The sequence below is a fragment of the Microtus pennsylvanicus genome, chromosome X, assembly GCF_037038515.1.
Source record: "Microtus pennsylvanicus isolate mMicPen1 chromosome X, mMicPen1.hap1, whole genome shotgun sequence".
Taxonomy (NCBI): domain Eukaryota; kingdom Metazoa; phylum Chordata; class Mammalia; order Rodentia; family Cricetidae; genus Microtus; species Microtus pennsylvanicus.
In genome coordinates, this window is record NC_134601.1 from 101,230,340 (window position 1) to 101,302,428 (window position 72,089).

Below are 72,089 nucleotides of genomic sequence, written 5' to 3' on the forward strand. Positions count from 1 at the left end.
AATAGTTTCCAAAAAGCCAGCTCATGCATCAGGGACAGGTCCTGGTCCCACTGCTAGGGGCCCCACAAAAGACCAAGCTACATAACTGTCTCTCAGATATAGAGGGCCTATGTCGAGCCCATGCTGGCTCCCTACCTGTTCGTCCAGAGCTCATAAGCTCCTACAAACTCAGGTCAGCTGTCTCTGTGGGTTTCCTCATCATGATCTTAAATCCCCCCTTACTCATATATTCCCCTCATCTGTTCTTCAATTGGGCTGTCAGAGCTCAGACCAGTGCTTAGCTGTGGATCTCTGCATTTACATCCATAAGGTATTAGACAAAGGCTCCACGATGGCAATGAGGGTAGTCACCAATCTGATTACAGGGCATGGCCAGTTTAGGCACCCTCACTACTATTGGTAGGAGTGTTAGCTGGGGTCATCCCTGTGGATCCCTGGGAGTTTCATTTATTAAGGGAATGAATATTGTATCCCTCTGACTGCCATAACAGTTGCATAAAATATTGAATAAAGGAGATGCCACGAGCAGGCCAAAGGGTTTTGCCTAGCTTTGATATTCTCTCCAGGAGGACCCAGGGGTAGGGATGGCATAGGATTAAAATGCTTAATGAGTATCTGCATTTATCCAGGAACCTGATTGTGGTCTATTCGCAAAGAGCCGGCTGCAAAAGTTAGGGGGAAGAACAGTCAGATTTGGGCTGGGCCTTCCCTCTGCTGTCAGTGTAAGTGGCTGTGGGTAGGTGACACTTTCTTTATTAGGGAAAGACGATGCTGGTTCTGCTAAGAGGTCATTTCTGAGTTGGTAGCTCTGTATCCTTTTCCTTCTTTTGTTCTCATTCCTCAGAGCCCCTTATGAGCTCCCATTTCCTTCCTCTGCCTCTGACCCACATCCATCCTTTACTTCTCTGTCTGCCATAAAATCCTCATAAAGGCCTTTTGTTTTGGGTGATGGTATTAGTTTATTTTCCAGCTGCTGATAAAATACCCTGACAAAAGCAATTTAAGGAAGCATCTATTTTTGGCTCGCGATCTGATGGTGGTACAGCCCACCATGGACAGGAAGTCAAGTCAGCAAGAGCTTGAGGCTGCTGGCTGCATTTTATTCACAGTCTGGAAGAAGAGGGCAATAAATGCTCCTGGGCTTAGCTCATTTTCTCTTTTTCACACAATCCTGGATCCCAGCCTAGGAACCTGTATCACCCACAGTGAGTGGGGCATGCCCACAGGCCCATCTCCCTAGTGAATCTAGGTCGGATCAGGGTGATGCCTGATTCTATCCCAGCACTTCCTCTCCAGTTGTGTCACTGGGCTGCAGTTATTATGAAGCAGGGCCCTTGGCTGGGGCAGTATCTCAGTGGTAGAGGGCTTGCCTCATGTGACATATACATCTTATATTCCATCCCAGCGCCTCCTCTGCAAAACAAAAAAAAAAAAAAAAAAAAAAGAAGAAGCTTGGTGTTTGTCACTGAAAAGTGAGCTTCTCTGATGAAGTTCCATTGCTAGTCATATTAGGCAGAGTAGAACATGCTCTGATTTCAGAATTGCACTTCCTGCTTTGGAAATGCGAGAAAGCATGTCTCCATTTGAAGCTCCTGAGGGCAAAGTCTGACATAAGCAGAGGTAGTAGCCTAGGACGCTACCAAAAATATGAACAATCCCCTTAGTTATAGAAGATTTAAGAATGCGCCAGATAATACCACCATTTGCAGGCCAGAAATAGTAGACAGTAGCAATTTTGTATATTTGAAACTAAGTGTTGCTCATATGCGATCTTAAAGGAGATCTACATGATGCCTAGCTATCTGGAGAGCCAACTACAGCAATCCTTCCTCCAGCCAGCTGAGGAAAGCTGGGGCAGAGTGTGTTTGTTTAAAAACCTCTTGCTAACAAACGCATCCTATCACATGTCCCAGATTTACTGGGCTTTTGCTCTGTGAAACCTTCTGACTGTATCTCTACTCATTGTCACTTATAGCCTGCTCTTTCTGCTGTGCCATTTGCCACTCCTCTCCCACAGTAAATGTTCTCATATTCTCTCTCAAGTGGAATTCCTCTTTCTCCCAGGGGGAAAGTATCATATTGGGAAGTGGAGCAAGCCTCCATATGGATTTGCACGCTTCCTTTATTCCTGGGGATCGTTCTCCACCCTCCAGAATTTGGGGATTTCCAAAGTGCACCTACACCACACTTGACATTTCCCCAATTATGCTATCTTCCAGTTTCATGAGTACCCTAAGTTCATGACCATCATACCCTAGACATCCTCTGAACCCAGCTGCTTATTTAGATAACAGCCATTCCTTGCATTTCAAGCTGTGAGCCTTCTGTTCTTTTGTGGTCATCATCTGCAGCCTCCATTCATTCACCGCATGACCTTCTGGGCCACAGGACTCTTAGAACTGTACCATTTCTGACATTCGGTGTTCACAGAGCCTACTCTGATCACAATCTTCTTAACATTCTCATTCTGTGTGGAGTAGCTCTTACAGGTACTGGTGAAAATTAAGAGACCTTTTCTCTCTTTAGCCTCTAATGTCTTGCAATAATGCTATCTCTGTTTCATACTCTCTAGTATATATTGCTTATGTTTTGTGGTCTTCCATGGTATCTAAGGCAACTTCCATGTTTTGATCATTAACTTGGTCTTCGCTTTCCACAATGACTATTTCAAACCAATTCTATTCGTATGATATCTCCAGTGTTTTGCTTGCCTCTCCAGTCTCTGCACAGGGTGCCTCTTTCACTGGTAAGAAAGGCCATCAGGTGAGAAGGAAGCCCCTAATATTTTTGATTTGCAGGTCTGCAAATATTTCTGTATTCTTTTCCTCTTTGTGAATAATCCTATATTTCTTTAGCCCATTCTACCACATCTGGGTTTATATCCATTTTCTTCCATCCATGCATTTATTTTCTCTATCGCCCTCTCCTCTCCCTTCCTCTTAGCTATCCTTCTCACACAGAGTTATGGGTGTTCATTAAGGCATTTTCAGGTCACTAAAGCTTGTCCTAATTCATCTCCATCCCCAACTGTCTTTCCTTGTGTTGCCTGCAGGATTCTGGCTGACACTCTTCCTTCTCCAAACTATACTCCCCTAGTTTCAAAAAGCCTTCCTCATTCCACCTTCTCATTTACTTATTTATTCTCTCTCTCTCTCTCTCTCTCTCTCTCTCTCTCTCTCTCTCTCTCTTTCTCTCTCTTTCTTCCATTCCCTCTCATTCTTCAAGGTGAAACTTGAAAAACAAGGGATTGTTCATACTCGTACTTTACTCATTTCCCACCTAGAAAGCACTGCTCGAACCTTTACAGTTCTCATCATACAGTTCTGGCAGAAGTCACAATAATTTCCCTTTTTTCCCATGCAAAGGCAAGAACCCAGGACTGAGTATGTCAGTCAAGTGCTCTGCCACTGAGCTACATCCTGGGCTCTTCTGTATTTGTTGTAAAAGCCAATGGACTCCATATAGCTATCAGTACTTGTTCTCTTGGTATCATCCTCTTAGTGTTGAAAAATTCTCTGGCCTAGGTCAGTAAAACAAACCACTTCAGGTTTAGTCATTTTCTGGCTACTCATTTGCAGTTGCATATTCAGCCTCCACTTTGAACATGGATGATTCTCTTCACGATGCCCTGGACAATCGATTGCTCTACAAATGCCGTGTCCATGGCTCCATCTTCTTGTTTTTCTCTTCTCTGATAGTGTGTTCACATGATTATTTCCTTTATACTTAATTCTGTACTGACTGTTCATTTCATTCCGGATCATTTCCAACCACAAGACTGTATCCAGCACCTAAATATACTACCACAATTTCAGCTGGTTTTTATTAAGTACTTGTCAAATACAATCTGGTTAACTAACCAGAGTTCAGAGGTAGTTGACCTAGAATAAGAAAATTTCCAGTACAAGCTTGTTCTACAACTCATATTTATTGGCTTAATGATGCTTATTTATATGGGCCAGTTTTGATTTACTGAATGAAAGTTGAAATTGTATCCAGAAAAATCTGTTAACATTTTAAAAACCACTTGAGATTCTTCAGTGCAAATGAACATAATAAAGCTTATGCACAATAAGCAGAGATGCCTGAAACTTATTTTGGGTTACCCAGGGGGCATTCTGTGATATTATTCTGATTCAAGACAGCTCAAAGATAGATTTAAGAAAATGCATTTTGTGGTTATCCTCCAACAACAACAGCCGCCATAACCATCTAATAAAGTGTGCTTTGGATGCAGAATGAGTATGTGCTTGGAATATTGTGAATCCGCTTTGCAAATAGCCAGTTGCTCTCAGAGTGAGTTACAATGTGCGGTACGTCAAGTGAATAGTAAAATGACTATATTCATTCATTGCACAATTACTAAATCTCTTACAGAAGGAGAGGAAAGTTTAAAAATCTTTAAGCTTATATTTCAGGTTGCCGAATATGAATTTAATAAAAAACATGTTACCTTGGTCCACTGAATGAGACTCCTTAGATACTCTTTCCAGATGACAGTCTCACAAAACATGTTTAGCAAGAGGAGCAACGCACTTGGAAAGTGCCTATCAAAGGGATTTAATCATAGTTATAAAGACTCCGAGGGTGAGACTTGGTAGCACAATTCTGCCCTATTCACCACCACAGGTTTATTTAATATATTCTGCACGGTGATGCTTCACAAGGCAGTGAGAATGCTTGATTTGGGCATTAGGATGTTTCTGATCCCCCAGGAAGCTTTTCTGCCTCAACAGGTCATAAGCTTCCTTGACTGCCTTTGATGAAGTCATTTGTCTTCGTGCCAGCAGCAGGGTGTCAAGAGCGCGCATGTGGGAAGGTGTGCAGTAGATTCCACACGCTTTTGTGCCGGTAGAAGATTAGTATTGAGCTTGGAGGAGATTTAATATATCCTTTTGCACCGAGCTGCTGAATGGCCTTTCTAGAAACAATGAGTTAGAGAAATAAGCGGACATTCTTTCATGTTAGCTCCTTGCTACTTCTAGAGGATGCTTTAGTCAGGTCAGACTGTGAAATTATTTCCAGCGTGCATTGTACCCACACGACGAAAAGCCTTGCTTGGAAATTCACCCCGGGATGTCTACTTATTTGTGGTGTGCACCTCTGGTCAGCACCTGAAAAAGACACGGAATTCATGCTAAACCACTCACATAATGCTAACAGCACACAGCCTGGATCCATCAGCTTTTGCCAACCATGCAAGGAGCATTTCTAAAACATAGGGGTGGGGGGCTTTAAAACAACCTTCAGTTATAAATAGCATAATTCAATGGGCTTTCTGTGCAGTTTTTTTTTTAGTCTAGACTGCCTCCTCCAGTTTCTGCTGGTTCTGTTCATCAGTCTGAAGTCAGTTGGAAGGTCACCAGATAGCTGGATGATCCAATAGACACTCACTTTCACGGCTGGCAGTTGGCTGGCAGCCGGTTAACTGTGGAATCCTCTTGCTCTCCAGAAGTCTGACTAAGTTTCAGTTCCATGGTGGGCTCAGTATCTCAAACAAAAACATAGGAAATCCCTCAATATGCAAGGGCTTTCAAGCCTTTGTTAGGGTTTCATTAACTTTTATCCCAGCTGTAAGACACAAATGCAGAGAGTGGAGGAAAACACTCCATCCACGTTTAGGCTGGGGAAATGGGAAAGGTTAATATTGCACGGTGGTGATATGGACAATTAGGGCAAAATTTTCAATTTATCATAAGGCCATTTGAAATTTGTATGCTTTCACATGTGTTAATCCGCACTGCAGCCATGTGAGGCAGAAACAATGTTCCTATTTCACAGCTGAATAAGCTGGCTCCCAGAATTGAAGGGCTTAACCAAATAACAAACAACAGCATTCTTGTCCTTACACCGCAGCAGCCTAAACTGCAAAAATAGAGAAAGCTGGTTACATTGCTACCTCGAGAAAAAAAAAAAAGCACAGTCTCAGCAGTTCAGCACTTTTTTTGGTTGTTTGGTTTTGATTTTGCTTGTATATCAGGCAGATCCTCAAAAGCAATCAGATTTACCTCAGAAATTGCTGTAATGCTTGACTCCAGATTCTCCTAGCAGTTCCGACTCAGTCAGTCTGCTGGGGAACAGGAATCAATCTGTATTTTTTGGTTTTGCCCATTTTACATTGGTTGGGGCTCTGATTTGCTTTCTGTGTAAGGATCTTATTGTTTCCCTGACTGGTCCTTTTGGCTCAGCTTCTCAAATCTTGGGAATACAGACCTGCACTTGAGGGATTTTCATGTTCCACAGATAATTCCAGGAATCCTGATGCAAGTGTCTTAAGCGCCATATGTCAAGAAACACCAGCTTATACAGATTTATTATCACTTTGCCTGGTGCCAGCATGACACACTCCATGTCCTAGAAAAAATTTCGCAAACAATTCCTTTGGTCAGCTTTCCAAATACCCGTGTTACCAGCATCTAGACAAAAATTTAATTGTCCCACGTTACTGTTTTGCTTCTCAAAATATCCCAAAATAGTGATAGAAAGAAAAGACCCTCACAAGGCTACTATGAATATTAAAAACAGAACATAGAAAACACTGGGTGCAGTGCCTAGAAGAACCTCAGCAAATATCTTTTCTCTAGGACCAATTAGAGAGAGGAGTCTACAAGGCAGAAAAAATATTTCTGCAAGGTATTGCAGAATTGCACTGTCAGCCTCGTAAGTGAGAAATGATGGTCCAATATTCATCAGTGCTTCAAAGGGCCCATGCATCTGTTTGAGGGGAAAAAAACCCTATCAGATTCTTCAGATGCCTACGAATCATGACTGGAAACAGTGACAGGCCTGGTAGGTAACAGCTGTTGTCCTTAGAGACCAACTCTATGCATAAGAGGCACAGAAGGGCCGGTCATGCCTCACCCCCTTCAGTATTTTCCAAATTACTGCAACTTTTGGTGTCAGCACTATCGTCTGTACATCCCCAGACAATGACACGATGTATAGTGATTCTATATTAAGACTTAGCCTTACTCCAATGAATTGCGCCCATGCGGGTAAAATCCCCGTAAAACATTTGTTTATAGTAATGTATAGGAAGTCTTTAAAATATGGCATGCAGTGTATTATTTTCAGGTCCTGTGGGACTTTGATTTGAAGCTTCTGTATTAAAGTGGTGAGCAAATGGTTTGTTTCCTGCAGTTTTCTGATTTCAGTGCTTCCTTCTTGGCTTTTTGTTTCTTTGTCCATTATCTCTCTGTCCAGCCTGTTTTCATTGCTGTTCTTCATAACGACTTGGGAAATTCATAGATTTCGTTCTCTGTTCCTTTTGTCATTCCCCCCTCCAAATAAAACAGTGTCCTTTCTTATCTAAACAATCGGAAAGAAATTTATAATATATGTCTTTGATTTTCTGGAATGTGAATCTCTGTCGGTGATTGTCATCTCTACCAGTAGATGGAGCACATCTCTTATGCTAAATCAGGATGCAGCTCCTAGGATGGGGAAGTTTTTCCTGCCTGTCAGGACTCCCCTACTCCACTCCCTGCTGCAGTGAAATAGTAGTTGGAAGCTGGTGTAATACAAAGCAAAACATCTAATCTCGACTACACTGCAGCATATACTTTTCTGACTCGTGTCAGAAATGCAGGTCTTGAGAGCAGGTGGTCGAGATATACGGTAGCTAGGAAATAATGAGAATTTTGTGCATGCATGCAGGCTTGTGTGCTCGGGGCTCTGTTGCAGGCCTGGAAGCCTTGTATTCTTTCTCCTCTTCTCTTCCTTTCTCCTCCTCATTCTTTCTTTTTTGATGGTCAGACTGCACCTTTCTACTTTTTTCTTTTGTTAGCAAGGCTAATGAGGTACGAACACACCGGCACAGGACCGTAAATAAACTTACATTTTAGTAGAGCTGGGTGGAAGAGGAACATCACCTGCTACTGAAAGTAATAGGACTCAGGCTAAAGAAAAGGGATCACAATGGGACGTGGGACAGCCCTTGGCATTTGATCAGACTCTTGTCATAGCTGTTGTCATTGACATTGTTGTTACAAAAATGTCACTCCTTAATGATGGGCACTGGGCTTAAAGACTTTCCAGATTTTGCTTTAACTAAAGGTGCCAAAAATGGCTGTCAAACAGCTGAATCCATCTTTTTCATCAAATCAGCCAGCTGTTTTAACTTTGTGTTTGGAAGGGAAGATGCAAGCCTCAGCTTTTGAATGAATTTGTTCCGTATGTTGCCTGCTGTAGCATCGTGTATATTTGATTTCTTCTTACATTGTTAGATATTCCAAAGGTCCATTAGGATCAACTGGGTAGGGGGAAAATGTCCAACAGATTCCTGGGTCCTGTGGCACTAAAATTGTTTCGCTTACAGTTTGAGAATTTGCATTTTAATAACTTCCCCCAAGTGAGCTTCTTATACCGATGTTTGAGGAAATAAGACAAAAGGTGATGATCTTCATTCTCTGTGGCATCTCATCTGTTTTCACTGGGTCTCCTTCACTTTCCACGTCGACCCGGGGTTGGCAAAGCTAGGGTTCCTTGTGAACCTCAGGGCTGGGAATCAATAAAGGCAAATTTCCTTGTGTAGCAGTAATGAAACATGTTTTGCATGTGGTAATCATTCATCAATAATCCCAGCACTAGCGTGGGGCAGGGGATCCGGAAGTGTCGGTCGACCTACATTATGTAGAAAGACCTATCTTAATCAAGTAAACTAACAACCAATGAGGAATGGCTCATTTGAACAAACTTTTACTTGGATGAAACCAAACACTTGCTTCTGTGGTAAATAAAGAAAGATGTCTATTTTGAAACTTTAGAAGGACCACGAACTGGGATAAAAGGACATTATATCCAATTTCTTTTGTTCCATATATATTTGAAGATCCTAATATTTATCATCTATGATCAGAAATGCCATAGATAAGAATGAATAAGAATGTTAGTATAAAAAGGTAAAGATTTGTCTCACTCCAAATATCTTTAGTTTTAAGAATTTTTGAGGCAGACTTCTTGATGTAACCTGATAGGAATTCTCCGTTTTTCTTTAGTATTAGAATCCTGTGATTTCAAAGGCTCCTAAAAATACTTATATAAAAGATCACATTTCTCATAGTCTCTTGTAAGTAAGTTGTGGCCTTGTAACTGTGGAATACATTTTTTTAATGCGGTAGGATGTCTGGGATAGATGCTAAAAGATGACACTGTCTTGCTTGGCAAGGATCCCGCCCTGCTCTTTTCATATGGTTCCTTCCTACTTCACATGTGAGATGTGAGAGCTAGAACTTGAGTCCTGTGCAGTATGGGGAAATGAGGAGGAGGAAAGCCAGTGCTCAGGGTGGCAAAACCAAACAATAGAACGTGGGTTTCTCATGCATGTGTGCTATTACCACCCCAGCACCAATCAGACTGCCTGCATACTCTATGTGAAAACAAAAAGAGGTTATACCTGCAATCAGTTTTTGGAGCTTGACATTTTATTGTGTGGTTGGAACTAGACCGAGCTGATACAAATGTAAAGCTCCCGTTACACACTACAGAGATTCTCAATCCATAGCCGTTATCCAGAAGCTAGAAGAATTTACAGCTCAGACTGTTGAACCCTACCTCCGGGGTTTTAGTTCATAACTTTGGGGTGTGACCTGAAGATTGGCCTTGCTCAAAATCTCAGGTTGTTGGTCCCAGGACTGCACTTTGAAGAGTACTCTTTTTATCATGATCACTTAAATTGGAAGTCAGGCTCCTATTCTATTCCTTTTGGATCAGCGTATGCCAACTGATTTCACCCCCTTCAAATGATACTGTATAATCATTCTCCCTGCCTTAATACAGTTCATAAATACAGTAGAGTTCGTTCACTTTTAGACTATGGCACGTAAGAATAGTGCCACATCTGTGGTCCCTCAGTCTGCTTCATTTCTCCCTGCAGCATTCATTTATCCTCCATCTCTTAACCAAAATGTACAACTTTCAGAAGCCCCATTTATTTCTTTTCTTGAAAATTGACTTTTTTCATACAACATACTCTGTTTACTTGGTAGCTCCCCTCCCCCACCTCCTCCCAGATTCTACCCACCTACCCACCCAAGTCCACACACTTTCTTTCTCTTTTTAGAAAACAAACCGGCATCGAAAATAATAATAACAATAACAAAATAAGATAAAGTAAGAAGCAAGCAAACAAGAATCGGACGAAACAAACCGAGGCTATTGGTCCATGGTAGAGTGCTTGTCCAGAGTCTCTTACATCCCATAGAGAATTCTTTCACTATAGTCAATTCAGGCTCAGTTCATGGTGGAAGAAAAAGCATTCTATTTGCTGCATTCATGCTGTGCCAAAGAACCCTTTCTTATATCTCTTGGGAGGCAGAAAGTATGTCAGTGAAGAGGATGAACATGGTCATTCTTAGAAACTAAAGAGCTGGATCAAAGTTGGCATTTCGTTAGTACACTGTGTTTATGCCAACTGCTGGTTTGCCCTTTTTTCTTATCCTTGATAGGAGCTGTTCCTTATTTGCAAGGTTTTTCTTGAATACATTTAGTGCAGTGCAGCCATTGCCTTATGGCACTTTCCACCTCTTCCATGCCTCTCCAGGGGAACTCACCACCACCATCCCATATCGTTTCCCTCTAATTCCATTAACAGCATACTTGGAAGTTAGACACATCAGAACTTGAAAGCAGATGACAAAATACTTGCTAAATGAGCTTTGGTAGGTGACTGACTGCTTAGATTTAGCAACCTCGTTTGCAAAACGGTAAGTCAAAGATGAAATTAGCTAATGCTTGTACAGAGACTGGCTCAGTTTTTAGGCCCTGCTAAGTGCTGCTACTGATATCTATGAACACAAGCAGATGCACTGAGGGAAAATTCAGCTCCTATAAGACAACAAAAGCGTGATTCACCCACCAAAAAAGGATCGCATTGGATTGAGTGAAATATCAAAACATGTTTGTCAAAGACCTTTGGATGGAAAAAGTAGTTTATCAAGGGAAAAGGATGTTTAAACCATGTATCCAACAAAAGACTCATCCAATATGTATACAGGACTTTGTAAAATCCAACCATAAGGAACCGATTTAATAAGAAAATAGGCAAAAGATTTGAACAGAAAACGTTACTGAAAATGATCAATAAATTCCAAATACACACTCATCACTAGCAATTAGAGAAGTGCATATTAAAATTATGATGAGATAATCGCTAGTTTTCAATAGCTACAATAACAAGCACTGATAATTCTTGACATTAAAACCTGCCAAGAATAATGCAGTAATTATATTTTGTGCGTTGCTTACAGAAATATAAAGTGGTATAGAGACTTTCTGAAAACAGTATAGAAGTTTATTTTTTTTTAAAAAAAAGTAAAACACACCATGTAACTCAGCAATGATACTTCGGAATTTTCAAGAAATTGCAACTTATCCTCATACAAAATGTACAGCTGGTTAGTTATAGTAGTTTTATATATAGTACTTGCAAACTAGAAACAACACAAATGTCATTCATCAATTTGAAGAAAGTGTGATACATCAGTGGAGTATTGCTCAGCTATGCAAAGGAATAAAGCACTGATACATAACAGTTTTGATGGATTTTTAGGTTACTAGATTGAGTGAAAAATATAATATCAAAAAGTTACATTTGCATAGTATCATGGAGATAAGATAAGGATTTGGCTAAGGGGAGAGAAAGGTAGGGGAGAGGAGACAATGCGATCAGGAATAGGGTGGTATAAAGAAGCTTTTTAGTGGTAATGAAATATTTTTGTGTCTTGACTGTGGTGGTAGTTTCACAAACACTGCGATACAGACAAGAGAAACAGGTGCCTTCATGAAGTCAGAGGTTGCTCTGAAGTATGGTGGGTTACCTTGTGCCCTTTAAGCCCTGGCTTTGACAATATGCGATTGCTTTGTAATAAGTCACCATTGGGCGGAGCTGTGGGACAAGTACACTGACCTGCTCTATTTTTTGCAGCTTTCTGAAAATCTACAATGATTTAAAAATGAAACTTTTGTTTTTCAAGAAATCAAGGGGCTGGGGGAAATGACTCAGACTGTAAAGTTACTGTCGTGAAGGAAAGAGGACTTGAATCGAGGTGCTCAGCACCCACATAAAACAGATCAGATCCCCGAAGCTCATTTGCCAGCCAGCGTAGCCAGTTGGTGAGCTCCAGGTTCAGAAGGAGACACTCTCGATCAATAAAATGGAGCACAATTAAGACGTATTTCTGACTTTGACCTCTGGCCTATACACATGTGCATGCACACGTGCACACACCAAAATAAATAAATATAACACACACACTTTTTACATTTACATAAAAATTGTAGACCCAGTCCAGAATATTAAGCATGATTTGTGTTGGTAAAACTGATGGAAATCCTTCAGTAATATTGAATTCCCTATTTGATTGCTTGGATTACAAACTAGATTTTGAAGTGACATAAGATATAAAATATTTTGAATACACAAATCGACATTATGGAGCTTTTCTTCAAACACTCGAGAGGTGTACTCATTACTTTTCTCACCATTAGAACGCTATGTTGACAGAAGCAGCTTAGGTTCTTTTTCTCTCTTTCTTGGCTTGGCTATATGTCATACTGTCACCACAGTTCCTATGCACTAGAGTATTAAAGAGAAGGGGGAAGATTTGAAAGAAATCCAATGTTCAAATTATTCTCAGATCACAATGTCTTTTTCTCCTCATTATACATGACTCTAATTTTCTGGACACTTTAAGTGCTAAGCTGTCATGATAAGGTGGCTTTTATAGCACATTTTTTAATCACCAAGAGTTAAAAATGGATGGTAGTGTCAAACAGCTTTAAAAAAGCACCAAGCGTTGTATTTAGGAAAAGGACAGCTTGAAAGAGCAACAGAGCAATTCAGCCCTTAAGCAGAGACCTTATTTATATGTCGCATTTCAGCTGGGAAAAGATTTTATGACCAAATCTTAGAGCTTTACAGATGAACTCTATAATATAAACATGCTAGCAGCATTAACGGAACAGCACACGGTGAAGCTGCTGCATACCTCTATTTTCTATGCTGGCTCTCTTCTTCTTGAAAGACATTTTAGCAGTTAGCATAACAGTTCCTCACCTCTGAACTTTTAGACAGGGTACTGCTGCCATGCATAAAATCAAAGTAAAAGCCTTAATGTATATGGCCTCCAGAATACATTCTGTCTTTAGATTCTAGAATGAGCTTTATCATACCCCTTGTTTTAATAAGATAGTTATGGGTGTGGGATGAGAGAGTAAAGGTTTTGTTCCAATTTTCCCTGGCTATTCCCTCCAAGAAGGGTAAAAGACTTCTAAATCTTTTCTTCTTGGATTAGAGCTAAGGCAGTTAGGTTAAAGTGAAACAAAATACCAAGCACACAATGTAGCAAAGTCTCCATCTGCTTTCTACAGACTCGGCTTCCAAGCCTTCATATGGATTGCCCCTTCTGTACTCTCACCTCCAACCACCTTCCTCCCACTCTTTCTTCTCAATTCCTGTTCATCCTTTAAAATTTAGCAAAACCTTACTTTGAGAACCTATGGATTGGATTGGATCGAGTAGTTTCACTCCCTCCTGCATCTTGGATTTCTTCGTCATAGTGTTTATCAAAGATACAATTAACATTGAATAATAGTTTTCATACTATACTTTCTTTACTGTTGTGTTTTTTCTGTTGTAATTTCTGTGATAAAATGTTCAGACAAAGGCCAACAAAATCCCCAGTGCGGAAGGGACACCTTCCTTCAAGTACATAGACTATTGACCTTACCTTTGGCTGCCTGCATAAGACTCGACAAGACCATACTCATGGATATTCCAGTACGGATAGGAAGGAAGTTTTAATGGTCCAACCATAAATAAAAGGCTGTAAGCAGTCAATGATTGCTGAGGGAGAATTAGTTTTCTTCAGGAACAAGCTTCCCAATCCTAAGTAGTTAGCCCTAAACAAATTTGTAGAATGGGCACCATTGGTTGGACCTTGCAGTTTATGTGTATATGCATATGTTATATATCGTTATAGAAAAAGAAATCAGGAACTCAAGAGTTGATGGTGGAAAGAACATGGGAAGAGTTAGCGAAGGATACCGTAGTGTAGAAATGCTACAAATACAAATGTATTAATTTCAATTAATTTCAAAATCCTAAAGGAGAAAGGAATTATTCTGCTTCACTGTTGAAGCATATAGTCTATTGTAGAGGCTAAATGAAGGGACAGGACATTGAAGCAGCAGTCATAGTCAGGAAGCAGCAGGGATAGACACAAAGTACAGCTCAGGACTCATTCTCTGCTTACGGTAGTCCATGATCCCCAGCATGGAATGGAGCCATCACAAAGCGCAGATCCGCTCACCTCAACTAGCTTAATCAAGAAAATTCCACATAGAGCACACAGGGATCTAGCTTCCAGATGATTGCAGATGCTGTCAAGTTTACAATTAATACCAACCATCGTGACTCCGTATAAAGCCTAACAGGACAAAGGTATTTGACTTATACGAGTTTGTATTCCAAGTACCCGGCAAAGTACCTGATATACAGTAAGGATTCAACAAATCTTTGCTGAAGAAATAATGAAAGGGCTGGGACTATAGTCCAGCTGGTAGAGTACTTGCCTGGCATTTACAAGGCCCTGTGTTCAATCCTTAGCATCACAAAGAGATAAAAGAGCACTAGAAGAAAAGGAGGCAGAGGAGGAGAAGAAAAGGCAAAAGTAGGAGCAGAGAAATGGACACTTGTTAGACATAGACTTGCTAGGTGCCGTGTTGGCACTGCATTAAAAAGGGTTTTCATAAGGTGAGCTGTGTAATTCCAACTACACCTTAAAGAGGTGGGTGCCATTCTTTTGCTGGTTTTACACACAGAAATCTAAGGTTTCTGAGCTTGAGGAAGTTACCATTACACAGCTGGTCACATTTTCAGTCTCATGTGACTTCTTCCCTGTTCATTTCTGTCGCTTTTTCCTTCCTTTGCCATTCTATATCCACACGCATTCTTTCTTTGTGGATAAAATGCCCGGTATAAATGCTGGAGAGAAATAACTTGATTCTGGATACTCTTTGAGGACATTGCTTGCTGGGGAAGGCTGCCCACAGATCAGATCTTTGGAAAAGTGAAGAGCAGATCCGGTTGCCTTCCTCAGACCTTCAACATGCCTTGGAGGAAGCTGATGTATGGCAGGATCATCTCCACTGTCAGAGTCCAAAAGACTCTCGGTTCACTCTAATATATATGTTAATACTCTTCTCACTTTGGTTATTGGGTAACATTTTTAAATCTCAGAGTCTAAAACTTCCTTTTCAAAATGTCCATGTAAAAATCATAATATAATATTAAATATGGTCTCATAACTATTATTGAAAAGAAAATACACAAGCAGCAAATTGGCAGCATTTCAGTTATTTTCCAAATGTGACTCTGTCCTCCCACACTGATGCCACCTTGTGCTATCATCACAACGATCATGGTTTGGCAGTAACAAAGTAAATGCTCCATACCAAGTCGACTGCAGAAAGCTCTCACAGTGGCATTTGGAAACACATTAAATTATGCAGCTTGACTTCTTATCCCCTTCACACCCTCTGCATTTCCCTTTCGAATCGCTCAGAGGGAGGTGAAGTGGGAAGAAAACTAGCCCAAAGGAAAGAAAACGGAATTTTAGTGCCATTAGCCGACAATGTATAAAACCAAAGCGATTGTTCGTAATTCACATTCTAGTTTCCACACCTGCCTCTGTGTGTCTTTGTGTTATTTTGTTATGTTTAATTGTAATTTTGCATCTAAGAAGTGTTCTTGTAGTTAATCTCTCCTTTTGCTTGTTTTTGTATTCCTGCTGTTCTATTTGAGGCTTTAGCTCCAGCTAATTTTAGGCTTATTGGTGATGATTTGTGTTTTCCTTCTCTATAGAAGGACCATTGGCATTGAGTCAAGAGATCTGGACAGAAGGCTTGACTAAATCCTTATAACCTCATGTGCAAAATAAAAATAATGATAGCACCAGCTCTGCCAAAGGATAAAATGACATAAACAGACTGTGAATGCCTCTCAATTCAGAGATGTTTAATCCTCATAGAACTATTATTCTATATAATGGGGCATCTTGTCCAAACAATTCAAAGCCAGAAAAAAAAGATGAAAAAGTTCAGTTAAGTGTAAGAAATGTAAAATCATATAAACTTCTTCAAGAGTTGTAATTAACCCCTTGGTCTTTGCACTTTTAGAACTGAGAAGGAAGGCTTATTCTGTTTTCAAGGCTGTGGATTATGTTCTCCATAGCTATTACTTTTATATCAAAGCAGGTTGGGGAGAAAAGACACATATGAAACCTTATTTGCAATATGGAAATTAATTTGGAATTGAAACAGAAGTAAAAGAACTCTTTGATTCTGTGATTTAGCAATTGCAACTCAAATTTCCCTTTTAAGGATGGAAAATATCTAAATCACTCACTTAAGTAGGTTGCACAAATTTTTCATAAATTCTTGCAGTAGTAGGAATATTAGTACTGCTATTTCAAGAACTAGATGCCCTGTTTTGAGCAATGTTGCACATAATATCCACCCATAAATTCTAGTAACTTCCTGAACATCTACAATGCTTCCAGCTTATGGCAGTTCTCTGATATTTCTGCAAAATCTTCTAGGTTATAGTTTGTTAAAGCTGAAATCTCTGTATCTTTCAAAACTGATTCTCATGTGTCATGGTTTCCCATGCTTTCGACATTCTAGACTGTTCCATTTGCCAGCAAACATCCAGAGCCGGACACCATACTCTACTCCTGTTCCCAACATGGTGAGCTGGGTAGCATGGGTTTATTTGCCCTGGGAATGTGGGTGCTGTAGCTTTGCAGAACTGCATTGCAGCTCATTTTCCTTCAACAGGAAGCAAAACATTTTCATGTGCGTGTAACAAACCACCATGAATGAACTCAGGAACTGAGACTCTGGAGAGTCTTGCTAGAAATCACTGAAAATTTCTTATTGTCAGAGAGAAACCAGGGTGTCTAGTCAATCTAATTAGAATTCTGGGACTCCTTGACAGCATGAAACATGCCATGTTGGTACAAAAGCTAGAACATTAGTTGTTAAGCTCTTGTTGTTTCCAAATCTGTATTTACCCTGTCCTTGGCAAGCAGAGTATTCTGTATCTTCATCAGCTTTTTGAAGCAAGATAATTATCCCCATTTAATAGATAAAGGTCTCATTCATTTCTAAAATGGATAGGAAGCTAAGAAATCTGGCTTCTAACTACACACAGTCTCATCTTCTTGGATAATAAAGAACTGAAAAAATATTATGACAACTGCCTATTTCCCCCCAAAGGAAAAAATATAAACTGGAAATTACCTTAAAATTTCTTTTTTATTCCCCACATCTCCAAAGTCATACTATTAAACATTGTCATCTCAAGCTGATGGAGATGGGGAAAATTCCCAACTGGTTACTGTTTGTTTGCTTCTTCTTTTGTCTTCCTCCTCCTTTTAGTCCTCCGCCTCTTTGCCATTTTGGCCATTCTATAAATGGATCAAACGTAAATGCCAGGTTTCCATGAGTTTGTGTGCTCTTGTGAGCATTGAATATGCTACATGTGCTCACAGGTTCTCAGGTTACTCATAAATTTTATATGCTTAAAGATGTTGCTTAAAACAGTTGCCTCTAAAACCATTTCTACTTTTATAAAGTAGAAAACTTGTCTAATTTATAGTTTCCGACAGTCACTACACAATCGTAATAAATTAAGATGTTTAAGAATGCTTTCATAAGTTTACCAAATGTACAGGCAATAACAAAGGATAAGAAATGGGGACATTTCTAAACCTTGTAATGGTATTTTGTAGTTCTCTCAAGCAGAAATTCAGTTAAGTTCAATCATCCATGATGCTCAAAGCAGCATGTAGGAGAAATTTTCATTAGTTGTATTAGGTCACTCCTGTATATATTTAAAATAACAACTGCAACAGAAGGTCTAGCTAGAGCAATCAGGCAAGAGAAAGAAAGAAAGAGAATCCAAATTGCTACTGTTTGCCATGATATTATTTTATATGTAGGAAACCTCAGATCCCACCAAAAATCTCCTAGAAATCAGCATAAAATAATCAGTAGTGTGTGTGTGTGTGTGTGTGTGTGTGTGTGTGTAGGTGTGGGGATATGCATGAGCAGGCAATTGCATGGGTGTACGTATAATTCTCTGAAGAATCAATAAAAGAAATACTATTTACAATAATTACCAAAATTAAAAATAATTTAACTGAAGAGGTGGATGATACATATAATGAATGCTGTAAAGTATTTATTATGCTTGGTACAGTAAAGCAAGCCTGGAATTCCAGTATGCCCAAAGCAGAAAAACAAAGATCTTGAGTTCAAGACCAGAATGAACGGCACAGCAATATTCTATCTCAGAATATGAAGGGCTGAGAATGTAGGTCAGTGGTATAACTCGTTTATTATGCACTAAGCTTTGACTTCTATACTAATCATGATATAAAAAAATCTCAGAAAAGAAATGGAAGAGAATATAAAGAAATTGAAAGACACTCTGTGTTCACGGATTATAAGAATCAGTCCTGTTAAAATGTTCAAACTATTCAAAGCGATCAATCAAGAGATTGATGATTTCTTTCCACAGAACTAGAAAAAGCAATCCTAAAATTCATTGGGAACCATGAAAACCCCAAATAGACAGAGTCATCTTGAGTAATAACAAACAAACAAGAGGCATTCCAACACCTGACTTCAACATATACTACAAAACTAGAATAAAGTGGATAGTTTTTTTGCATAAAATAGGCATATAGACCAAGGGAACTAACAAGGAAGACAAGAAATGAGCCCATATTGTGAATGCCAACTGTTCTTAACAAAGGCACCAAAAGTAAAGATATTGGAAAGGTCAGCCTCTTCATGAAATGGTGCTGGAAAAACTGGATTTCCAGGAAACTGAAGTAGACTGAAACTTTATCCCTGCCACCTATCCTGTACAAGCATTGACTCAAAACAAATCAATGACCTACATATTGGACTCAAATGAGGCTGTGGAGAGGGATGAAGAAAAGTTTATTAATAAGTACAAAGTTACAATAAGATAGTAGAAAGAAGAATGGCTACAGGGAGAAATAATTTTTATTTAAAAAAATAAAAAAAGAATTTTGTTGTTTTTACCATAATTGACTTTTGAGGAAGTTCATTTTTTCCTTGAGTCCAATATTGTACAACATATTCATGCATCAAAACATAGCATGATAACTCACAAATCTGCATAATTCTATATTAACTAATTAATATTGGGTGTGGTGCTCACAGCTTTAATCAGAGCACACTGGAGGCAGAGGCAGGCAGATGTCTGTGAGTTGAAAGCTAGCCTGCTCTACACAGTGAGTTTCAGGTCAGAATCTGAAGAAAAGAAAACAATAACTATGATACAATATAAAACCCTCCTGATACAACAAAATTCTCTAAATTAAGTTTTAAGTGAAACACCCGATATGGATACTTGTGTGAAGTTTTTCATGTGTCCACATTTACCACAGGACACCAATGACACTTCGCAACATTCTTTTCAAATCTAGCTTGGTGAACTTTATTTGGGGTTACTCCAAAAACATGAGTGAGGAGTTACCTAGAGGTGCTTGGGCAACTTATAAGTGACTTCAACATGAAAGAAAGTAACTCCCATCTCCTCAGCTATTAACTACGTTTATGGCCTCAGGGAGGAGGGGGACCTCCTACTTCTAACCTCCTTTCCCTGTCAGAATGTAAACGGGCCCAATCATGTGAGGGTCTCATATGGCTAAATTACAGCTTTTCTGATTTCAAGATGACAGTAGCCATATTGCGCCTGAAGGACAGAGTTCCATAATACCTTAGGTTCATTTTTAGACTCAAGTATCTAAGTCCTATTAGTTAATTTTCATTTATTTCTTAAACACTATGGCTGATTATTTTAGTGTTCATTATTCAAATCACCCTCTTTATATTCTACATATAGACTTTACATTACACACACATATAAGCTCATATACATGTGTGTGTGTGTGTGTGTGTGTGTATGGATAGATATCTAAAATCACAACCCATTTCATACTTAAAAACATTGCTTTGGAATACCAAATAAATTAAGTGAATTCAGTCTTGCTGAGAAAATGATATTTTCAAAGACAAATTGAAAAAAAAAAAAACTCAATCCATTCAGTAGCAGACACAGTGAAAATGTGAAAACTCGGTGTAAAGTCAAAGCAAGCAAGTGTGGACTTTGATATTATTATCTTCCCCAAATGGAAAGGTAAATGAAAAGTACAAGAACCTTAATTCTGGAGAGCAGTCTGGGAAACTGTAATTATATTAGCAACATCCAGCAGTGTTATCAACAGTGAGCAATTCCTCTCATCCCAACACAGCAGCTGACTTAGAAGATCACACCTTTCCAGCTCAGGGGATTTGTGACACTTAGGAATGTATGTGTAATTGGGTAAAAATAGTCATTACTTCAAGCTTTATTTTTATTTCTCTATCAAAAAGCCAAATTACTCCCAGATCTCATCCTGTTGCTCCAAGGTGACTATGGTTCAGTCTCTTCTGAGGGGCTGTAAGGCTTCAAGGTGACTGGGGCTCAGTCTCTTCTGAGGGGGTGTAAGGCAGAGATTTTCAGTACCAGACACTCAGGTGTTTTAGTATTCATGATGGAGACCTGTGATGACAGAAGGGTACCTGGATACATAGAGAGAGAATGGGTACTGGCTGGTTTTGTGTGTCAACTAGACCCGGGCTCGAGTCATCACAGAGGAAGGAACCTCAGTTGAGGAAATGCCTTCATGAGACCCAGCTGTAAGGCATTTTCTCAATTAGTGATCAAGGAGAGAGAGGGCCCAGCCCATGGTGGGTGGTGCTATCCCCAGGCTGTTAGTCCTGGGTTGTATAGGAAGACAGACTGAGCAAGCCATGGAGAGAAAGCCAGTAAGCGGAACCCCTCCATGGCCTCTGCATCAGCTCCTGTTTCCAGGTTTCTGCCCGGCTTGAGTTCCTGTCCTGACTTCTTTTGTTAATAAACAGCAATGTTGAAATGTAAGATGAATAAAACCTTTCTTTCCTTCCAAACTTGCTTTTGGACCTGGTACTTTGTCGCAGTAATAGAATGGGGGGGGGGAGAGAGAGAGAGAGAGAGAGAGAGAGAGAGAGAGAGAGAGAGAGAGAGAGAGAGAGAGAGAGAGAGAGAGTCAGTCCATGCAGACACATAAGAAGGCCAGAGGTAGATGTTGGATATATTCCTTTATTGATCTCTACCTTATTTTCTAGACAAGGTCACTGACTGAACCTGGAACTCTACTTTGTCTACATTTACTAGCTAAACAAGTTCCAGTGTCCCTCCAATCTGTACTGCCCCCAGCACTAGGGCTACAAGTAAAAGCCACCATGCCTGGCTGTTTTCATGGGTGCTGGGGTGCTGAAGCTGGGTCATCATGCTTATGTGGCAAGCACTTTATAATAATGAGCCACCTCCTCATCCTCCTGGATATCCTTGACTCCTTCACAAACCACCTGGAGATGCTCGAAGAGTCCCCATATCATCTCCTGACCAGACCTCTTTGCATCCAGCTTCTGCACATTTGTGTCCTCTTTGATGCTCCTACCAGACAATATTCCTAAACCAAAAATCATTTAATGTTTTTCAATGTCTTCTTATAGCTGATTGCTTAAAAGTCTTTTTAAAATTGAAAATGGGTTCTTCTCTCATACAACACATCCCAACCACAGTTTCTCCTCTCTCCACTCCTCCCAGCTCCCCCAGCACCTCCCCCTTTCCTCCCAGATTCACTTTTCCTCTTGTTTCCTATTCAGAAAACAGCAGGCCTTTGAGAGATAACAGTCAAACAGGAGACAACAAGATACAATAAGACAAGGCAAACATCGTCATATCAAGGCTGAACAAGGCAACCCATTAGGAAGAAAAGAGTGCCAAAAAGCAGGCAAAGAAGTCAGTGTTAGGAGTCCGATGAGAATACCAAGTTAATAGCCACAACCTGTATGTAGAGGACCTGGTGCAGACCCTTGCAGGCCCCATGTTTGCCAATTCAGTCCCTGTGAGCCCATATGAGTCCTTGGTTGATTCTGTGGACTGTTCTCCTGGTGTCCTCCATCCCCACTGACTCCTACAGTCTTTCTTACCCCCTCCTTCTTTGGGGTTCCTCTATCTCTAAGTCGAGGGACCTGATGGAGACCTCTAATTTAGACTGACTCTCCACACAGTGTCTGGCTGCGGGTCTCTGCATCCGCTCCCATCTACTGCCAGAGGAAGCCTCTCTGACAATGTCTAGATAAGGCACTGATCTATAAGAATAGCAGAATATTATTAGGAATCATTTAATTTAATTATTTAGACTAGTTGTGTTTGGTTCTACCTGTCTGGGCTATCCAGTCTCTAGGTCCTGGCCATCAGGACATTGTAGGACATGAACTCTTTCATTCTGTGTGCTTTATATAATATATATATATAATATCCACAAGGATATCATCATATATCCATGATGCGTAAAGCTATAAGTTAAATATTGTAATCTGAAATCCTCTTTTTCTCTTATTCTGCTCATTTGGTCACCAAAAATTATGGTTTCTAACTTTGAATATCTCACTGCATTATCCTGTCTTCTCTATCTTTCTACCTTAGTTGAGTCTTCATTATTTCTCTCTAACTTTCTTGTACCAGTCCACTAAAAGCTTTCAGGCTTTGAGTCTTTATCAACACTTGGAGACTTAATTTATCCATCTATATTTGTCTTTGCTCTGAAGAGTAAATGTGATCATTTCATGAAAAATTGGCAATAACATTCCCTTACTTTTCACACAGGATACATACTTCGTATTTGAACTGCCACATTTTCTCTGCTCTGTGCCGTGTCTTTTCTAGCGTCATTTCTGCTCCTTGTTTGGTTCTATTCTTCCTTGTAACTTGACCTTACTTAGGAGATGTAGCATCAAGGCTGCATCACTATCTCTGCCTGACAAGTGCTGCCCTGTCTCTTCTCAGCATCATCGTCTGTTCAGCCTTCAGTGATGCTGCCTAATATCACCCATTCCTAAATTTGGGTAACATTTCCATTTTTCTCCATATATCTTTCACAGTTATTAAGTACAAATTTTAAGTGTGATTTTCCCAAATGAAATACGGACATCTTGAAAGCAGACTACCTAGTGTTTAGCATAGTACCCAGTCAGAATGAGGTCTTCAAAAATAATTGCCAAATGCATGAACAAATAGCATGCAATTCTGTTTCTTCACATGCCTGTTCTTCGAGTTATTCATTGACTTACATACATGAGTATGCTTTATAAGATTATAAGGATCTCATGTATGGTATTGGCATTACTACATGCACATAAAGACATCTGATAGATATATTAGGCCTCATGACAGAGATTAAGAGGTATAATATGCTGTAATTAAGAGGCTACATTTATACCTTTATTCCTCCTTTCTCTTCATCCTTTGATGGATGTGCCTTTGGCTTATAGAGCAGAACAGTAATCATTTCTCAAGACATCACTTTCAGGTCCAGCCAAGGGCACCCATCAACAGAGTCCATCATTAGCTGTGGTTGACCAGAGCTCTAATTTGCCCATTATCACTGAACTCTTTTGTAAGAAAGAGTGTCTACGCAGTAACCTTGTCTGTCGCATAAGATTTAAAGGACTTTTTTTCTCTAAACCACCTATAGGTTTCAAGACATTTCTTTGTAATGTTTGGAAGCTCTAAATGAGATATAAATAATCACTGAGGAAGTGGTATTATAGAGACATAACACAAGAATAACAACTCAACGTGCCAAATCTTGCTCTTGATGAAACAATTAAAGCCAGAAAATTCAATGAGCATGGTGGTTTAAATGTTCAATTTATAGAGTTTTTAATGAAAAAGGACAAATATAGAGTTCATATACAAAACATAAGAATAAACTTAAGAGACAAAATTCATATGATAGCTCATGATTTCTAAAATTAACCAATTCAGCTTGTGTAATATTACTTGTAGGAATAGCTATGGATGTACATATATGCATACAATAACAATTAGTGAAAAGGGGTATGAATTTGAAGGAGAGCAGAGGGGTATATAGAAAGGTTTGGAGGAATGTATTTAAATTATAATCACATATTGTTTAAACTGATTTTTAGAAAGCTCATGATTTTGTCCAAATAGTGTAGTTTCCACCATTTTTATATATAGAAGACCTGAAATTTTATACTAATTTAGCAACAGTTCAAAAGTTGGTGCTTTCTAAAGGTTTTTCTGTGCCTTGCCATACTACATTTTACCACGAGGCTACACTTTACAAGCCATACTGTTCTCTATCTTGTTCCCCAAAGCCATTATAGTTCCTGACCAGGAACTATAGGAAGGAAGGAAGGAAGGAAGGAAGGAAGGAAGGAAGGAAGGAAGGAAGGAAGGAAGGAGGAAATAAACAGTGAGAGCCCAACAAGTTGACTCAGCAAGTAAAGACTCTTGTCACCAAGATTGACTAGTGAAGTTTGATTCCCAGGACCCACAGGGTGGAAAGAGAGAGCCAAACTTTTGCAAGTTGTCTGTTAACCTCCACATGTGCTTTGTGGCATATGTGCATGTGGACACACACATATAGACACCCACCAACACACACCCCATAAATGTAATAAAATAAAATAAAAGAGAAAGTACAAGGTGAATTTGTGAACTAAATGGTTAAATTTCACAGAAGAGGTAAAGAAATTTAGTATCATCATTCTAAAGATAGTGAACTAGAACCATGAGAGGCTGTGGTCAGAAAATCTGCATGAGTATGGTTGCTTCTGTGATCCAGAAATGTTATGTGGAAGTCTCCAGATAACCCTAATAAGGAAAGAGGGAAATAATGGATTTTAAAGTAGAGCTTTCGGGGAAGAAGAATAGGGCAAAGAATGTGAGAAATAGGCTTAGAAGCATCAATAAGAAGGAAGAAAGTTGCCACCTTCATGCCCAGGCTCAGTGCTACTGTAGAGAGTCCTGTAGATGAAGCAGTGACTCGGAGAGAATTCCAGACGGTGGTTGAAAGAAGGTGAAGCAAATGTTCACATTAGTGGATGACAGTACAGGAAAATTTGTAGATTGTTATCTGTGGCTCTCACAGAGCACATGCGAAAGAGTCCAGAAGTTGGGGAGGAGTGGTGGAAGGTTAAAGAAAAAGGTGGAGGCTTAGCTGTGTCTTTGACAATGTGGATTCTGGGGACTGGTGGAAGGTCTTGCCGTGATAAATGAGAGTAAGGATAAGAGGCAATTCGAGATTAGACATTATGTCTGCAGAGCAGATAGTAATGGAGATACTATTGGTTTGGAGGGGCTGAGAGATTTTCAGTGGATCTTTTTCACATCCATTTACAATGACGAGAGGTTTGGGGAAGGGTACACATGTCTAGTTACTAGAAATATGGGTAAGGGCCATCATGCGTAACCTCACCATTGTTCTTGACTTCTGACCTAACATATGTGCATCCCTTGGGAATGCCTGACTAGTTAAGGAACATAGGCATTTTCTAAGGTTCAGGAATTACTGATAAACTCCCTACTGCCAAATATGTGACAAAAACAGTGAATAAATTTTTAAGGGAGGCAAAAGCTGCCAGAACTGAGTTTGATGCTCTTTCTCTAGGACGAAGAGTGCTGGAGCTGAGTTTGATGTTCTAAGATAGTGAGTGCTAGAGCTGAGTTTGATGCTCCTTCTTTAAGATGATGAGTGTGAGAGCTGAGTTTGATGCTCTTTCTCTAGGATGATGAGTTCCAAGCTGGGTTTGGTATTCTTTCTCTAAGATGATGAATGTCAGAGCTGAGTTTGATGCTCCTTCTCTAAGATGATGAGTGCCAGAGCTGACTTCGGTGCTCTTTCTCTAAGTTGATGAATACAAGTTCTGCATTTCTTTGATGCTGCTCAAAAACACTTGTGCTGTCACCACCAGGGACTTTGATGCTCTTCTCGTGCTCTGACATCCTGACATCTGGACTTGTACTCTTCTGAGGCAGCAAATTGAAACAGCAGTCAAATTCTCCTCTGAAAAGAAAAAGGACAGGGATGATACAGAACATTTTGATGCCACTCATTTCATTAGAGATGAATGTTCTCTCTTGTGTTTTCAAACTCAGGGTCATTAGTTTAATGTTTTCATATTTGTGCCTGGTGTCTGGCACTGGATACCTGCATCATCCCAGGGTTTTCCAAGAAGATATTTGACAAGCTACTCCTAATCCAGATCCAAATGTGCAGTCCTTGTGGCCTTGAAATGAGATCACTCTCCCCCATTCCTCCCCTTTTTCATCTCCCCTTAAGTTACACTCCTCTTTCCTTTCAAACTAGATGAATGCTGTATAGCCTTCACTCCTAGCTTCCCCTTTTCTGAATGTTTTGAAAGTCTATTTCCAATTATTTTTGCTTCCTGTCTGTCAAGACTGCTTTTTCTCATAAATTTTAGTACTGTGTAAAATGGGCCCAGCTCACTTCTTTTTGAGTCGTGAACTATGTTTGCTTTCACTTCCTTACTGTCTTTCTATACTCATTTACATAACTACTTGAAGAATAAAAAGGAGAACAAATAATTTTTTAGTATTTTCAGTTGCTTTGTCCAATGTAGACCTCTTGTGTCTCCAATATGTGAAAGTTTTCTAGACAGCTTAACTCTTTGCAAACTTCAGTACCTTTATGGCTCATACTGTGATGATAACTGAATTCTTCATTTTCCCGTTGCCCTCGGGTCTCACTTTACTTTCTAATAGATTTTTAAAAAATAAATATAAACAAGTTTGGCATTTTCCTTTTCTCCCAGATTTCTTTCCCTGAAGTAATATGAAGTTGCACGTCTGTGTGACAAGATCACAATGTAAAGCATGATTTTCTCATTTGTTAGGAGAAAGCTCCCATATTCTCCATCTGAAAATCACTTTTTGCAACACATTTATCTTTAGTGGCATTTAAGTTGGCAAGTCACAGGGGAACCCTGGAACACTGGCATGGGGTTACTGTAGATATCAGACGATCCCTAGGATCCAGATAGTATAAAATCACAGGAGCCGTCACCCACAACCCTTGGGCCTGTTGTGATTGTGTCACCAAAAATTGATACGGTGACAGGCACATTCAGCTGCCTTATGCAAGCAACCCTTCTGCACCAAACATCTGCTGTATCACTCCTAATGAGAACATGAAGCGACTCCAAGTACTTCTTGACTTCAGTCACCTTTTTACCCTTTCTAGTCCCTTCCAGTGGATCCCTTGTAGAGATTCTTCCCAGTGGAGAAGGAAATCTGCTTGTGTAGAAGAGATCCTTCCAGAACCACTTGTGAACTAAGGTAGCCCTTCTGTCTAGTTGTAAAGCTAATAGCTTTACTTCGCCAGAGGAAACAGGGATGCATCCTTTTCTGAGAAATGAGCAAAGGTTTTACTGTTTACTTTCCTAGAATTTATTCACCCTGGGCTACTCAATTTATGCTCATTACAGATTAGATTATACTTGCCTGAGAAAAATTTTCATAGCAGATTGAATCATTTTGGTTGTCACATTTAATCACTCCCAGGATACTCCTTTGTGTGTTTCTTATGAATAGCTACACAATGAACTTCAACAAGCCTTCCTGATAGTCCGTGTATCTGTGTCTCTACCTCTGTATGCTTCTCTCCACATCTTAGCCCATATACTTTTAGCTTATGGAACAGACCATTTTCCCTTAACCCCCCCCCCCACAAAAAAGAGCCTCCTCAACCTAATAACTTACTGCAAATGTCAGAACCCAAGCAACAGCAGGACAAGTAGACAAGAATGCCCATTTTAGGGTCATCAATTACCATACCTTATGACCCCACTCAGTTTAAAGAATCAAAATAGATCAATGCCCCAAATTCCCTAAATGGGAGCTAGAGTTAACTCTTTAGAGGCATGAATGGCAAGAACAGGAAAGAGAAACTGGTTAGACAGACATAAGGAAGGAACATCGTTAAAAGCAAAAATTACAAGGGACCTTTACCAAAACAGGCCTCTGCTGGAACAGGCATGGGGGAGAGACTCCCAAGGGAGCAGGCCTGAGCCAGAGACCTCTGCGGGGCTGGAACCAAGCCGGTGACCTCCGTGTGAGTGGGCCCAAGCCAGCCACATCTGCTGAACCAGCCCGGAGCCAGTGACCTCAGCACAAGCAGGCCCAAGCAAGTGACCTTTGTGGGAGCAGGCCCGAATGACCACTGGGATTGTAGAACAATGCCCCACCCCCGGGAGCACCAAATGACCTCCAGGAATATCAAGTGACCTCTGGGGTGACTGGAACCACGGCCTTGACTGCATCATGAGGAGCAACTTTTTGAGCCTTGGATCCACTGGCACATGGAAGATTGATCATCACAAACACAGCCCCAAGTACACCAATCAGAGGAAAAGTTGGGTAGACAAGGTAAGAACACACTCAACACCACAAAGAGCAACACGACACCAACACAAACTAGAGGATCTGTAACAAGACTTGAGCAACCCAATAGATGAAACAGAAGAAAATGACCTAAAAATAACTTTAGGAGAATGTTTGAGGCCCTTAAATGGGAAATGAAAAATTCCCTCAACGAAATGGAGGAAAAGACAAACAAAAAATTGGAAGAAATCAACAAACCCCTTAAAGAAAACCAAAAAAAAGCAATGAAACATATGAAAGAAACTGTTCAAGACTTGAAAACTGAAGTAGAGAAAATAAAGAAAACACAAACTGAGGGAAATCTGAAAATGGAAAATATGGGAAAATGATCAGGAACCACAAAGGCAAGCATAAAAAAACAGAATACAGAGATGGAAGAGAGAAGCTTAAGCACTGAAGATACAATAGAAGAATAGAGGGAACAGAGTCATCAGTCAAAGAAAACATTAAATCTAGTAAAAGCTTAACACAAAATATCCAGGAAATATGGGACACCATGAAAAGACCAAACCTAAGAATAATAGGGTTAGAAGGAGACGTGCAAATTAAAAGCACAGAAAATATATCCAACAAAATCATAAAAGAAACCTTTCTCAATCTAAAGAAAGATATGCATATGAAGATACAAGAAGCTTACAGAACACCAAATAGACTGGACCAAAAAAATGTTCCCTTGCCATATAATAATCAAAACACTAAACATACAGAGTAAAGAAAGAATATTAAGGTCTGTAAAGGGAAAAAGGTCAAGTAACTTATAAAGGCAGCTCTATCAGAATTACAACTAACTTCTCAATGGAAGCAATGAAAGCCAGAAGGTCCTGGTCAACTATTATGCTAGCCCAGATTGCTATACCCAGCAATACTTTCATTCACCGTAGATAGACAAAAGCAACCATTCCAGAAATGTCATTTTTTTTTAATTTAAGACCTTTATTAACAGGTGCTTGCAGTTTGTTGACTTTTTTTTGAAAAAATCAAGTTGTATACTTTTTATTACAAATTAAAAATGAAGTTCTTAAAAATCTTAACTTGACCAGATATGAAACAATTTAAAAACCATTAAAGGTGTATTGATGAAAACCAGACCTTTTTTTATTAAAAAAAAAAAAACAACCAAATTTGACATTACCCAAAAGAGACATCTTTAGGTAAAAATAATAAAAAAAAAACCCATGCTGCATAGATAATGCAGATAGTTCTAGCATATCTGGTCAACGGGCAAAAAGCAAGCACTTAAGGTCTTCAGCTCCAGTCTTTGTTCATTTCTTATTGCTGGATTTTCATATTTATTTCTTCTTGTTGGATGACCAAACCGGATGATGGTAGAGATGGTAAGCCGGCATTTACTCAGCCCCGCCCTGCTCAGCCTCAGGAGCGGATGAATTCTCAGCTGGTGGATAGGCTGCTTTTGTCTCTTTGCCATCTTGTAGTTTAGGGTTTTCTGGGCGTCTGCATCAGTAATTGAAGTTGCGGCGATACCGACGACGTTGAGATGGCTGCTGACCCTGGGTCTCATCTCCTTGATTTTCTTTGTCCTCTTTATTGCCTTCCTCTCTAGGCTGTCTTTGGCGAGGAGGGCCCCGCGAAATCGTGGTCTCTAACCCCGATACATTTTCTGTCTCACTGGTCTACCTTGCTCTCCTGCACCCTGGTTGTCAGCACCCTCCATCGCTTCTCCTTGCACAGGAGGGTTGGAATACTGTGGTCAACAAACAGTAAGATGGGAACCTTCGCCTGAGATAGGGCCGGTGTTGTTGAGCTTGGCCTTCAGGAGCGCTTTCCGATCCCTCGTTCTTTTCTCCACTCTCTCTATTCTGGCAATTCTGCTGGTAATTACATGGAGGACCCTTACGACATGGGTAGTGTCTATAATGGTTACGGTCTGCTGCGTATTTACTGACTTGAACTGGAACTCCACCAGGGCCTGTAACATTTGCTGCCTCCGCACCCTTTTCTCCTTCAACAACATCAAACTCCACAGTCTCTCCATCTCCTACATTGCGAAGGTATTTTCCTGGGGTTATTCTTCTTTATGGCAGTCTGGTGTACAAATACGTCTTCCTTGGTGTCATTCCTGCTGATGAAACCGTATCCGTTCCTTACATTGAACCATTTTACTGTTCCCAAAACCTTCGTTGCGATGATCAATTCCCGGCTGGTGAGGCTGCCTGGGCCGCCACTCCCCGCACTGCTGCGGTGGAGCAGGACTCGGTGTGGCAGCGCTGAGGGAGGCAGCAGGAGGGGGGGGTGGGGAGTGGGGGGAGGGTGGGGGGGTGGGACACGGCAGGCTGCTGCTGGGTCTCGGCCTTGCTGCTCATGGTTGCTGTGGTGGTGACTGGGCCAGCAGCGATGGCTGCAGCTCCTCCCGGGGTGTGATGGTGACTAGGCCAGGGATGGTGGTGAGGCTCTCAGGGCTCTCTGGGGTCCGCTCTCCGCTCCTGCTACCCATCAAACTTTGTCATTGGTTCTTTAACCAAAAATAAGTGAAAAGATGAGTAGTTTTTTATTTCCTCCTAAATGAGTACAACTGCCTAGAGACTGTATGTGAGCATGGGAACTAAAGCTACAGGCCATATATTATTTCCTTCTAATGAACATCTTTGGAACTGGATCTCTAGATTTTTGTGAAAAAAAAATGGGTTGTATGTATTCCCTAATTTTAGCCCATCTCCTAAGTAATGTGAGAGTTGTCTTTTCAGAGAGAGTAATAATGCAGTATCATGCATGGCCCACTAAGGGATTAAGGAAAGCTGTTACCTCCTATCCCCCCCTCCTCAATCAACCTCTGGGTGGAGACATGTCATTGTTTTCTCCCTGAAAGTTGGTCTAGTTCAGTCAGTCAGTCAACTGGAATCTCTGCTCCAGAAGGCAGTTCTCTCTTAAACCATAGATGGAATAGTCATCCTCCTAGAATTCCTGTTTCTGGTACAGTCTCTTACAGAGCCACAGACACGCAGCTATCTCTCTTCTAAGGATGCTCTTTCTAACACCATGGGCTTCATTTTTTTTCTAAACCACCCATCCCCACTGTGCTGGATGGTTTTATGACAGACTTATACAGCTAGAATTATTTGGAAGCACCCAGCACCACCAGTCCAGGGGTGGCACCACCCATATTACACTGGGCCCTCAACCATCAATCATCAGTCAAGGAAATGTACCAAAGCTGGTCCTGGGTACTGTAAAAAGGCAGGCCCAGGAAGCCTGGGTGGGGCAAGCCAGTAAGCAGTATTTCTCCATGGCCTCTGCTTCAGTTCCTGCCCGCAGGTTTCGACCTTGAATTTCTGTGATGATTTCTCTAGATGATGGACTACAAGCTGTTAGTGGAAATTAAATCTCTCCTTCCCGAGTTGCTTTTGGTCATGGTGTTTTATATCGATAGTAGAAACCCTAATGTTACCCACCGCAAGGCTGCTTGTCTACCATGTGGCTGATCTTCATGCTGACTTAAACTGCATGGCTTTTTCTTTTTTTATTCTCCTCCTCTAGATATCCATTGAGATTCCATATTTGTCTGCCTTGAGATTTTTCTTTAAAATTCTAATAAAATTGTCCTCAAGCTATAAAAACTAAAAGGAAAAAACACCACATTTAAGGAAGACTATGTTTCTATGTTTTCTAGGCTATTGGAGTTCTGGGGGCTAGGGCTAGGAGATGAAGATATTTAAATAAAACAGAGTTTACAGTCCCTTCTTTGTGAGCTGCATGTGCCAATGACAGGGCTTTCAGATTGTCATTAGGTGGACAATCACAGTTTCACCCACAAAGCCACGGGGATACACATACCAGCTGTGCTTTGCAAAGATTCACAGCACCTTCTCACACCAATTCATCTCTGCCGATCAGGATTACTGATGTTTTTGGAGCATCATACTTGTCTACTACTTACTTGGCTATGTGAGTGATAATGATTGAACTAACTAGGTCCTGGCACTTGCTAGGCAACTGTTTTGTCACTGACTACACTCCTAATCTGTATTACTTAGTGATACATAATAGGAAAATAGAAGAAAGAAGATAAGTGAAATGAAGTATTGAAAGTGCTTGAGAAACATATTAGACACAGAAAAAGTTAGGCAAAATACAGTTGTTGAATATAAGAGATCACAAGACCTTGGGATTTCAGTCCGGTGCTCCAATGTGGGTCTCTGTCTCCTTTCATCGCCTGATGAAGGTTAATATCCAGGAGGATGCCTATATGCTTTTCTTTGGGTCTCCTTCTTATTTAGCTTCTCTAGTATCACCAATTATAGGCTCAATGTCCTTTATTTATGGCTAGAAACCCATTATGAGTGAGTACATCCCATGTTCCTCTTTTAGGGTCTGGCTTACCTCACTCAGGATAGTGTTTTCTATTTCCGTCCATTTGTATGCAAAATTCAAGAAGTCATTGTTTTTTACTGCTGAGTAGTTCTCTAATATGTATATATTCCACACTTTCTTCGTCTATTCTTCCATTGAAGGGCATCTTGGTTGTTTCCAGGTTCTGGCTATTACAAACAATGCTGCTATGAACATAGTTGAGCATATACTTTTGTTGTATGATAGGGCATCTCTTGGGTATATTCCCAAGAGTGGTATTGCTGGGTCCAGAGGTAGGTTGATCCCAAATTTCCTGTGAAACCACCACACTGCTTTCCAAAGTGGTTGCACACGTTTGCATTCCCACCAGCAATGGATGAGTGTACCCCTTACTCCACAACCTCTCCAGCAAAGGCTATCATTGGTGTTTCTAATTTTAGCCATTCTGACAGGTGTAAGATGGTATCTTAAAGTTGTCTTGATTTGCATTTCCCTGATCGCTAAGGAAGTTGAGCATGACCTTAAGTGTCTTTTGGCCATTTGAAGGAGAGAGAGCACAAGCAAGGAACTCAGGACCGCGAGGGGTGCACCCACACAGTGAGACAATGTGGATGTTCTATCGGGAACTCACCAAGGCCAGCTGGCCTGGGTCTGAAAAAGCATGGGATAAAACCGGACTCGCTGAACATAGCAGACAATGAGGACTACTGAGAACTCAAGAACAATGGCAATGGGTTTTGATCCTACTGCATGTACTGGCTTTGTGGGAGCCTAGGCAGTTTGGATGCTCACCTTACTAGACCTGGATTGAGGTGAGTGGTCCCTGGACTTCCCACAGGGCAGGGAACCCTGATTGCTCTTCGGGCTGATGAGGGAGGGGGACTTGATTGGGGGAGGGGGAGGGAAATGAGAGGCGGTGGCGGGGAGGAGGCAGAAATCTTTAATAAATAAATTAATTAATTAAAAAAAGAGATCACAAGACCAACTCAAAATTAAGTATTTGTGACAGAACATCCTAAGATACGTTACAGAGTAGTAACAACTACCAGGTTCATATTCCTTTATTTAAAAATTCTGTTTAGCAGCTGTTCAAAGTTAAAGCTATACCCAGGGTATTTGTCCCTAGGCCTCTCTAATATAGCAGCTGTGTGTTGGCTCCGGTGAGCAAATCTAAAGTAGTGAAGAGAGCAATAGATGTAGGAATATCTTAAGACAAGGATATAGGTGGTGTGGCCCTTCCATCTTGCTACTTTTCTCTGTCTCTCTTCTCCTCCCTCTCTCCATGCTTCTCATTGCATGTTCTAAATCATTCAATAAACTGCATGATTTGGGAATCTTACCTTCTTATCTGAGCCTTTGGTTTTTATTTTCTTCTATACCCTCCTGGCAATGTATTTGAAGGCTGAAGAGTCATCAAAGTAGTTTCCAAGTGTGACAAGGAGAAAGCTCTCTTACCTTTTAAATATATATTTGTATAAAAAATGACCAGCTCTGAGCCATTCCTTGATAAAGAACTTGAAATATAGGCAAAGCACGGATGTTTGAGGAGGCTTAAGTGGCGATAATACAAAAAGGACACAAGGTTGGATCACTGTAGTATTCAAATCTGAAGAAACTGAAGCAGAGTCTCCAAAATCTTCAAACAAAAAAGATATGATAATTTGGAAATGTTCCGTCCAAATTACATGTAAGGATATAGGAAACGAACACTTTCAAGCATGTGTGATCTCAAGGAAGATATTATCTCTCAGTGCTTGGAGGAGCTACATGAGGATTAATTCAGTAACAAGAGGTGACAGAACTACAGCTTTAAAACTGATTGAGAACACTTAAGCCCTTATGTTGCAAAACCAAGACTGAATGGCCATCTAAAAGGCAGATGTTATGCAATTATTGGCAAAGCGATTGAAAATGAACTACACATATACATTTTAGTATATTAAATCATCTGTATTTGCCTTTAGCTTATTTTTGTTGTTTGATAATTTTATACATGTACATGCAGTATTTGATCAAATCTTCCATTTACTTCCCTCTGAATCCTGCTATATATTTTCCTTCCAGCATCATGTACTCACTGAGTTGAGGCCACTTAGTTCTGCCTGTATGTGCATGGGTGCGGACCATTCACTGGAGTGCGGGGAGCATCTCAAGGGCTATATCTCTGAGCAAATTAACTGACCCCTACCTCAAAAGCCATTAACTGCCAATAGCTCCGCAGTTAGTCATGGGACTTTATGAGCCCCTTCCATGTCCATGCTGGAATTTTGGCCGGTCTTATCTGATACAAGTCTTGTATATACAGTCACAACTGCAATGATTTCAAGAGTGCAATAACCCCATAATGCCCAGCATATATTGATTCACTGCAGATATCCACTACTTCTAGGTCTTGGAATCTTTTTGTTCCCTTTTCCACAGTAATCACTGAACTTTGGTGGTAGTGGTACAAATGTGCCATTTAGAGCTTAGCATCCCTACCCTACTGCGAAAAGAAACATCCATCATGAGGGTTGAGAGATGTGCCTAAATATGGGTTCAAAGATAAGACTTTAGAGAACAGTGTAATTCTATGTCCATCTAACAGAATAACAATATTAGGTTCTTTCCTAGAACCTACGATCTAGCCATGGGTTTGGGGCACAGTTAACAGTACCAGGTATCATATCCATCTTACTTAGTGGACCGTAAATCTAAGAAGGAAGTGGCTGGTTATTCCTGCAATAGTCATGCCACTGTTGCACAATTGGGCATATAATACCAGGTCAGTCATTATTGGAACTTGACAGCTTGCAATTATGTGAGGCTGAGAGCTGTCAGTTTACATAGGCCAGCCAAATAAGGGAAAGCCAGGTCCCTTACTGGCTGTAAGATGCTGTGTGGGCTGGGTTTCTCAAGCAAAATTCTTAGAAGCCGTAGTCAGACTTGATACAAAACACTGGTGGCCAGTACCTGGTATTACATAGACTTTTATACAACGTAAAATAAGCTGAATGTTTGTCCAATAAGGGATTGAGGAAGTGAGACACCTGCATACTAAACTGTCATCTGCACTTATCTGATTTTAAATCAACAGAAATCAGAGACCCAGGATATGTTTGCCACCTTTCAGTATCAGGGACTCTAAGACTAATGGAGACATGAACAAAAGGGACAAGAACTATTCTTTATCCGGAACATAAGAGCCATATTAATTTACTTATTCATTTACTCCCCTTTACCTGGATAAAATGTCTAGGTACAATGAGCAATGAATCAATAGGGATACTTTAGAGTAACTAAGTTTTGTATTGTTTGAATGGTACATATTGTAGTGCCCTGAAGAATATATATGCTTTAATGTGGCAGCAGAAAATTAAGTCCCATGTAAGGGTTCCCATGGAGACAGGGTCTTATATAGTATTTTCAAGAGAAACCAGAAATATGGAGTTTTATGAAAGCTTTCCCAATTAAAAACTCATTAACTTGCCAACATCTTGGTTTTTAAATACTATTTTCCAAAAAAAAAAAAATGAACTAGGAATCTTTGGAGAAATGGCTAATTCCAGAACAAGAGAAACATATTATGAGTCTGGAGCATTTTACAGCACAGAAAGTAATGCTTTTTTTAATTTTTTATACATTTTTATTAAAATAAAACTACCTCATTTTCTCCCTTCCCTTACTTCCCTCCAGCCTCTCCCAGGTACACTTCCTTCAATCTTTCCAATGTGCCTCCCATTCTCAAATTGATAGCCTCTTTTTGTTTGATTATTATTGCTACATACATTTACATATGTATTCACACACATATGTGTATATATATGCATACATATGTATATAATATTTAAAACTTGCTCAGTTGGCTTTTGTTATCTGTGTGTATATATTTTCAAGGTTGATCATTCTGTATTGAATAACCAATAAGGGGTCTCATCCCTGGGAAAGGTTAATTCCTCCTCTTCTCTTTGCCTAATGGTGAGACCCCATGGAATTTCTCCCTTCCATGTTAGCATGTCTTTTGATACTACCACTGTTCCCATCTTATTTTTGGAGTAATTTCTCAGGGAGAATGTTTCTTAGCAGTCTTCCTGGTATTCTGGCACTTGCAATCTTTCTGCTCTGTCTTCCGTGATGTTCACTGATTCACACTTGCAGTAGTTGTGATGCAGATGCATCCATTAGAGCTGGGCGCACCACAGTCTGCTGGAAATTTGCCAGGAAAAGTAGCTCGTGAACATAGAGGATTTGTGGGCCTTGGGACTACATAAGAAAGTGGATTAACCCTTTTGGTGGGGGTGGGGTGACACAGCTCTGAGACTGTGACAGCAGAGGAGCTGACCCTGCCCTCCCCTCATCTGCCAGGCTATGGCATGGGTGAAAGAAAGATACCCTTCCCCACTCCTCAGCCCTTGCTACCTGTGGCAGGTGAGAGAACTGGCCCTGTCTTCACCAGCTGCAGCATAAGGAAGCATGGCCTATACACCTCCCCGAGCAGCACAGGAGCTAACACTTATGGTGGAGGTGTGGGTAAGCTGGAGCAAGGGCATGGCTGCAGGAGAACTGGCCCAGCCCATTGCTGCTTTTCTCATTGGGTAAGCTAGCTGAGGATGAGCGAGAGGTGGTGGGCTTACCAACACAGCTACCACCCAGGCCCAGAACCAGGGCTTTGAGTAGGCCCACGTCAACATCAGCTCCATCTATGATCTGCTGGGGCACTTGAAGGGGCCCTTCCTGCATATTCAGAGTTACAGGATCTCCGCTACATAGGGGATCAGCAAGGTATTCAAGAGGAGTCCCAGTAAGGGCCCAGCAGAAGCCAGAGGCCTCAAACCAGACCAATGACTCATTGCAGTGAACAGCTGTAAGTAAAGATGTATGGACTAAAGGGTACATTGTGTGACTCACTGTATTGCACTGTAGACTCTACAAGATGTTTTTTCTTTTTTCTTTTCTTTTAAATCTTATTTTGCTTCGTTTTGGGATGGAAAGGTTGCAAGAGGACAGATATAAAGGGGTGGGGAGATGAATGGGATCAGCTTGCATGATGTGAAGCCAACAAAGAATCAATACAAAGTTTTTTTTTTTTAAATTGTTTTATGTGCATGTGTGTGATATATACACACAAATGTGAGAGAGGGGTGGGGCAGAAACAGGAGGAGAGAGAATATGAATTGCTGGAATGTGTCAAAGGGACGGAAGAATTAATTTTAAGAGTCTCTTCAAGGGCAAAATATAGAGAAAAACTAAGGAACGAAATTGCAGTCTAGAATGACAAAACAAAGTAATAAATAACTAAAATTAAGTTCATATAGAAACAGAAGTGATTGAATAAATCAGTTATAAGTTACACATTTTCCTTATAAAATAATTTCACATACTATGGGTAGAAAATCATTCTATCTAGATGATGAGACTTAATTTTTTCCCCTGCTTCTAGTGTATAAATTGGATTTAATGACTTACATTAAAAATAGAGTTTGGAAAGGAAGAAAAAAATAGCATCTTTATGGTGTAAAAGCCTAGCCAACATTACCATAACTAAGTAAGAAAGGATAGATAGACAGTGCTGTCAAATTGTCGGACAAAATACTTTTGATTTTATGTGTCAGAGGAAGAAACTTCAACTCCATGATCACCACTTGTGGCCAGAACTCAAGTCTAATCATGAGAAAAAAAAACACCCGATAAATCCAAATTGAGAAAATTTCAACAAAGTATATGAAGAATAATTTGTATTCATTTATTTATTAAAAATTTCCACCTCCTCCCCTTCTCCCATTTCCCTCCTACTCCCTGCCTCTCCCCCTCCCTCTCCAGTCCTACGAGCAAGAAAGTCAGGACTACGAGGGGTGTGTCCACCCACTGAGACGGTGGGACTGATCTAATGGGAGCTCACCAAGGCCAGCTGGACTGGGACTGAAAAAGCATGGGATAAAACCGGACTCTCTGAATGTGGCTGACAATGAGGGCTGACTGAGAAGCCAAGGACAATGAAGAATAATTTTTAAAACTGACAAAAATCATAAAAAGGTTAAGTAATGACTGAAGAAACATGACATACAATATGGCCTCCTAGATTTGAACCTAGAGTAAGAAAAAGCTATTGATTGAAAAACTGAGATCTGAATGCAACATGGAGCTAGTTAATAGTGATGTGCCCATTATAATTTCTTACTTTTGACAGATACAACACGGTTTGAAAGAGTCTACTGTTAGATGAAATACGGGGAAAGAGATTTGTTTGTTTGTTTGTTTATTTATTTATTTAACATTCAGGGACTGAGGAGATGGCTTAGTAAAGTGCTTGCTCCGAAAACATGATAAACATGATAAGTTCCCATCGCTAGCACTCATGTAAAAAGCCAAGCAAGTTGGTAAGCATTAATCGCAGCCGTGAGGAGACAGAGACAGGAAGATCCCTGGGACTTGCTGTCCAGCTAGCCTAGCTGAATCAGTGAGTTACAGGTTGAATAGGAGATCCTGTTTCAAGAAATAAGCTAGCCAATAGACATGCTAATATGGGAAGGGGAACGCTCACAGTGCCTAAACCCTAGATAAAGAATCATGGGCAACTAAAGAATGCTGAGAGCCAGAGGAAGAATTCCCCCTAAAAGGGTATCCAATAGTGAGTAGTCATCCCTGAAGTTATATAATGCAGTAACATTATTCAGACAAAGCAGGTTGTATTTTTCATTTTGGAACACGCACACATGTGACCACAATGAAAGAAATAGAAGTTATAAATTTGAAACAAACCAATGAGGTATATGGGAGGGGTTGGAGGGAGGAAAAAAAGAAGAAAAATTATACAGTTATATTTTTAAAGAGATTAAAATGTTTAAAAAGAAAGAAAGAAGACAGACAGACAAACAGAGATAGGGAGAGGAGAGAGAGAATAGAAAATAGAGGATTGCACCAGATGTCGAACTCTGGCCTCTATAAACATGCACAGATACATGCACCTATACAGTGTACACACACAAACATCATAATACAAAAGAAAAAAGAAAGGCTAAAAAGGAGTAATCTACATTTATAAACTTCACATTTATAATTATTCTAAAATTAAAAGTTTACTCAAAAAAAGACCTTAGTTTGAACTAAGACACACATTACCATGACTCTGCTCTGGGAGCGTCTCTTAGATCCTCTGGTTTGAAGAGAAAAGAAAAGCCCCTGTTGCTCCTGAATAGCAACAGATAGCACAGTAACCCTCTGCCACAATTTTAACTCAAAGTTCAGTCTTCCGTTCACTGTACCTGGATTTTCAATCTTTCTCTTCCTCCTAACAAATGTCCCAATCATTTCTCAACAATAATGTGATTTTTGGACTTACGGTAGCTATGTTGGACCATGAAATAACTTTAGGCTGGAGGCCCACAGCAGTGGAACAGGCACGTTTGTTATCAAAGAAAGCAAGATGATTTTTGAATGCAAACCATCACTTTATGTGTGAGAAAATCCTAAGCAAGGTCACCAGTTCAATTAGGACACAATGTTGTCTTAGCTCATGTATTTCTTAATTTTTTTTAAATTAGGCCTTCTGAAAGAGATCTTTACACTTATTTTAGCATTAATGTTTATCATTATATCATTTTACACACCCATAAAAGAGACATAAATATACCGTAAAGTACGACTAGACTAAATAAAGTGTGTAAGAGATGGTACGAAGTACTATTAAAAGTTCTTCAGGCACAAATTTTTCAAATCAGTTTTTGTACTCAGAGTCGTGTGGGACTCTGCATGCCTTCCTTCCCGCCACCCAGATACTGCTGTTTCTTAAGAGTTTTCCACAATAGCTCTTGGAATTTTCAGGCAATAAGGCCAAAGTGAAGTTTGAAGTACATGCTCAGGCAATGCCGACCACAGCCAACAGTGAGGGTAGGACACTAAACGTCCCTATTTCAAAGACCTGAGAATATGAAGAAAACTGTGCCTCTTGGAGTCAGTGAAATGTGACGCGAAGTTGCACAGCAGCCCTGAACTGGTTTCCTTCCGTCACTTTCCACCATGGCAGAGAAACCTGTACTTTTCAAACCTGTTTTTCTGGCTTTTGTTACAACTCATAACCTAAACTGACTTAAGTTGAGGCAAGACTTTTAACACTATGTTATAATTACCACTTTCCTTCCGTGCATACCTCACCCTGCTCCCTTTCTACTAGTGAATCAGATATAAACTTCGTCTTAACCCTTTTAAGTAATATTTTCTAATATAATTTTCCAAGCCCTGCCCTTTACTCCAGGTTTTTTGAAACGAATTCATCAATATGCCTCTGATGCTGAACTCAAAGCATGCGTGCACACACACACTTTGTATAAAATATAATTCTAAAATATGAAGCATTATATTTGCTCTCCCTGCAATTTATCATATCTCAATATATGTATGTATTACGTATCAATATGACTTATTAGACCTTCGTCTACAGACTATTGATAATTCTTGGACTTGTGAAAATAAACTAGAATCACTGGCAACTGATACAAGAAGAAAGTAAAATATACAGATCAGAAATGTGGGGCAAATTCCTAGACGAGAAAAGATTTCAGAGAAATGAAAGGCCGCTTTGTCCTGCTTGTCACACATTTATGGAGAAAAATACATTTCCTCTTCCTAGGAAAGGAAGCACACGTTGTTGGTGACAACCGTCTATTAGGAAATTTCCTTCTGTGATACAGGGATGATTTTTCCCCGTAGAGGTAAATTATTCAGCAGAGTTCATTTGAATCCGTGTTTGAGCCAGAGATGAAGTTATCAATTTTACCATTTCCCCCTAGTCTGTCCTGCTATTATCATTGCCTGAGATTCTGGTACCCATAGCAACAGCCACTGTTTCAGACATCATTCCCCCAAGCAGCAGAGCATGGCCGGTGACTGGCAATCATGCAGCTGTGTGTCTCAGGGTGCTACGTGCCGGGGCTCAACGAACTAGTTATATCTTACTATTAAGTATTTAAAGTGCACTTATCCAGGAACGGAGAAGGTGGCATACCTAGAAGAAGTTTACCTTCACCTTTCCGTCAGTTGTGTGGCAAGACGGGAAAATAAGGGAACTTTTAGGAAAGGCCAAAGTCTAGACATTAGAAAGTTAAAAGGGGGCATCTTTCAAAAGGCTAAACATTTTCTATCCATTGTCATAACTGTTTCATGAATTCCAGAGCCTGTTTGTGACTGCCGAAACTGAGCCAAAGGGCAGGGACTTAGAGCATGTATGTTTTACTCTCAGCAAAGCAAAGATAAATATCAGTGGGGGCTGGAATCTGGAGACAGCTCAGTGGGCGAAGAGCACACACTGCTCATGCAGAGGATCCCTGGGCTTGCTGCAGGCGCCCATGCCTGTTATCACACAAACTATCTGTTAGTCCAGCTTCAGAGGAGCTGAGGCTGTTCTCTGGCTTTTGTGAACGCCCACGATCTCTCCCTCCCCCAACCCCTCTCTGTTCCTCTCTCTGTCTCTCTCTCTGTCTCTCTCTCTGTCTCTCTCTGTCTCTAAGTCTCTCTGTCTCTCTCTCTGTCTCTCTCTCTCTCATACACACACAACTAAAACTGAACTATATACATATTTTTAAAGAAACAATTGAGTTGCTGCTGTTGGGCCAAGATTTCCCCATCAGGAATTTTTTCTTTTAAAGAAAGGCTGAAAATGTGGCCTGACCAACAGGGACTTGTAATGGGCACTCAGGTCTAATCATTGTTAGCCTTAGAGTTTCACCGATGAGGAAATACCACTTATTCAGGTCAAATCAAAGCCTATATATAGGGCTTAATCGGCGTGTCTTCATTTTCCTGCAAAGTCAGTCACAAGAGAGAGACAGATGGAACAAAGAGGGAGGTGCGTCAACCAACACAGAGCAAGTTTGGGGTGAGCTACAGATGACGCCATGAATGGACTACCACAGAAAATGATATAGTGACCAATTCCAGTGTGCTGTGTCCAGCAAGCATGCAAGCTGCTCCCCCCCCCAAGGCTTTGAAATGAGCTGGAACTGCAGGTAAAGCCAATGTGTGTTTTGTAGCCACCCTTTGTTTACTGCGGGGAAAGGGAAGCTACTCCCAATGCAGAAATCTGGGGAATAGTTCATTCTGGGGATTTCCAACCCTCTTATCTTCCCCGGCGAGCTGTGCAATCAGGTTAGGGTCTGCACGGAGGGGTGGGGGTGGAGGGCTGAACAGAGAACTGGACTACCTGCCTGGGTGGTACCTTACTTACTGCCTCTCACAAGTCTCTTTCTAATTCTGAAGGCTTTCATCATATGAGGATTTTGGCTGACATTTAGAAGCCATCTCTACTCTGGACTGGAAGGCACACCGGTAATTAAGGGAACAGCTATAGTGATCAGGGCTGTCTTCACCAGTTTGGGGAATTTCCCTCCCTTCTGGGCCTGGTTATCTGGCTGAATTCCCAGTCTCCCCACGCCCTGCTTCTTAACTCATTGATACCCTCAGTAGGAGAGACCACACTGGATCAGAACTATGTTCCCGTCCCAAGTCTATAACTCCCTTTGTAGCTGCCCTTTAAATTCCTACCCTTTCTCCTTCCCGAGATTCTTATGGACATACAATAATAGTATCAATGAACGATCTTGGACCTGCAAAGTTCCACTGTTACTTCAGTTTATTAACCTTGGGGCTATGAAAAAATAGTCATTTTAGTTTTGCTTCCCTCTTATTATTGTTTCCCAGGGTAAGCATGTCATGTGTTCTGCTATCTCTCAGGTAGTCTCACTGACTTACCTGGCATCAGCAAATGCTAGTATCTTCATCTTTTAGTAAGTTAATGGGCTGTAGGTAAAGTTCATTTCATTTGAATCCAGTTGTTCTCAACCATCATACTGCTGCGACACTTTAATAAAGTTCCTCCCATTGTAGTGCCCCCCCCCATCACAGTAAAATGACTTTTGTTGCTTCTTCATAACAGGAGTTCTGCTACTGTTAAAATCTTAATGTAAATATCTGATACGCAAGATATCTGATCGGCGAACCCCGTGTTTAGCGGGATATCTGGTTTGCGACTCTTGTGTTTAGCAGGATATCTGATAGCCGTCCCCCCACCCCACCCGCCATGTGTACACTTTTACCACGCATCTGCACTTTTCCCATGCTTGAACACCATGGCTACAGGCCGACCACTCCACTTCATTTCACCCACACTTCACTCCCGCCCCATCCCCAAGCTCACACTGTTTTAAAAAAAAAACGCTAATTTGTTCTCTCCCAGGGCCTGTGAATATCCTTTCCCTCCCACCTACTCGCGCTCGTAGCTGCAAGGAAACCCGACTTGGGTGTGTGAAGAGACACCCAGATACCCGTTTTAGACCTGCAAGGGAATGTCTTCATTCTTTAAAGGTGAGAATTTGACGCATATGAATCAACAGGAAACTATTAATATGCTCAGAAATTTATTGCAAACAGTGCCAGAATAGGATAAAGAGGAAAACATCGGGACATATAATGTGAGCACCTTGCCTGGTGATCTAAGGAAGATCTGAGGAAGATCACCATAGCAGGGACAGTCCCAGTTCAGTTCTCCTTGGTGGTCTCGGCCAGGGTGAGCTTGTCGAAGATGGACTCAGCCAGATGATTTTCCGGAGCCCCCAGCTGGCGCAGGTTTGTCAAGTAGCCACCCATCTCCTTGATGATTTCGACCTGCCGGTTGAGAAAATGGCTCTTCAGGAGCTTGCACAAGTAGATATCACCGTTGCTGTTAGCGAGCTGGTACAGCTGCAGGAGACTCTGGTTGAGCGTCTTCTCCAGGTGGAAAGCACACTCCATCGCCATGAAGCCATCAAACCAGTCGTGACGACCTTGATCGGCAATTCTCCCAAGGGTGAGGAAGCCGTTGCGCTCGCTCAGCAGAAGGAACAGCATCTCGGTGCGCTCCATCCACTTCTGGGACTGAGTCAGGAAGAAGAGTGCGAAGTTCTCCAGGGCCACTTCTTCTCGGTTGCAGAAGAAGGCCTGGGAGAGGTAGATGTAAGTGGCATACAGCTGCAACTGGATCTGAGAGTTGAGGGCAGCGTTGCTCTCAGCCAAGTAATTCGGTGGGATGAACTCTGGCAGAGTAGAGGCCATGGCGGCAAGGGCCCTCACGCCACGCGCAGCTGTTGATTGGCCGGAGCTAGACGGGAGCAACTGACTCCGAGCTGTGGAGCTGGCGAAAGTGACTGCCTGCCGGAGCTTCACAGTCACTTTTGGGAAAGGAGGAGGAGCTGTGGAACCAGACAGGCCTGGCTCCAGGCTCTGGTCAGCCTCTGACGCCGGACCAGAAGCGGTAACCGCCCAAACCAGTGCCCGAAGACAAGAGATGGCGACGCGATGGCGCCTGGTGCCTTAGGCTGTTGAACGGGTCAAAGGTTACGTCACAAAGAAAAGCCAACTGCATTCCACAGTATCCCAGAAGGCATTGCGCGGACCCTCTTAAAGATGTAATATTATTTAAATTCTGAATAAACAGCCAAGTTCTTTAAATTGTGTGGATAGTTAATTTTTAGGAAAATTATCTGAACGTCCCCTAATCGTGACTGTTTCATTAAAGTAGTTCTTTTCGCATGTGACGCCATTATCTCATATCTTTTCACCTTAACCAGTGACCTTGTCTATACTATTAACTTTTTTCTCTCTCCTCTCTTTCTTCTCTCTCTCTCTCTCTCTCTCTCTCTCTCTCTCTCTCTCTCTCTCTCTCTCTTTCTTCTTTTTTTTTTGTTTTGGTTTTTCGAGACAGGGTTTCCTTGTGTAACAGCCCTGACTGTTCTGGAACTCGCTCTGTAGATCAGGCTGGCCACAAACTCAGAGATCTGCCTGCATCTTCCTTTCTTATGGAGAGGTCAAGAGCAAGTAAGTGGCTGTGTATCATTGCCAATGATGACACACTGGGTATTTCTAAAGAATTAAGAGCATGGAGTTCCATCCCCAGAACTTGTAGAATGAGAGAAATGATTCTCAAAATTTGTTCTATGCCTTCACTTGTGCAGTGCCATGCCCCAGTCAGCACATGCATACACACAATAATAAAATAAAATAATGAAAAGTAAATCAAATTCGTGGGCTAAAGACATGGCTCAGCTATTAAGAACATATACTTCTCTTGCAGAGGAACTGAGTTTGGCTCCAAGCACGTAAGTCAGGCACTTCACAACCAGCTCTAGAGGCATTTGATACTTCTGTCCACTGAAGGCCCCTGCTGTCTAGTGCAAATAACCCCCATCCCACCCCCCACACAAACACATACTTAAAAAAAATTAAAAATAAATCTTTGAAATCATAAGACAAATCCAGCAACAACAATGAAATGCTGTAGAGCCCAGCATGGAGTTGCATGCCTTATAATCCCAGCATTTGAGAGACTAAAGCATAAGGAATTTATTTCTAGACAATCCTGGGATGCTATATTCCTTGTATTTTGTAATCATCATCAAACTAAAATTTGTAAAATGCATATTTTATTTAACAATTGTAATTAATCAAAAATAGGTCATACAACTATACACTGTACATAGGGCATATTCTTCTACCACGTCCTGTCTCTTGCTCCCTGTCTATCCCTCTCCTGTTAGTCATCTTTGTTCTCCTCTCCTACTCAGCTTCTGCTCTACTTTCTTTTTTTTCTTTTCTTTTTTTAAATTTATTTATTTATTAAAGATTTCTGCCTCTTCCCCGCCACTGCCTCCCATTTCCCTCCCCCTCCCCCGATAAAGTCCCCCTCCCTCATCAGCTCGAAGAGCAATCAGGGTTCCCTGACCTGTGGGAAGTCCAAGGACCGCCCACCTCTATCCAGGTCTCCTAAGGTGAGCATCCAAACTGCCTAGGCTCCCCCAAAGCCAGTACATGCAGTAGGATCAAAAACCCACTGCGATTGTTCTTGAGTTCTCAGTATTCCTCATTGTCTGCTATGTTCAGCAAGTCCGGTTTTATCCCATGCTTTTTCAGACCCAGGCCAGCTGGCCTTAGTGGGTTCCCGATAGAACATCCCCATTGTCTCAGTGTGTGGGTGCACCCCTCGTGGTCCTGAGTTCCTTGCTCGTGCTCTCTCTCCCAGCTAGCTCAGTCGGTAGAGCATGAGACTCTCAATCTGCTCTACTTTCATGGATCTCTATAAACCATAGCTAAGACAAACAAGAGAAAATGTACCATATTCATTTTCCTGAGCCTGGCTCAATTCACTTAAAGATTATCCCCAGCTGTACCTATTTTCCTAAGCACAATACTTCATTAATCTTTATGAATGAAAAATATTTTGTTTCTTTATCCATTCCTTTGTTACTGGATACCTAGAATGAGTCCCTAACTTGACTGCTGTGAATTCTGCCACAATAAACATTGAAATGCAAGTATCTCTGTGATGTGATGACTTAGAGTCCTTCAGGTAAATACCCCAAAGTAGTATAACTAGGTCATATGGAGTACTTTTTCATAGTTTTGTTAGGTGTCTCCATAGTGGCTTTCAAGTAGCTGGACTACTTTACATACTCTTTTGTCTACATACTTGTCGTGTTTGTTATTTGTTTTCTTGAAATTTCATTTTGCTCCAATCAGAATGGCAGTTATTAACGGAATGTTTTAATCAGTCTGTAATTAGGTACCGTTTCCATTAATAGGCACTCCCCATTTTGCCTCTTCTATAGGTCTATAACCATTAATATTTTCTGTTTCTATAGATGTGCTTGTTATAACTATTTTAAATAAGAGTCTCATGCTCTATCAACTGAGCTAGCCGGGCTGACACGTGACTATTTTCAGTAAATAGAATCACTCTGTATATAGCTTTTGTGTACATTTCTTTCACTTGACTTTAACCTCTATCTCTTTATCATTGCTGAAGAATGTTCTGTTGTAGGACTGGACTGCATTTTATCAATATTTTTTATGTTCATAGAAAGGTTGTTTTAATTTTCTGACTGTCATGACTAATGCTGTTATAAGCATTTACGTACAAAGTTTGTAAAGATGTACATTTCCAGTTCTCTTTGTGATATAAGTATGGGTAAAAATAAATATTTTAAAAAAATGCTTACTGTGTGTCCTGTTTAAAATAACTTTCTGAGTATCTCCACTTATCATTGACTTCGAGATATTTTTTAACTGTAAATTGAAAAAATAATAATGCAAATAAATTTTGTCCACAAAAATGCAAATGATTTGTCCAGTGAAATGCAATTAATTCTTGAATCATTTTGCATTTACCCTATTTGAACATTCATTTCAACATTCCTTATTGCCTATACACAAACTCTTTGAGTGAACTTTTGAGCAATTTTTGTAACAACAATAGTGTTATTGGGCAATTTCCCATTATGTTGTTCAAACTGTCCCTGACCTCGTGAAACTTTTCTTCAGCCCCTTTGATGCATGGGATTACAGGCATGTGCCACTAAACCCAGACTGCATTTGTAATATCATACAAGTTGCCACATTACTTAATCTTTTCCCTGTACATAGTTTATATAAGAACCATGATTTTTAATTTCCATCCTTTCGTTGTAGTTTAGCACTACCAATCCTCATACCTATTTCATTAGGATCACAGAGTCCACAAAAATTTACTTAGTAAACGCAACACTTTATATGGGGTGTTCATCAGAAATATGATTCCAGAAAACTCTTTGAGACCTAAAGGCACAGACATCAAGGTGGTGTAATCTGTAGATTTATAGCAGGTCTGAGGAAAAGGAGCAGGGGAAGTTGGGGATGCAAGATGGCAGTGGCAACCACCAGAGGAGGCAAGTGGTTAGAGAGCAGGCCATTGTCAGATAACTCAAAGGCAGAAGGCTGTAGTCACTGTTGAACGGATGCTGGTACACACTGAGGATGGCATAGAGTTAGGGGTGACCAGTAAGGAACTACACATAACCAGAGCCAGTTGAAAACCAAAGGAGAGGTGAAAGCTTCTTGACAAAGAAGACAATCAGAGGGATGAGAAGTAGGAAGGTGGCAAATGTGCATAGGGACCAGAAAGACTGTGATCTGTAATGTAGGTGAAGGAAGGAGTTAGACATTGAGTTTTGGGGGCCAGCATGACTAATCCCTTCACCCGGATTTTTATGTTGCTTGAATCATACCTCTAGAAGAAGAGATGGGATCTGTGGATACTGCAAGTATACTGAGTATTCAGGACTGGCTTCTACGGTGTTGCTTCCAGCTGTTTAAGAGATATAAGGTAGCTCTAATACATCTATGGGTATTCTAATACAGGGCAGATTTGAAGCACAAAGGCCATAGATAAGTTTCATGGCAGCTCCTTCTTGGGTGAACATTAATAAGATGTGTCTGGTACTGACACCACTATATTCTGAAATAGAAAAATTTGCAGCTTTCAATTCCTCACTGTTCTGACATTGTGAATATCACTATCTTAGAAAAACAAAAGGATGGCCACTGAATTTAAAATATGTTCATGCTATGTATGGGTTATGTATAAGTTTGGGATTTGTTCATTATTTAAATATGCATTCTCTTTGAGGTGACAAACTTTCAGCCTCGTTCAGTGTGCTGGCTCTCCTCTCTCTGAGTTTGTAGGACTACTCTCTGTCTTTCATCTTACTAAGATATGTAAGAGAGGATGGCTGACCTGTTTCAATTTTATCCATTAGCAGTGTGTGATCTAGTTTTGTAGGGCCAGCCAGTGGGAGGCCCTGGCAGAAGATGAGAGAGCAGGATCAGAATAAACCTGGATATTAATTCTCTCAGTTCCTTTTAATCATTGCAGATAATTAAGAGGCACCTTTATTTTCCTTTTAAAGACATTACTTTTTGGATGAAATAGGTCCATTCTTAGGGGTAGATTGTGCTGGATAGTTTTATATCAAGTTGACATAAGAGAGAGTCATTTGGAAGAGAAAACATACATTGAGGAAAAGTTCCCATGAGATCAGTCTGCTATGTGCTTTTTTGATTTATGATTGATGCAGGAGGGTTCACTTTACTATGGGTAGAACCATCCCTGGGCTGGTGGTCCTGGGTTCTATAAAAAAGCAGGCTAAGCAAGCCATGGGGATCAAGCTGTTATTAAGCACTGTTACTCCATGTCCTATTCATCATCTTCTACTTCCAGGTTCCTGCCCTGTTTGAGTTCCTGCCTTAACTTCTCTCAGGGGTAAACTGGGACATGGAACTGGAAGCAGAAATAAACCCTTTATTTCTCAAGTTGGTTTTGCTCACAGTGTTTTAGCAAAGCAATAGGGAGTACAATTAAGACATAAGTTGGTACCAGGTCATAGGGAATTGCTGTTACAGACCTAACTATATATTTTTGGAAGGATTGTGGAGGATTTTGGAACTTTGGATTAGAAAAGCCATTGAGAGTTCCAATCATGCTGTGCTGTTATGGGCACTTGAAGGATGTGCTGGCTAGTTTTATGTAACCTTGAATAAGTTAAAGTCATTTGAGAGGAGGTAACTTCAATGAAGAAAATGCCTTCGTAAGTTGGGCTATATAGACAGTCCCAAAGAGCATTTTCTTAATTAGCAATTGATGCAGGATGGCCTTACCCCTTGTGGATGGGGGCCGTCCCTGGGATGGTGGTCCTGGGTTCCATAAGAAAGCAGACTGAGCAAACCATGATGAGCAAGCCAGTAAGCAGCACTCCTTCATGCCTCTGTATTAACTTTTTTATTCAGGCTCCTGTCCTGTTTGAGTTCCTGTCTTGACTTCCTTTAATGATGGACGACAGTGATGTGAAAGTGTAAGCCAAATAAACCCTTTCCTCTCCGACTTGCTTTTCGGTCATAGTGTTTCATAATAGCGATAGTAGCTTAAACTAAGACAAAGGATAATGCTGAGAGCAATGCAAGTTACAGAGGCTTGGCTCATGAGGTTTCAGAGGAGAAGCAAAGACTGTACCAGGGCCATTTGCATGATTTTTTTAAATGTGTGGTTTTGATAAACTAGGGCTGGAGAATCAGCTGTGATTAAGATTAGACCATCATAATTGAGGCAGAATCTTCTGGAAAGTGTTTCCTCAGGGTCAGCACATAGAACTTCAATAAATACTGCTCAGTTAAAGGAAATTTGTTGTAAAGTTTTTGGTTCAAGTTTAATACATAGTCTAAGAAATTCATGGCAACCCAGGAACCAGTGTGAAACTGGAAATTCCTTCAGGCCAGAGAATAATGGAACTGACAGAAAAATAAAGTATCTAATCTAAGACAGTCTCTGGCAACAGAAAGTGATATAGGTGGAACTATCACTTGAGATTCAAGTCTATTTTCTAGCTTGTGTATTTCTCTGGCCTCTGGCTCCCTTCTTCCCTTGAGTTACCAACCTTTTGATTAACTCTCATCTAATTAGTTGACCTATTAGAATGAGGCTTGCAGAAGAAAATAGTCATTTCTATTCATTAGTAACTATGGTTAAATGTCTTGTTGGATGCAATATTAAGTTTTGAAAAAATATCTGTTTATTTCAAGTAACCCCTAGTCTTTCTCAACCTGCCTTCTGTTGCCCGTGGTTATAGCTTTTGCAGGGTGTTTTATATAGCAACGTGTAGCACTGTGTAAACCCAGCCAATGTGCATAAGGGATTATGGATGCTGACTAATTATAAATCATTGGCTTAAGGGTGTTCTTCTAGGAAGGAAAGTATAGTGCTCAACTGTAGATAGCAAAAATAGATTTTAGTTTTCTTTAATATCTTTTATACATAGGGCATAGCATGAATAAATCATATTATGTGACATCCCATCTCACAGAACACTGGGTATAATAATCAGGCCACGGTTAGGTGACACTGAAGAAAATATTTACTTCTTGATCATAATCAGTCAGAAGCAGCCAACTATCTTTGATCTCTCTCTGCCAATGGTCAACTTACATATCAAGACTAAATTTTATCCTTCAGTTCTACCAGCTCAGAATTTCTCACTTGTAACCACACAAACACAAAAAAGGACGAAAGAAAGAAAGAAAGAAAGAAAGAAAGAAAGAAAGAAAGAAAGAAAGAAAGCAGGAGGCATGAGAACTTCCGTGTAATCTTCACTGTCTTGGACCGGAAGTACTATATTTCAACCAAAACAAAACTAAAAGTACTGTGTAAATACAGAAAGGAAACATATTACCTTTTTCTCCTGGTTACTGGTATCTCATGTTTTTATTTGCATTTACTTAGAACTCATATTTTTCTCAGAGTTGTTTATTGACTCCCTGCTCTATACATATAATAAGGGGATATTTTTGGGGGGTTCTATCATTTTGTGTATGTATAAGCATGTGAAATAATATAATTAGTGTAATTAATTCTGAAATTCCATTTTGGTTTTATTTTTCTTTCAACTTAGATCCCATTTCAGCTGGCTATTCAGACTCAAAACCAACTTCATTTTCTATCTAAAACCTTTCTATGTGAAGAGAACACAGCCTCCTCTGAAAAAATCTATAGTATCAGTGCCCTCACAATTAGCATGACAATCAGTTATGGTCTGCCCATTGATGTTCTGTCTGTAATTACCTCAAACTATTAATCATCTTGTTATCTGCTCTGCCCCTCTAGTGCTGTGCTGTTCCTGACTCATCAGCTTCTGGGGAGCAAATTCAACTTTCTTCAACTGCATAGAACCTAACCAGATAGATTAGCCTGGAATAAGTGCTCAAAATATATACCACATACAGCAGACACACCATAGCACCCACACACCATAACACACACACATACATACACACACACTTATCTCTTCTCATCATGCCACCTCAGAATTATGCCATTTTGAATCAGAACTGGGTGTAAAAACAAACTTCTTTTCTTCTGTTAAACAAACAATGGTCTTGTTTAATTAAATTAATAAATTAGAGCACATATACTAAGCATTGAAGTACTATGTTTGAGGACTTGTGTTAAACGTGTGAGTAAAGCACAATCTTCAGAGTCTTTCTGGATTTTAGAGGTGGAGTTAATACCAACCAAGAGTACATGGGAGCTACTCTCTAAAGAATGGTCCAACAATTTCTCCTTTCATTATATTATTTTCCTTGTTCTTTTCTCTCCTTTTTCCCCTTGTTCTGTTTTTGTTGATGTTCTTGTTTTTACTGCTTACAAAACAGTTTCACTATATATTCCATGGTGTGCTAGAAATTACTCTATAGCTTATGTTATCCTCAGATACATGATTCTCCTACCTCAGTCTTTTGGGTACTGAGATTACAGGCATGCAGTACCATGCCTGGACTTCTACGCCATGTTTAAACACCCTGATCCTTCTTTCTATTGCTATGATTGTTCATACAAGCCACGCCCACTCCCTCCCCAATCCACTAAGGCAGGCTGATCTTCAGCTTCTGGCCTGAGCTCGCTTTTTTTTCCCCATTTGCTTCTGCCTCTCTTCCCACTTCTCTGCTCCCTCACTCTTTCTCTCTTTCTCTCTGTCCTCTTCTCCTTTCCCCCTCCCTCTCCTCTAAGTAATAAACATCCAGTTCTATTCTGTACAGTTATATTTGTCCATGTGCCTCCTACCTGCCGCCTGCTCACACCACTGGGCTTGCTGGGACCAGCCCCCTCCTATGTGTCTCCCTGCCTGAGACCAGCCACCACTCGGAGACTGGCAGCTGTCTCTGTCTGGGACTGGCTGCTCCCAGGGCCTGCTGCCTGCCACCACATGGCCCGCTACCACCATTTGGGGACCTACAGCATTTCTGCTGCCTACTGCTGCCGGGAATCTTGCAGCATTTTTAAAAATCATAACAGGCACTTACTTTGTTCACCATCAACTTCCATGCCAATGGAGTGTCATAGACAAAGTGTTCCATATCCAAGAGAATGTCCTTTCTTCTTTCACATAGATTTTCTGCTGGGATGCCACTCCTATGAGACTACTCACCACGTTATGAGAGGGTCAAAACATGCAAAATGACCATGAGGGAGTATAATGGGGGAGGGATTCTTAGACAATAGTTAACACCAAGTACCAACAGAATGAGTGAGCCATTCTACATGGCCCAGATGACTGCAGCACTTGTTGACATTGTTAGTAAGAATGCTTGCTATAATGAAGGCAATGGATGCATCAGATTTAGAATAACAAAGCATAGTTTTGTTTGAAGCAACTCTAATTTGTAAAGGAAGGAAGTTGACAAACAGCAAAAAGGCATTTGAAACACAAGCTCACCAATATTTATCAGTAAAATGGGCCCACAGGAAAATGAAAATGATAAAGAATGCTGAGGAAAACACAGAAAAATACCCTTTGAGTGGATGAGTAGATAATTTCTAGCAGAACTTGAAATAGAGTGCTTCCAGTTAGTGATCCTGTATGAGATGGAATGTGGAGCTAAATCAAACAAACAACAACTATGAGGATTGTACCCAAAACTGTGAGCTGTTTGCAGTGGATGGTGTGTGATTACAGTTCTGGGGCACTTAGGATTTTTTAAAGGAGGGGAATGTGAAAGATTTTTGTGAGTCTGACAAAAAGGATGGTCAAGGTGAAGAAGCATGAGATTACAGAGAAAAAAATGGTCAGGAGACTTCCATAATGTCTAGGAGCACAGGGAATAGGTAGTAGCAAGAGGACATGGGAAGGGTGGAGTACATGTGTGATTGAGAGAGAAAAGAGAATTGAAAGAAAGCTGTGGATATTGAAGGAAGGAAACAGAAGCCAGTGTTCTCTGGGTTGGGGGTTTTAATTAAACAGTCTATAAGAATGCTGATGCAGAAAGCCAAGTTTTGTAGAAAATGTGAGCTGGGATTCAGTTGAGTCTTTGTGTCTCACGTCACCCAAGGAAGATTGTCCTATAGAAAAGTTATTAGAGGGGTCCGAGTTCAGGGGGAGGAGCTCAAGCAGCACAAAAACTTTAATAAAAGACTTGGGGAAGACTTGAAGCTTCTTTGTGGGTACTTATTGCTTTAGAGTAATATGTTAGGGGAGAGTGATCTGAAACATATCATGATATGTTCAGGACTCTGGAGAGATGATGTATCCAGTAAGAGTTGGTGTTAGGACTTATTTTTCCATTAGCAGTAATGGATTTTTGGGAGCTATAGACATGCTTATCCAGACTCCTTTGTGGCTAATTTGACAAAATTTGTCTTGAGACTACAATTCTGAGTACAGTTCGTGGCTATGAAAGATTTTCTCAGCATGAAGCTAACTGGCCCACCTGGGCATAAGCTCTGTGTTAGTTTTATTAGGCCCACTCTCCAAGCACCTGAACAATTTCCCAGCATCAGGCTACATAATCTGCCAGTCATCCTAATGATATGAGGCATCTAAAGGCGTGTAGCAATGGGAAATTTACTTTGATTTTTAAGAAAATATCTGGTCTCATCATGATGATGGCATTCCAGAGAAGTCATTTTTATAGTACATGCTCCTTAACTAGGTGCTTATTTGAAAGATAAATGGAATACGTTTAAGCAGGCACCCAAAGTGCTATAATAAAGACCATTGCAGACTTTCTCTGTTGTGCTGACAGAGTTCCATATATTTACCACTGTGTATGTGAACAACTTGATTTAACCTCAGGAGGTAATTTGCCAGGGAGATGTTTTTGTGCATGCTATAAATGAAATGTTCCTATTTTTCATGGGCCCTGAAAGGAAGCCTAAGCATCTGGCTTAAATGTTCAGCGGTTTTGTTTAACCTCTTGATTTCTGTTCATGTTCAACTACCCTATCAGACAAAATTTTAACGCTATCATTTAGTTTCTTGCTTTTAAATGCCCTGGCCATGCATATTCCATATATGACTATTTGAAAGTTTGCTTAGTTGGATTATTCAATAGGAATGTACTTCCTCAAATGTCACGGCCAGGAATCCAAACAGGGGCAGGGAATTTAGCTTACTTGGTAATGTTTGCCAAGTATACATAAAGCCCACAGCAATTCCTAACCAGCACAGCATAAGACAGGTGTTGTGTAGCCCCAAGGGAGCCCTGAGTGAATGGGCAAAGAGTAAATGAAGTCCTGAGTGGATGTATATTGTTGACAAGGGCACAGGCATGTCAAGGACTCAATGCCTCAGACATGGGAATTGCAAAGTCTTGCCCGTAAAGATCACGCTCTGAATTGTCAAGGCCTTCCTTTGGTTGGAGTGTGAATGTCAGCAGTGTATGCAAATATGAGATTTGTGAACAAACGACCAGTGTGTGCAAAAAACTAGCAACCGCAGCTTCCTACTCCAGATGTTTACAGACTGCTGGCCTGTAGTCATCTCCTGCTTAAACTAGCTAATATTCCCCCACTCCACACTGTCTATAGTAAATACACTAGAGTTTGGGGTTGTTGTAGCTGGCCTGGCTACATGACAGTACTCACAGCTCACCTAACGCCCGCTTTTTTGTATGTGTGCCTGTCATTTCTTCATTGCCGTGCTATCCCAGTCAGTTTTAGAGGTTCAAGCCATGCTGGGCATGGCAAGGTACGGTGATCCAGTTATCCTTGTTTATATACTAAGTTTGAGACTATCCTGAGATTCATGGGGACAATTAATAAGCAAGCACTGGTTGATTATACATATTTGTAATGCCCCAAATCAGCAACAACAAAAGTGAACAAATAACAGAAGTGATTTCAGAGCAGAAGGTCATGGGTAAAGGAAAGCTCAAGTCTGTTTTCTACACATCAGGGCTGTTGAATAGACTCATTGGTTCTCACCACAGCCTAATGGATGAGTCTTTGGTCCAGACAAATGGGCTACGGTGGGCTGTAGTGACAAATGAGCTCCCCGGAATCTCAGTCTTAACACAAGGATTGAGTTCTGGCTTGGGGACAGGACGAGGATGAAGCACGTGCAGTGACTGGGATTTCCTCTCTCAGAATCCTAAAAGTAAAGTTCTTGCTTAAACTGCACGCATACTGTGTGTGAAAAGCTCTTTATTCATCCTTTGCAGACAGATATCTATACCAATGATGCCGCTTGTCTACACACACCCTTCTTGTTCACTGCGGTGGCAGAACTTAACCTAGCTAATTGCATGATGGCTTCTTATGTTTCCATTGAGCAGTGGAATATATAAATTCTGGTCATATTTCATTGCCCAGATTTACTTAATTTGATTACTCAGCAGGTGTCTATGTTTGGGTTACTATTGCAATGATGGAGCCATGACAGAAAGCAAGTTGGGGAGGAAAGGTTTTCAATGCTTCCACATCCATAGTCCATCACTGAAAGAAGAATATGACAAGAACTCAAACAGGGTGGGAACTGGGAGGCAGGAGCTGATGCAGAGGCCATGGAGGAGTGCTACATATTGGCTTGCTCACCACTGCTTACCCAACCTGCTTTCTTATAGAACTCAGGACCACCAGCCCAGGGATGGCCCCTCCCACTATGGGCTTGGCCCTCCCACATCAATTACTAATTAAGAAAATGTTATGCAGGTTTGTCTACAGCCCAATCTAATGGAGTCCTTTTCTCAATTAGTGTTCCCTCCTTTCAGATTATTCTAGCCTGTGTCAAGTTGACAAAATTAGCCAGCAGAACTGAATCCTTGTCATCTTGACACCCAACACTTTCTAAGATAAACCTTTCTTTTACTTGGATCTTCCCTAAGATTAAGTAATCCCACAAATACAAAACATATTACAAACTTAAAAATCCCAAAGCCTTTACCGATGCAAACACTTTAAAAGTTTAGTCTCTGTAAAAAAAAAAAAAAAAGTTTCTTTTAAAATCCAAAATCTCTTTTAAAAATTTAAATGATCTCTCCATTGTGGGCTCCTGTAAAATCAAAAATTATTTAAATGTTTCTTCTTTCAACAGGGAAGAACCAGGGCACAGTCGCAATCTGCACAAAGAGAAACCAAAGCCCAACAGTGTAAATAATTCACTGTTCAACATCTGGAATTTACTCACAGTCTTCCGGCCTCCTCCAAGGAGCTCCGGTGATTTTTCTGGCTCTGCCTCTGCAGCAGGCACAGCTTGTCCTCTAGGACTGAGCAGGCTCTACTCCAGCGCTGCTGCTGCTGGCCTTGGTGGGCATGCCCGGTACCGGCATCTCTAAAGTGCTGGGGTCTGCTGCTGCTTCTGGGCTGCACTTTCATCTGTAGCCTCTCCTGGGCTCTCCTTATGCTGCAGAACCTCACTTGTTCTCCATGACTCCTTCAATCCTGGGGCTTCCACTACTATTGCGGCTGTGCTTTCACCAGTGGCCTCTCCTAGCCTCTCCCAGTAACAAACCTCAGCAGCCTCGATAACCCTTTAATGCCGTCAAATCCAGTACTGCCTGGGAGACTTTTGCACCTGACCAACTTTGGCTACCAGCACAATGTACACCCTGGGCCACCTCTGAACACAGCTTGCATGTGCTGACTGTGAGGAAACACCTCTCAGAAGATTGCACCTCAGCGATGGTTGTCTCTTCTTAATCACAGCTGGTTCTTAAGCCCCAGCTGACCAGCATCTATCGTCCCAGCAAAACGAAGGTTTGACGTTAGTGGTTCTCATCTCTTCTTAATTACCTCCAGCTTCAGCTGAGCAGACACCACAGATTCTTCACACAAATGTCCCAGTAGAGTCTTCGCTTCCCTCTGGAAATACACAAGTTCAAGTTGGGCCTCCACGGTTTGCACTGCTTTCAGTGCTCTTTTGTGGTGGCTGCTGTTGGTTTTTGGAGACAGGGCTTCTCTGTGTAGTCTGGCTCTCCTGGAACTTGCTCTGTTCTGTAGACCAGGATGGCCATGAACTCAGAGATCCACCTGCCTCTGCCCCCTGAGTGCTGGGATTAAAAGCATGCAACACCATTGGCACACTGCTTTCAACACTATTATTACCGACGAACTCACTGAGATCCCAACACTCAATGGCTTTTCTAGCCTGAAGATCCAAAGTCCTTTTGCAATCCTCTGGAACACAACATGGTTGGATCTGTCACAGCAATACCTTACTACACTGGTACTACTTAGTTGGGGGTTACTATTGCTATGATCAAAACACCACGCCCAAAAGCAAGTTAAAGAGGAAAGGGTTTATTTATCTTTCCACTTCCAAAGCCCATCACTGTGGGAAGTTAGGACAGGAACTCAAACAGAGCAGGAACCTAGAAACTCATGCAGAGGCCATGGAGGGGTGCTGCTTACAGGGTTGCTCATCATGGTTTGTTCAGCCTGTTTTCTTGTAGAACCCAGTATCACCAGCTTAGAGATGTATTCACCCACAGTGGGCTGGGCTCTACCCTGTCAACCACTAATTGAGAAAATGCTCTACAGGACAGCCTACAGTCCAATCTCAACTGGGATTATTCTAGCTTCCTCTCAGATTATTCTAGCCGGTGTCAAGTAGACATAAAATTAACGAGCACAGCAGAATTCTGTTTCTTCAGATGGCATGACTTACCAATTAAAACAGATATGATTTCAGAGTATCGGTATGTGTCTTCAGAATTGAAAGTTGAAAGAATTTGAAGACCTCAACTGACTTGTAATGCTATGAGTCCTATGTTCTCTAGTATAGAAGTCTCTGGAACACTGAATCCACAGTATTATACCACAGCTCTCACAACTTATAATTTGAAACAAATATGAATTTTGATGATAGTTGATGGGGGTACAGAGAACCTTATTAGGTGCATGGCTATGTTCCTTAGTATCATGGACTCCATTGAGAGACGGTTGACACAATGTACTAAGAAACCACCATTCCTGAGGTAAATCTATCCTACCCAGTGTAATTCATTGCTGTATACAGAAGCTGTAGTTACTAAGACTTGTCGAATCTCACCTGAAGAGACAACATCCCTACTTTCTCCATTTCTTAATTTTTCTCTTGTTATTTGCTTTCTATTATTTATTATTTGGCCCTAGGAATCTTTGGACTATACTCTTCAAAGAATACACTATACTAGATATTGTCACCAGTTAGAGAAGGAAGAAATTTAGCCAATGGACATTACTTTTTATTAACTATGAGCTTCATAAATATTATTTGGACAAGTGACAAACTGTGAAATGAAGAGAAAAGGAAAATGCCATAGATTCTCACTTTTAAAATTTATTTATTTTGTCCCTTATTTAAAATGAAATTAAAATGTAGCTGTGATGTGGTTAAAAATAATGACAGTCTTTTATAGTGAAGGAAATACTTTTCAAGATTATATATATATTTTATATATATATATATATATATATATATATATATATATATATATATATAACCATTTCTCATCAAATATTTCTGCCCTGCTGCCTGTGATTTAATACAGTCATTTTATAGACAAGGACAGTGGCTGGTTTACAAAATCTGATTACAAGTCATGATGTGAGCAGCTGGTATGTTGAGAAACACATAGCAGGAGTCTTTTGCAATTTTCACCAGATCCATTAGCTTTCTCTGTGGTGACAAATTCATAGGTTCATTTCACCAGAGAATTTTGAGGCATTTGGTAGGGGATGTTATAGAGAGTCCTCTGAAACTGAGATTTTAGTTAGGCTCTGATTATTTATTAGTTATATATCATATATTTGAGTCAATACTTGTAGCAACATTCATGATAGAAGCAAGTTTAAGACAGAAGGTATCTCAGTTACTGAATATAGTATGGTGCCAAATTCCTTCTAAGCCCTTTCTTTATGGACTCTCATGCAGATACAAAGTAAAGAGTAGCTGAGTGTGACTGCAAATCTGCTCCTGTGTGCAGGTCAAAAGGAAGCTTTTTTTGTTTGTTTGTTTTTGTTTTTTCCCCACAGATTACCTCCTACATCCTGGCTAGGTTGCTTTTGCAGGCAATGAATCAATGTATCATCAGCTAGGTACCATCTAGTCTTTACATACTTAACATGCAATGCCAATGTCGTGGAGCACACAACAAAAATATAAACACTTTGGGAAAGCTAAAGGAAAGTTAAACACAGATATATCTTTTGACTTCCAAAATCTATTCCTAAGTATTTGCAATCAGAAAGAAAACATGTGTGCCCAGAAAGAACTGTGCAAAAATGCTCATAATAAATTCACTCATAAAATCCCAACCTTGAAATAATCCAAATATGCATCAATAGATCAGTGGACTTTGAAAAAAAGCAAACAAACTTCTATTAACACTCACATAAGTGAATCTTACTCAGAATTAAAAAGAAGTAATACCAAGGGACTCCTGCATTTTCCTGTCAATTACATCATTTTTATGATAAATAAGATATAAAACAGCAAAAATGATCACCAACCAATAAATGGCTCAAAAATTTAGTACATATAAACAGCTAAATACTGTTTAGCCTTTAATAATATGCAGGGTTCTGGAGTATAGCTCAGTTGTCCAATGTCTAACGTATATGAGTTCCAAGTTTGATTGACAACACCACAAACGAATGAAGGAATGAATACAAGAGCATTTTATCATTTGTGAAACTATGTGTGAATTTAGCTACAATTATAATTTTATTTATAGTAAGCCAGACACAGGCAGAAAATACTGTATAATCTTGGTTAGGTGAGAGTCTAAAGACTCGAACTCATGGAAGTAAAGAGTGTATTGATGGTTACTAGAAGCTGGGGCGGGGGTGGAAACGGGTAAAGTGGAGAAGATGCTCAATCAATGTAAAGCTTGTTCCATAAGAAGAATAAATGTGGGTGTTTGGATGCAACATACAGGGAATCTAATCAACAACGCCACAGCACTATTAATACAGTGTATTTTAAAATACATGTCTACAAAATAGCTAGAAGCAGATCTGAATGGGGGTTGACACAGAGTCAAAGGTTGCACCCCAAACTTGCTTTCAACTCAATGTAATCTTTTTGTTCAGTCTTGTGTTTTCTAGGCTTACAGGCAGGTATAAGCAACTATTCCAGGCTGCTAAAAGAGGATTTTAAATGTTCTCAGTTTAAAAGATAATAAATACTTGAAGTGATGGATAAATGAATTACTCTGATTTGATCATTTCACAATGTATACATATGTTGAAACATCGCATTGTATCCCATAAATATGTGCAATTACTGTCAATTAAAAGAGAAACTCTCTTCAATTGACATCTGTCCACTTGCAAAGGAAAAATTAGTTTTGTTCAATGGAGTCTCACTGGGCATATTAACCAAATTGCATGGCAGGTCCATGCCCAGCAGTAGATAACCAACTCAAAAGGAATTCAATGGTATTTGGGGAGACTTTTTGTTTCATGTTGCCTTATTTGGACATTCTTTGTCTTATTTATCCTTCGCTTGTATATTATGGTGTCTAATTTTGTATTTTATGGGTTGTGTATGTGTTTCTTGTAATTTTCTTTTAATTTTTTTTACTCTGGTCTGTTTGCTGTACTGGTCTGTTTATTTTCTAAAATGAGAGAAAGAGAAAAAAAAGGCAAGGAGGTGGGTGGGTGGGAAGGAAGGAGGAGTTAGAAGAAGGAAAACCATGATCAGAATATATTGTAGAAAAATGAGATTTTCAATAAAAACTATGTTGAATGACATAGTTTATGTCAATATACCTCCCAAGTAATATACAATTAAGTCAGATATGTTCCAGCTCTCATGAGTCTGAGGTAGGAGGACTCCAATGAGTTTGAGACCAGCTTGCATTATATATTGAGTTATAGGCCAGTTTGAGCCAGAATATGAGGCCTCATCTCTAAAGTCAATGTTACAAAATTAAAAGAAAACCTAGAAAATAAGAAGAAATGCATCAATGGTATCTCAATAAATGAATCAGTTTTTAGAACTGTGTGTTTTATGATAGAAACCTAATACATATAAACGCCATTTCATTTATATGAAGTTCTAAAACTGCCCTAGCTAAGCTATGATGATAGAAGTTACAAAATGTTCGCCTTAGGCAGAGAACTGACTCTACAGACATATAAACAGAAATATTCCAGAATTTTCTGGAAAAATCATCCTGAGTGAGATAACTCAGACCAAGAATGACAAATATGATATGTATTCATTTACATGTAGATATTAGCTTTTAAGTCAACAATAGCCAAGCTACGACCCATAGAACCACAGAGCTCGGATAGAGAGTAATGAACTGAGGGAATATAGATCTCCCGATGAAGGGAAATAAAATAGTTATGGATGGATGTTGAGGACTATTGAATTGGAGGATCAAGTGGAACAGGGAAGTGGAAATTGAGGGAGAAAATATGGGGAATGAGGGAGGGAATAAAGGGAAGAGAGATAAAATTGAGGGGCATTTGGAGGGTAGCATGGAAACCTAATACAGTTGAAGCTTCCTAAAAATACATCCATATATAAAGCTGATATAAATCAAATCACCAAACAATGGGGCAGACAAAGCACCAATTGGGCATCTCTTGTCACCAAAGGAAGCTTCCAGTACTGGGATTAAGTTACATTTTATTAAGTTATTGGTCAAAGAAATCCTATGGGAACATTCAGACTACCCAGACTGTTGCCAAGACTATAGTTTGTTGTCCAGTCTGAAGGCAAGGCCCCTTTGTGGCACACAAGGACCATCTGTGCTCTATGTGCCACCATACCATTCGTGAACTGGGCAAAGGGTTGGAGATTGAAACACACAAACACACCGAAGAGACAGGCAGAGACACAGGTCATCCTTGAAGCCAGAATACCCCAAGAATGCCCCCTTATTGTGTTCAGGGGCAGCTTAAATAGGGATAGCCATGCCCCAGGCAAACCCACTAGAAACCACTCTCCTGCCATCAGGAACTCCAGAGGTCTCCTGCTCAGAGCAGCTGCAGGCACTCAGATCAGGGGAAAACAAGTCGTTTCAGGATCTGAGGGGTTCACAGCTCCCAACAGCCTGTTGCTGAAGACAACACCTACACAACTCAATCAACACAAAGAAGTTGAGCTGGTGCCTACAAAGAGCCTTCATCCCTACACGATAGGGTCTTTGGTACAGGAAGGTACTCTGCAAGCTTTCCAAGGATAAACCCAAACACCAGCCCAGCCACAAACTGATCTATAATGGTGTCCCACCTGCAAGACATACTAGTGCAATAGTGGCACAAAGCCTATGGGAATAACCAATCAATACCTAATTTGACTTATGGCCCACTCCATAAGATGAAACCCATCCTGGATACTACTTCAGTGACTAGTTTGACATGAGACTAGAAAGCCCAGGACCTAGGATAAAAACAAATGCTACTGTTCTGAAGAAAAAGAATCAAGAAACAGCAATAGAATGACTCCTGATGGCATTCTGCTGTACTCATAGATCAGCGCCTTGCTCAGCCATCATCAGAGAAGCTTCCTCCTGCAGCAGATGGGAAAAAACACAGAGACTCACAGATAGACATGACTCAGCGAGTGAGAAACTTGGAAACACTTAGTTCTAAATGTGATGTGTCCATCAAATCCCTCCCCTCAGGGCTCAGGGAACACTGGGAAAGAGGAGGAAGAAAGAGTGTAAAAGCCAGAGGGATGGAGGACAGCAAGCAAACAAGGCCTTCCAAATCAACAATGTCAACACACATGCAAACTCTCAGAGGCTGAAGGAGAACGCACAGAGCCTGCATGAGTCTAGGCCAGATAGGTGTCTTAAAGCTGAGAAGAGATGCGGACATACATATGCCCATATGACTAACCCAGAAGCTATCTCCAGTTGAGAGCCACTTGCAAATGAAAATGTGTTTCCTCGAGGGGAGTCTTGCTGGGGAAACCACTGTTAAGGGTAGGCTGCATGTCCAGCAGTAGATACACAGCAGAAGACAAAGTCAACAACATCTTTGGAGGTTCTTTGTCTCATGATGTCATGTTAGGATTTTTCCTTTTGTTAAAAAAAATATTGTTTATTTTGATTATATAATATTTATATAGCTTCCCTCTTTTAACTCAGCAGATCCTTTGTGTATATATCATGTCTTCCAGTTTAGTGTTTTGATGGGATTCTTAATCATGCAAATAGGTGGGTTTCTCCATCTGTATCTGTTTCTCGTGCCGTTTCTTGCACTCTTTCCCTTCTGTTTTGCTTTTTGTCCTATTCTGAGTGTTAGTTTTTGTTTTATCTTATCTTATTATTATCCCTTAGAAGTCCATTTGTTTTTCATGAGAGAAAGAAAGGGGTGGATCTGGATGGGGAAAGGGAGGGGGAGTGGGAAGCTGGAAGTCATAGAGGGGAGGGAAACTGTAATTAGGATGTAATAGGTGAGAAAAAAATCTATTCAATAAAGGGAAAAAATGAGTATTTTTATGATTTGCTTGAAATGTTGGTTGCAATATGAGGAATCATCAAACTACATGCTTAACTCTGTGATTTTATGGTATGCAACTTACGCTTCAATTTTTAACAGCACAACTGTGCCTTTTAAAACATATTTCTTATTGATTCTTTGGGAATTTCACATCATGCATCCTAATCCTTAATTATTCTTCAGTCCTTCTTTATTTGCCCTTTACCCTTGCAGCATTCCCCCAAAAGAAAATAAAAAATAACAATATTAATTAAAACACCACTTCTCTCCTCGGTCTTTTCCATCTCTCCACCTCTCCACTTCATTCTTAGCCACATTGGGAACTGCGGTAAGTTGTGAAGTGGACCATTTTGTCCAAAAAGCTTTGCTTGCAATGGTTCGTTGTAATTAGATGTTGGTCTGGTTCAAGGTCTCTGGCTTCTGGTACACCATCAATACTGAACCCTCTCTGAAAGTACTCTAGGGTATCCTGCTGTTGCCCCAAGTCAGGGAGATTCTGCAGTTCTGGTTCCATAGGGCCAGTCCCTTAACATGCTAAAGCAGATGGGGCAGATGTTGGCATGTGCCAACTCAAAGCACTGGATGGGGTTCTAGGTGGTAGCTGAGTTGGTTATTCTGGGCCTCCACTGGGGCTGCCTCCCTCAAGCGAGGGCCAGAGCCAGCTCTCCTTCACCCACACCATCTGGGTCAGCTCTGAGCAGTCCGTGCTGCCATCTAGGACCATGGTGACATCCGGGTCCTGTTTGATGCTGAGGATCATGTCTGTGTCCCTGGCCAGGGTCTGTGTTGATGTCCATGGCCTGTATTGCTACCAAAGGTCACATAGTTGCCTGGGGTCTAGACTGTGACCCGTGTTTGTGTTGGTGTCCAAGAGCCGTGCCACCTCCAAGGCCATGCTGATCTGAGTGGCCTCTGCTGCCACCTGGGGCCATGGTGATTCCTCGGTCTGGGCTGTTGCCAAGATCTGTGTCTGGGTCCATGACCCTACTACAGCCAGGGTCTGTGTTGCTGTTCATATCTCCCGTTACCATCAATCACTGTGGGATACCAGGGATCTGGGCTGACACTTGGAGCCATGTCGGTGTCCAAGGACCATACTCCCGCTGAGGCCATGCTGATTTGAGTGGCCTGGCCTGCTACTTGAAGCCATGGTGTGTCTGGACCCAGACTGCTGCTAGGGGCCATGTCTGGGTTTGTGGTCCCACCACAGCCAGGGTCTGTGGCTCCTGTCACCACCTAAGGCTGTGAAGATGCACAGGGTCTGGGCTGCTATGTGCAGCCATGTTGGTATCCAAGAGCTATGCTGCCACTGCACCATACGGACCTGAGTGACCTGCACTGCCACCCAGGGCCATGGTGACATCTTGTTCCAGGGCTGTTGCCCAAGGACCTCTGAGTCCATGACCCTATCACAGCCAGGGTCTATGTTGATGTCCCTGGCCCGTGTTGCCACCAGTAAACAAATGGTTGCTCAGGGGCTGGGCTGCCACCTATGTTCATGTTGGTATTTGAGGGCCATTCCACCACCAGGGCCACCTTGGGCCATGGTGATAAATGGGCCCAGGCTGCTGTCAAATGCTATATGTAGGCCTATGGTCCTACCACAGCCAGGGGCTGTGTAGATGCTCATGGCTACTGTTACCACCGGAGGCCATGGGGATTCCTGGGATCCAGGCAACTACCTGGTACCATGTTGGTGTCTGAGAGCCATGCTGCCGTTCTGTGCCATGCTGATCCGAGTGGCCTGTGCTGCCAAACAGGGTCACGGTGTCATCTGGGCTGAGTTGCTGCTGAGGACCATGTCTGGGTCTGTGGTCTTACTGCAAATGGGTTCTGTGTTGATGTTCGTGGCCCATGTTACCACTGGGGTCACGTGTACCATGCATGTTGAAAGCCAAGGGCTATGTTGAGCTGGCCTGCCCTTCACTGGCCCTGGGAGCTCTGTCCCTGTCCCTAGCTGGTTGCTGCAGTGCGAGAACTGGCCTTGAGAGAACTGGTCTCACCCCTCAGCTTCACTTGCTCTAAGGAACAAGAGCTGCAGTCCGGTCCAGATCTCCTCCATATGCATTGGCCAGGGGCTCCTTAGCTGTTACTAGTTCATACTAGTGGAAACCATGATGGCACACAAGCATCCTTTGCTCGTGATCCAATCAAATACACCATTCCTTGGCAGATTAAAGCCAAACTATGGCTCTTTCAGGTGGTAAAAACAGATTGTATTATCTGTCATTCATGTGCAGTAACTCCCATAGTTTTGGCTGGCGAAAGCAGCTGCATTAGGTATGGCCAAAGCAGTGGTCACTGTGTAGAAAGAATTAGGGGAAGAAGAAATCCCATCGAGAACTTGAAGTAGCAAGGGATTGGCAACTACTAGGCACTTAACTGAATTTGAAACTTTTCATGACATTTAAGGGAAATAATCTCACCATTTTCTGATATCATTCTCAGAATGTTATGAAGCATTATGCTTTCTGTTTTCCTTTTCATTTGTCATATTTCTCAATTTTTGTAACTCATGAAATGTTCTCTATATCATGTTATTTGTGGTTTTACATACATTATGAAAGAATATTTTACATGTATTTACTATATAAGTGTTTTGTATGAGTGTGTGTATACACACTACATGCCTGTTGTGTGCCTGGGGAGGTCTGAGGAGGGATCGGGTCCACTGGAACTGCCATGTCGGTGCTGGGAACCAATCCTGAGTGCTCTAAGAGAGCAACAATGTTCTGAACCTCTGAGTCATCTCTCCAGCCTAGAATAGAATGTGATTTTAAATGTAGCTGCTATCATGCTACGAAAAAGAAGTCTGCATTTAAAATTGGATGTTTTGCCTTTCAATGCCGTGAACCAAACCCAGGACCTTGTGTTTTCTAGTCACAGACTCTACCACTGAGATAAATCCTGAAATCTGCAACTGATTTTGATTAATAAACCTATTATGGTTACACAGATAGTCTTTCCCTTGACAGAAAAAAAATCTCTTATGAAAATTAGTGGGTTTTAATGACTTTTACACTGGGACTTGTCCTCTTGGCACACTTGTTCACAAAGCCAAGAAAGTGAAAGCAGCCATGTGGAAGTCTTCATGGAAGACAAGGGTACCAATAGCCTGCCTCAGTTTACGAGCCATACTGTAAATGAGAACTGGATCTTCCATGCCTGTGCCTTATCTAGGTGGTTCCACATGGAACAGATACCCACTGTCCCTCTCCATCACGTCCCACATTGGAAACATTTGAGAAAATAAATAGTTGTGGTACATCACTAATTTTGAGATGGTTCGTTATATATAAGGAAAATGTTACTTGAAGATATTTTAGTGTATGTGTTTTATCTCGGTGTCTATCACCACCTAGACATGATGTTGTCTTATAGACTTTTAGTCTCTTGTTCTGTTTAATAGTTCAGGGTCTCTGCTAAGGAGGATTCTGGGACTGCCAAACGGTTTAACAAAAAAGTTATGTGTGTCCCTTATTTAGTCTAGTTTCTACACAGTAAACAGAGTAATCTTTATTTTTAAGCCAGTCATATTGGGGCCTTTCAGTGTGGTCAGAACGAAAACGAAACTAATTATTCTGTTTGGAAAACCTGCACACACTGGTGTTTGCCTGTGTCCCCTTCGCTCTTACTTTATGTCACTCACCCACTCAGCCACTAGCAGAGTTCCGTTTCATACATTGTCTCTCAGTTTCCTGAACATAGCAAACAGGTTTCCACCATTGCATAATCCAGGTTAAATATTCTCCATGCCTAGAATGGTCATCGTAAGACTGAACACAGCGAACAGATTTCCACCATTGCATAATCCAGGTTAAATATTCTTCATGCCTAGAATGGTCATCGTAAGGCTGACTTCCTTTTAGCCCAATGACCATCTCCGCAGAAGGGCTTCTCTGAGCACACAGATGAGATATATTGCTTGCGTAATGTTTCACAACAAGCAGCCTCATAACTCAGTGGCTTCAATCCGTAAGCTTTAGTTCCTGTAATCTTAGTCCTGATGCCTGATTGAAGCAGTCTTGCTCTCTGGCTAAGATTAAGATCTAGAGTGCCTTCTCAGATGAGCGAATTAAAACCCCCAATCCTCTTAAGGTCCCGAGTTCGAACTAAAGAACCCTTCCTTCTCTATCCTTCATTTGTACATATTTTGGACATGGCTCACAAAAATGGGGACAAGAATTACTCTTCGTGTGAAGAAGGCCATTTGTAAAGCAATCGTCCAATATCATCGACCTATTCTAAAATACCTGTATCTATTGGGAGGCCCTGCTAGTTAAAGTTTGCATATCCGGACAGCTCTCTGTGAGCATGGCTCAAGACAGAGGACTCCATTCCCCCAACAGAGCTTCCTGCTCTCTGCCTGACCTTATTTGGAGAGACTGTCCCTGAGCCTGGATGCCTGGCTTATCTGAGGCACGACCTGTGACACACTTCCCTGCAAACGCTTTCCCTCTGCGGCCGCAAACGATAATTAACCATCCTGCTAGGAGCTTTAAGCTAGGACCTTGCTGCCACATATGGTAACTAGGCATTGCACTAGGAGCTTTAGGCAAGGTGTGTGTCAGCGCATGTAAATTAGGTGCTGCCCCAACTGTTCCTATCCTGCTCTGGAATAAAGCTAAGCTATCTCATTGAAGCTTCCTCCTCCAAAGCTGCTTCCATCAGACTGGCAGGCCATAAAAAAGCCTACGAGCCACTTCTGCGCCCTGTGGCCAGACCAGAGGACAAAGAGTGTGTGTGGAAGAAGACCCACACACTCTCATTTTTTATCTCACATAATTTTAATATTTTGAAAATTATTTCTGAGTCTGGCATTGTTTGTCAGTTTATTTTTTATGTGCATGAGCATTTTACCTACATGTATGTCTGTGCAGCACATGCATACAGTGCCTATGGAAGTCAGAATATAACACCAGATACCTTGAGACTGGAGTTACAGACAGTTTTTAGGACCTAGAAATTGAACCCAAGTCCTTTGGAAGAGCAGCTGGTGCTCTTAACTACTTAGGTATCTCCCGAAACTCCTAAATCTGGTCTTTTTGTGTGTACTGCTATTATATACTCCCCACTATTAGAATCTACCTTCTCTATGAGAAAAGTTTCTTTTCAAATTCTGTGTTCCTATGCCTAAGATATCTGACTGAAATAGGGTGCCCGAGGAGATCATTGGTTTCTTGTAGATACTGAACCAGAAAGAAGCAATAGGTGAGATCCTATTCTTCCCTCTAAATCCGACCTACACACACACACACACACACACACACACACACACACACACACACATCTTGAACTCTTTGACTAGTACTTCTTTCCCTGTAACTTGTGCATCTGTTCAAACATTATATTTCAATAAGTTAAGAGACAACATGATGACCTGTCTTTGATGTTTTTGCTCTTTTGTATTTGTCCACTTTTGTGAAGAATCTTTTGGGCCTGGTGTTAGCTTTAGAGTGGGGCGCTGTTTTGAGGCTCAAGACTTTAAATCCATGTCTCACTTCAGTTTTCCAGATGAAAAGCCTCACTGTGTGTTTGGTACTGTCTCAAATGATTTTCTGAAGAAGCTGACCTTGGAGCAGGGTTTGGAGTGCATGCAGTGTATTTTAGTGCATAGACATGGTCAGAGAGGAGTGAAGGAATGCTAACAAAATATTCCTCAGCGCATTCATTATTAGACCACCGACCATCAGGGACAACAAGAACGTAATCTGATCAGTATTAAAAGTTGGACTCGAAATCATGTCTTCAGATACCAAATGCTGCCCAGGGAGGAATGAGTAAGGCTAAGCAGAGATGGGTGGCAATACTGGCTAAGGCACTCTATCTTGTAGTGCAGTGTCGGTTCTGGCAGCCCAAGGGAAAACTCCTGACATAATATGAGGGTCAGGTATTTGAATTAAGGCTGGGTGCAGAAAAGTTTTAAGACAAGAACATAGTTCCCTTCCTTTCTCGCTCCCCGGCCATCTTGGCGGCTGGTCTTGGTTGGGGGCCGTCCCGCACCTAAGGCAGGAAGATGGTGGCAGCAAAGAAGACGAAAAAGTCTCTGGAGTCGATCAACTCTTGGCTCCAGCTTATTATGAAAAGTGGGAAGTACGTGCTGGGATACAAACAGACTCTGAAGATGATCAGACAGGGCAAAGCGAAATTGGTGATCCTCGCCAACAACTGCCCCGCCTTGAAGAAATCTGAAATATTTCATGCCATGTTGGCTAAAACTGGTGTCCATCACTACAGTGGCAATAACATTGAGTTGGGCACAGCGTGTGGAAAATACTACAGAGTATGCACACTGGCCATCATTGACCCAGGTGATTCTGACATTATTAGAAGCATGCCAGAACAGACTGGTGAAAAGTAAAAAGTTTTCCTTTAATAAAACTTTACCAGAGCTCCTTAAAAAAAATAACATAGCAAACTGATTAACTGAAATATATGTATGTATATGTGCATATATGTTTGTGTATGAAATGATAATTAAAAAAGGAGGCTATGTGTTTGAAAGAGAGTAAGAAGGATATACAGAAGGAATTGAAGGGAGGAAAGGAAGAGGAAATGATGCAATTTTAATCTCAAAAAAATAGGGAAAATAATTTTAAGAATTAATTATTAAGGTTATAATGACACAAAAACTGTACCTATTTTAAAAGTACAGATGATAAGAATTTTAACATACGACTAGTCACAAAACTATTACTATGCATAATAACAAATGACAATGTCCTGAGTTTGATAGTGCATTCTTGTAGTCCCAAGACTCAGGAAGTTGAGACACAAGTATTACTGTGGTGTTTATCTGTATGAATTGAATATATTTTCTTAAACAGACATATGTTATGAGTATTAGAAATACACAGTGTCAATTAAAGGGAAAAAAAGAGATGAGAATAAACAAAGTCATTACTCTCCAAGAGATTTTTAAAAATAGTCTTTTCATTCCACCCCTCTAAGACCAACACAACTACTGTTTTTCTATTCCAGTGCTTTAAATGTCCCAGATGTCTCCTTTCATTCAACATGATCATTTTGAGACTCCCTGGGTATTTGGTATAGTACTAAGTTATCCCTTTTCACTGCTGAGAAGTATTCTGTTATATACCTATATTATAATTTACTGCCCACATGCTGATGGACAGATGAATAGTTTCTGCTTTTCTACTGTTAAAAAATGTCCTACAAACATTTACATGTAAGCTTTATATGACTGCCATGATTTCATGTTTCTTTTTTTTAAAATTTATTTATTTATTTATTAAGGATTTCTGCCTCCTCCCCGCCCCCGCCTCCCATTTCCTTCCCCTTCCCCCTTTCAAGTCCCCCTCCCTCATCAGCTCGAAGAGCAATCAGGGTTCCCTGACCTGT

At 40.8% G+C, this 72,089-nt stretch overlaps 1 protein-coding gene and 2 pseudogenes across 1 annotated transcript; 1 reads left to right on the plus strand and 2 right to left on the minus strand.

The window, feature by feature from the left end:
• Window positions 1-29,577: 29,577 nt before the first annotated feature.
• LOC142840799 (Y-box-binding protein 1-like) lies at window positions 29,578-30,720 on the minus strand (annotated as a pseudogene).
• Window positions 30,721-44,166: 13,446 nt separating this feature from the next.
• On the minus strand, window positions 44,167-44,764 carry LOC142841816 (ferritin heavy chain-like). Its single transcript, XM_075958935.1, has one exon. The coding sequence runs from the start codon at window positions 44,762-44,764 to the stop codon at window positions 44,213-44,215; it is 552 nt and encodes a 183-aa protein (XP_075815050.1). The 3' UTR covers window positions 44,167-44,212.
• Window positions 44,765-70,675: 25,911 nt separating this feature from the next.
• On the plus strand, window positions 70,676-71,119 carry LOC142840946 (large ribosomal subunit protein eL30 pseudogene; annotated as a pseudogene).
• Window positions 71,120-72,089: the final 970 nt, after the last annotated feature.

Excerpts from the sequence above, each read along its gene's own strand:
- LOC142841816 (XM_075958935.1), bottom strand. The coding sequence starts at position 44,764 with ATGGCCTCTACTCTGCCAGAGTTCATCCCACCGAATTACTTGGCTGAG.